We start from the raw sequence: 72,089 nt of genomic DNA, 5'->3' as shown, positions 1-72,089 counted from the left end.
GATTCAGAGTGATACTAGACCTAATAGGTACCAGGTATGTACTACTTGACATAACTCTTAGGGGGTTTGCATGAAGTTGAGATGAGACCAATACTAAAGTAAATAAACGTACCTTCAGATGATGACACGTGGAAGGAAGGAGCTAATCTGGGAGATAAAGCAATGTCATGGGGTGTGGGAAACAGTTTTGAAAGAGAAGGCTCTTCTGACATTACAACTTTTGAAGACCTACCGTGTAGAAAGGACAGAGATAAGGACTGAGGTCCAGAATTTGGACTCTTATTCACAGAACTGAGGGAAGACGTAGCAGCAGCAAGGAAACCAATAATAAATAATCAGAGATCTAAGACTTATTTTCAAACAGGAGAGAGTAATGGTACTCAAAAGAAAAAAAAAGGAGAATGAAAGAAAAGACATCACCTACATTTGTTCACCCTTTATTTCGTAGTTTTCCTGGGAATACATCAAATTCATGGTTATGGATAGCAGATTGTTCTCAGCAATCTAATTCTTCTACTAAAAATGCATAAATAAATTGTATATTCATACAGTACAATATTATTTGGCCATAGAAACAGAATCAAGTACTGATACATGCTACTGGATTTCTGGGTGGAGTTCTTAGTTCTTGGGACTCTGCAAAAGAAGAATTGAGTCAAGATGCAAAACCTAGAAAAAGTAATAACTGTTTATTGAAAGAAGCAAGATTACAGAGAGGTAGGAATAGGAACTCAAAAGAAAGAGATACAGAAGGCGTGTCATCTCAAAGAAAAGATCGGCCCTCTGGCCTCTGATATTCCTTCCGTTTGTTGTGCTATTGGCTTATACCTGTCATCCTAGAGATCTAAGGATTATGGTTTGAAGCTAGCCTGGGCAGGAAAGTCCATGAAAATCCAACTAATCACCAAAAGGCTGAAAGTGGAACTCAGAGACAGTAAGTTGAAAGTTTGAGCTCAGGCCTTGAGTTCAAACTCTAGGACAGGTGTGTGCGTGTGCCCGTGCGCGCGCATGCACACACACATGTGCAAAGTAATAAACTATTTGAATCTCTTCCCCATTTTCCTCCTCTTTGGGTAGGTTCTTTCCTATGATTGACATCTTGTTTTATAGCGAAGACCATTCTGCACATGCAATACCCATCACAGCCCAAGGAAAAATCTACAGAGAGAAATGGGAAGAAAAATCTACAACCACACACAGATTACAATGGACATGTTAATAACTCCCAAGACAAGTCCTGCTTACTTCACTGGTTTGATCTGAAGCCTAAGCAGTAGGACTTAGCAGCCCTTACCTTCTTTTCTAGAACTGGACAAGATGATGTATATAATTTCTGTGTAGCAAATTGTTTTGGCCTTACAAACTAATGAGTTGCTAGACATTATAAAACACATCTCTGCATTTCCTTGGCTTACTGCTTGTGACTACCTGCTATCCATTACATGTATAACTGGGTAAATCTTAACATCATTATGCTAAGTTCAAGAAGCCAACCTCAAAAGACAATAAATATGGTTCCTTTTACATGGAAGTATCCAGATGTGAATAAAATATTCACAAGGACAGAAAGTGATTAAAGACTTGCTGGGGTGGAAGAAAATAGGGAATGACTATTGATGGGTATATGGGTTTGTTTTTAGGGTGCTGAAAATGTTCTAAACTTAGATTGTGGTGATACAACTCTGAATATATTAAAAGCTACTAAACTGTACACCTTAAATGGATGTGTTTCATGGTATGTGAACAATGTCTCAACAAAGCTGTTTAGAAATCTCATTAATCATAAAGATATTGGTAACACAAACACTATCAATACTGTTTGCTATACTACATGTTTTCTCATCTTCTGACTCAAGAACCTTGAGGCACTTTTTCAACTTGGAGTAACCTCACAAAGCATGTTGGTCTTCAAAAGATGGACCGAGTCAGCACTTGGTAATTAGAGGCAGTCCAAAGTTCAGCAGTCAGGTTTTCACCCAATCAAAAAAGTAGGTCAGCAAATACTGCTTTATGACATCTTGTAACCTAAACTTTTAACACATGCTTATTAACCGAGGTTAGTAAGACTTACGTGTCTTTGGGGATAAAGCTGAAGTATAAGCAGGAAAAAGATGGTTAGCCAGGGGTCCCACTGCATTTTTCTCTGCTCATGTTAATCATCTGGTTCCTTTGGAAGTGGGATGGAAAAGAACAAAGCTGTGTCATGACAAGCTCAGTGTGTGCACACAGGCGAAGCTGGCTGGGAACACTGACCTGCCACCTAGTAGCCATGCAACCTTGTACAAGCCACAATAACCTCTCTGTGTCTCCATTCCTGTCTCTGTAAAAGGAGAATTCCAGTTTTTATTTATGGGCTTAGTGTGTTGTAATAGGCCCATAAACAGTGCCTGTATCTTAAAAGGCTGTTAGTAGATATTTATGAGTAGTTTTCTTGTGGTAATTTTTCCCTGACTTAAAAAAAAAGTGTTGGCACTTTAACCAGGCCTTTATCCCTCTTTCTCACTAATTCTGTTCCCTTTTGATGTGTTTATTGCTAAGTTACTCATCCAAGTACTTTCCTGAAACTCTGCTATCAGTCAGGAAATTAAAAACTGAAGCACTTCATTGCCAAGTTCAAATTTCTTATCAAATGCAGCTGTACTTCTCCTTGGCAAAAGCATATCAAGTGCAGAGTCAATCGGAGAGCTGCTGAACCCCATCCTTCCCATCTGTGGTGAACAGAGAGGATCAGAAGCAGGAGGCATCCTACATCTCCTGGTTCCACATTGCATTCTATGGCCCCATTCAGCCCAGAGATTGTTTAGAGGATAAGCACAAGTGTTTGCTCACAATGCAAACACCTCAGGGAATTCCCTTCCTACTGCTTTCTCCTGAGAGAGAGAGGAGGGCCCTACAATATCTCTCTGTCTCTGTCTCTAATGCACAAACATACAGACACAGATGCAAATTTGACAACATGATGTACCTCTGTCAAATGGCACTGGATAACATCATTACCTTAATTCTACACATCCATTCTTGCTCAGGGCATACTTTCCCACTTTCTTGTCTTTTGTCCTTTGCCATCTCCAAATGCCATGAAGGCTTGTGGGTTGTTCCTACAAATCTCAGAGATGGACACTGCTTTAGGGAACCCACAGCTGAAGAGGTAAAAGGCATCAGCAAGAAAAAAAGGGTGAATTCACGAAGTTTTCAGTTCCATCCTCACAGAGAACAGAAGTGAGACAGACCTGTATGTAACAAAAGTGTCATTCCTTGTAATGTTGAGCATCTTTTTAGGGTTTTACTTGTGATTTATTTGTGATTCCTAAAGCACAAGTTAACACAAAACAAATGCACCTGCGTAGCTGAGGACACAATAACATTAAAAAATAATTTCACTCAAGTATTTTTGTAAGTCTGGGTATGATACAAGAGAATTGCAATGCTGAGTAATTACACTGGCAACTAAACTAAGAGAATGAATTCTAGAAACGTGAATAGTTTTCAGGAAAAGTATTTAAGATTTATTCCAATGTAAAAATTTGAAATAAAAGCCACAGATTTAAATAATTCTATTTAAAATTTTTATTTTGCCTTTCTAATATTAGTAACTTTCATGTTTAGAAAATACATTTTCTTCAACTGCTTAATTTTTTAATTTTTTACTTACTTCTTTTATGCTTTTACAGAAATAAACTCAAATTTGTCCTTTTTAAATATAATGACTTGTTATTTTTAATCCTTTATGCAATCATTGTTGACAGCATATAAATTATTTATGTAATCTAATCATAATTACAACATTAGTAATTTTTCTATCATACAATGAAAGAAAAAATAATGTATGGAATGTATAATTTGTGAAATATGTCTTTATCACTTATCCAAATATTTCTGACCCATCTATATAACACAATCACAATAAAAATTAAAGTTATCTTTGTTATCAAAGTTATAGTTGAGATTTTCCAGACTTTCCACCATATAAATAGTATTGTTTTCCAATTTTTAAAAACTTTGCCATTATAAAGTTCTATTTATCAGTGGAGGGAGAGAAGGCAAGTAACAGTTCAATTTATCATTTTAAACATTTAGATCATTTGTTGGATCAGCCCAAATGTTTTAATCAGACAATCAGATTGTTCTTTTCCTAAAGTTTAGGAAATGAATTTATTGAGAAGACACGTGTGCCAGACCTGTGTACTTTCTACATGTTCTCTCATTAGTCCTCCCAAGAATCCTGTGTAATGACCCACTTTACAGAGAAGAAACTGAGGCTCAGAGCATTGAGGCAAATTACTCAAGGTCGCATAACCACTAGGTCTAGGAACTAGGATCTGGCACTCGGAGGCCCAAGTCACTTGAGGAAAGAGGACGTGGGGAGAGCGACCTTGATGGCATCTCCTTGGGGGACCAGCACACATGCTTGGTCAGGGTGTTGGAAGGGAGGGCTTCACTGAAAGGCTGGCACCCTACCCTCCTTTGACTCCACCTTGTGATTAGAGATCTGATGTCACCTCCTGGGCACATTGCCCAGGCACCAAAGGCTACCAAGGGCCTGAATGGGAGGAAGAGTGTTAGTTTCAGCAATTCTTCATGATTTCCTGATCTCAACAATGAGCAGAAGGTGAAAATATCCACTTATTATTGTGTTCTTGAATGCTCAGACATGCTCAGCATGTCTCCCTCCCTCTTTATCTCTTTTCCATATATAGCAAGTATAAACCAAGCTACCACTATGTAGTAAACACTATACTAGATGCTGAACAAAACATACAGGGGCTTAGTCCTATGGACTAGTCTGTGGGATGAGAGACTACAACCCAACAATACTGAAAATTGTAACCATGCTAAATACTACCAAGGAGAGGTAAGAGTGTTTAGAATGAGTACAATAGAGGACGCTGGCTGGCTCTCAGGTATCAGGAAGAACTGCCTTGGGAGATGTAACACAGAAGCAATGACCTGGTCTGGAGAATATGTCAGGTAGAGAATATAGTGAAGGTGGGGAGCCCTCAGGTTGAAGCAGGAAGATTGTGAGAGGAGGCCATTGAGGTTGGATGTGTATTTGGGGCAAAATACCTCTATCACCTTCCCACTGTAACATAGGCACACTGCCCATTTTTGTAAATAAAGTTTTATTGGAACAGCTACACACATTTGTTTGCTATAGTACTGCCTATAGCAACAACAGAACTGAATATGTCTATTGTCAGTGGAGGTCAATCCTCCCAAGCTCCATCAAGGACTGTGACACCCCTGTCCTAGCAGCAGTGGGACTCTATCACAGTATTTTAAGAAGGATAAGGATAGAGAATAAAAGAGTCCAAGTGCATGAAAAATATTTGGGAGCCCAGTATATATTTACATTGGCAAAATATCCCAAGTCAGGCTTTCCAAATATCCCTGTAAGGAATTGTGGGCTCCAATGCTTTCTTGCCTATGGCAAGTGGCCCCCATCAATTTCATTCTACATGCATTCCTATATTAGATCCTTTGTGAACAAGTGACAGAAGCATAGTATAAAGAAGCTATAGTATAAGAAAGGAATGTACTGGTTTATATAGCTGGGGAAAGACAGTAATGTGCTTTCAGAACCCCCCCCACCCAAGCAACAGAAAACAGAGCCTGCAGTACTTGACCCACATATTAGAAACCATGTCTCCATTCTCCTCTCATTTTTACATGACCCTGCTTAGTTAACTGTGCAGTCTCCCATTGGATGACTTCAGATTCATATTCTCCCAATTTAGACACCCAATAGAGAATTTGCTTCCTAAAGCCTGTGCATTCCTTTTGGGGCTAGAATCTAATTGGCTTGAATCACACGCTCAATCTCACTAGAATAACTGATGTTAAACGAAATCCCTACTATAGACAAGCCTGCAGCATGGGTCTATGCATAAGTCCAGGAAATGGGCCAGGAGTTGAGAACTACAAAGGAACAATATAGAAGAGAAAAATGGAGTTACCAAAAGAAAGCAATGCTAATTTTTCAAAATTTGCTTCATTTGGACTCTCCTGGTGATTGATGACTGCTCTGAGATCAGTTGAGAGCAGTATATAACTATGTGACACATATCTGTTGGAAACAATAGAGGCACGTCAGTCTTGAAGTTACTCAGATAAAGGTCAGTGGGGTACCACGATGAGTAGCAGTAAGCTGACCAATCAAATCTTCTCATTCTGAAATGTTAGGGGCTAGGCCAGCAACACAGGAAACTCACTTACACTCAGATTGATATTGCCTATGATACTTTGGAACATAGCTGGGTTTCTGCATGGCTCACTCCACATGCCAGAGTCCCCATGGCTTAAGAAAAGCCAGGCCCGGCATTTCCTAAGGAATATGCCTGTCTTCATTAGTTTAAGCTGATGCCCTGGAAATTTCTTCATCTGACTTTTCAAGGGAAAATGTTTTGGTGGCTGGATTTCACAAAGCAACAAAACAGCCACTCTTAACGTAGTGAATAAAACAGTTACCATAAGGATTTCCTTATCTGGAGAGCATTGAAACTTCAGTGGATGGTCTGGGGAGGTATAACCACAGGCTTTCTAGGAGAAGAGGATTAAGTGAAATCTAAGCACATAAAAATAGTAACCTACTAGGGGCTGGGAAGGTGGCTCAGTGGTAGAGCCCTTGCCTTGCATGCATGAGGCCCTGGGTTTGATTCCTCAGCACCACATAAGCAAAAAGAAAAATAAGCCGGAAGTGACACTGTGGCTCAAGTGGTAGAGTGCTAGCCTTGAGCTGAAGAGCTGAGGGACAGCACCCAGGCCCAGAGTTCAGGCCCCACGACCGGACCCCCCCCAAAAAAAGTAACCTACTAGTAGTTTGGCAGATTGTTGGGTTCAAGTCTTGGCTGGGGGCCATAGGCAAGTAAGTTCCTTTTTGTTTGGAAAATTAATTTTCAAAATTATTCCTTTATCCTACAAAAAAGGAGTTGAAGCCAGATGGCAATATGGCTGAAGAGTGAGTGAGGTAGAGCATAGGAAATGAAGTTGATAGGTAACAAGCTTAATTTGACTTGGCAGCAGAAACAAGAAGGGAGTCAGGAAGGGAAGTTGGAGACAACTAGACCAACTACAATATACTAGTAGAAATTTAGGCACAAAAATGATAATGGCCCAAACTGGAGTAGTTTCAGGGAACAACAGAAGTAGAATGACTTGGAGAACAATTTAGGAGGAATATAAAAGCTGGTTAAGGCCACATCTATTTAAATGGGATCTGGGAACATGGCTCAAGTGGCAGAGAAGCTACCTAGCAAGCATGAGGCCCTAAGTTCAAACCCAAGTATTGCCAAAATAAACAAACAGATCACAGAATAGAATAGAATAGAATCTGGACACAGGCTACTAATGCCAGCACTGGAAAAGTAGAGACAAGAGTATTGTGAATTTGAGGTCCGCCTGGGCTATATGCAGACCCTGTTTCAACAAGCTCTATTGGGAATGAGGTACTAGCCAACGGGGTTTGGCTAACAATGGTGAAAGAAGATGAATAAGGTCTAAATAGATTGTTAACATGTACAAAAGTAGAATAATTTATATCCATTGAAATTGTATTGGAAGGGGAAATGTGGGGATGATTGGTTGGAAGATACGATATATGTGCATGTAAACTAATGTATGCTAATAAAATAAGGGGAAAATGGGAAACTGTTTCAAAAAAAAAAAAAGAAAGCAAAACAAAAAGAATCTGGCAGAACTGGCTATAGTTGTCCCAGGAAGGGAACGGATCAAAATTACTTTCTAAGAAGTCTTAAGATTGAGGATTAACTCAGTTTGTGAAGGAGATTAAGCTTAGTTGAAATTGGTAGCCTCAAATGGAAGGACAGCTTTGAATTTGGCTGGTAGAATAAAGTGTAAAGAAAGTAGAATGAGAAGTATCATTAGATTATCCTGAGAAAACTACTGATACTATTCCTCCACTACTCATGGCACTGCAAGACTCCTCAGAAAGTGGGGAAGTCAGGTTTTATCTCCATTCCTAAAAGTACCACTCAAGGACAGGGACCAACCTATCCTAATTTGCCCAACATTTTTCAAGTTTTCACATCAAAGGTCATCCTACACCCACAGGTTTCTTCAGGGAAGATTTTTTTTTTCTGTTACCACCTCAAGACACACAAGTATCTTTAAAGGGAAGTTTCTTTTGCTCTGAACCCAAACAGGGAAGTGTGTATAAAAGTTTACATTTACTTGATGTTCTTTATGGCGTTGTCAAGGGAAGGAAGGGTTTCAAGAAAGAAAGAGTGATCCCTTTTTGTCAGAATTCTGATGAAAGACAGGGCCACAGGAAGTAATTGGGGGTGAAGGGAAGCTGTTCAGGCAGAAGTAGTAGTATAACCAGTGAAGCGAATGGAAGGCAAAGAGGCTACCAGACAACTGGCTAGTCCTTTAAAGGCTGGATTCTGTTGAAAAAGAGTAGAAGCTGAAGGGTTTAATGTTGGATATTCCTTAAATTTTTGTCTTCACTTTTTAAAATAGAATGAAAGGAGAGTGGACAGATCCTGGAAGGCAGTAGATCTATAGTACCTGCTGGTTTGGGATTTTTTTTTCTTTCTTTCCTCTCTCCTTCTTCTTTTGTTTCTATTGTTATTTTTGTTGCCACTAAAGAAGCATAAAAAGATAGGACTGTTATGATTGTGAGCTTGAACATGCAGAGGAAGAAGTGGGCAAGGGTGAGAGACCTGAAACTGGTCAATATCTAAGGAAATTTTTCTTGGAAATGGAAGCATGCTGGCTAGAATAACAGATAAAAGTATAGGGTTGGGATGGTGCTCCAAGGGCCCTAATAAGAATGAAGACAACTGGCTTCCAGATGTAGAAGGAGTAGTCGAGTTGACAGTTGGATTATTCCAGCATTGAGATTTTGCAGGTGGTAGAGATGATGGAAAGAAAACTAGTAATATCACACTCTTGCTTTAATCTTTACAGATTTTAAGAAGAATAAAAGAATCTAGCCTCTCCCTGGAAATAAGCTCCACTGTAATTCAGTTGGCTTTACTTTGCTATCCTACCCCCATCTTTTTTCTCTTCTATTCATAAATATCAATTCTATTGATACTACCATCCAATCATCCTGCCTCAGTTTCCCCAAATTCTGCAGGACTTTCAACTTCTAAGCGTTTGCCTCCATCTGGCTAGAACACTTGTCTAATCATCAAAGCAAAATTTCATCTTGCCCCCATCAAGTTAGAATTGCCAGTCATGCTTTCTCAACACCCTTCCTCAGAGAAACTGCCTCACCCAAGAGCTATGAGCCAATGGCCTCAGTAATTGGATTACTGTGGCCAATTGGGGATTTTTTTTCCAGAATTTGAGACTGAGCTAGCAGGCCACAGTGGGCAACAGAGACATGGGACTCTCTAGGTTCAGGTGCAGAACTAGTGCCTTCAGAGAATTCAAGCCTTAGTACTAGCATAAAACAACATAAAAAACAACAACAGGGAGGGGAAAAAAACATGTTAATGAGTCAGCAGTTCAACACCTTCCTTCAAACACCTACTCAGAATCATGTTTTCAAAGTCAAAGCCAGTGGTTCTCAGACTTCTAAGTTCCTATGAACCAGCATTTATATTGCTAAATTTATATTCTCCCGAGAACTATTAAGGAAACAAAACTTCTATTAACACAGCCTTATTTCCTGACACCAAAATTATTGGATTACCACCTAAATACAAAATGCATTTGATTTCATAGTCATGATATTTTGATTTTCAAATATCAAAAAACACATTCCAGTATGTTAAATGATATGTAGCTCCATGCCTGGCATATGATAATCTTCTGTTTTATTATTGGTGTTTAATAAATGTGAATCATCTTTAACACCTTTATCTTTCCAAGGGGATTCCTGAGTTCCTTTGTGACTCTGGACTGTGATCCTGAAGATCAAGATTTCCTGAAGAACAGAATACGTAAATAAAAGACTAAGGAAATCTAGCATCCCCAGAGGTATTCTGAGGAGTAAGAAAACAATGGGAGATGGGGCATACGACTAAGTACTTATTACCATGAAGACTACCAACTTGCCTGTGGGAAGCAAAGTGGGTGGAGGATATTTTAGGATACACTCACATTTTAGGAGTCCACTCACATTTTTTTTTCTTGTAGTACTGGAGTTAGAATCCAGACCTGGGGTTCACTTGGCTCACTGTTTGGTTGGTGCTCTGCCAGTTGAGCCACAGTTCCGATCTACAATTTGAGGTCTTCATATCTCATTAATATGAAGAGCTCCTCTAACAATTTGAAGAAAGTGTGTACAGTTCCCACTTGAGACGTAACACTGTGGAATCGAGAGAAAAACTTAAAAACAGAGAGTGACTATGAGAACAGAAGGTGCCAGCAGCTTACTGAAATCTCAGATAGGTTTTGAATCTAGCAGCTCAGCAGACACCAGTATTAGTAATAGAGCCATTCTGGTCTCAGACTTGGGAAGCCAATAGGTAAGGTGAGATCAGACTGGTTCCAAAGTTCTGAATCCACCCCAGCTGGATCAGAACTTTTGATTTTTGTTCTAGAATCACCCAGAATCAAGAGAATCCCTGGCTTGAAGATCTTTAAGGTGAGACACGAGCCATACCCTGATACTTCAGGATCACCTAGAAACGGCCTGAGGTTTAAGGCAGGACCTCTGTAAAACTAGTTTTGTAATGTCAGTGTGGTCAGAGGGGCAAAAGCATCTATGCTAAGTACCGAGGTCTCAGGAACAGTACTGGTGCTAGGCAACCTGGATTCATTAACTTTATGACTGGGGTCAAAGGTGCAAAAGCCTCTTTCCCTGAACCCCTCTCTCAACTCGGGAGCGCGGGGGAGCAGATCAGCCTCCTTTAGCAATCTTGGTGTGAGGGTTGGGGTCGTGCCCACGAGCTGAGGGGTTCGGGGTTCGTGTCAGACAAACCAGGCTGCGCTGCGTGCCCAGGAGGGAGCAGGGGGTAAGAGGAGCTTGGTGTGAAGTCACTAATGCAACCTCCCGACAAATTCCTCCCACTTCTCAAGGAAACTTCGAGCTCCTCTCATAGTTAGCGGAAAGGTAGCGGAAAGGTAGCCCCATCTTAAGGCCTTGCCCTCCGTCCCTCCGTCCCCTGTGCTGGTCGGGAGGAGGGTGAGCCGTGGCGGTCTCTGGTCGGCTGGGGGCAGGCTCAGGTCCTGGGCGGCGCGGCCGGGCACCGGCAGCCGCCACCGCCGGCCGGGCTCCGGAGAAGGCGGGGAGACAGTGCGGTGGAAGGAACGCCACTGCAGGGAGAACAACGCTGCGCTGCGGAGGTAACGGGCTGGGCCGCCGGCCAGCGGCGGGGGATGGGCGGCGTAGACGATAACGGGACGAGAGCGCCCGGACGTCCCAGTCAGAACTCCGAGCCTCCAACCAGTGCCCTCACGTAGCCTTCCAGCTGCCGGCCTCGCCTCCAGAAGTGACAGCCACGTGGGCCGCGACGCGCGCGGCCGCGAATGGAATGTGGGCGTGGGGTGGGGGGCGGGGCGGGCAGGGCGCCAGAGTGCCGAGGAGGGACCCGTGCGCCGCGCGCCCGGACGCCGGCTGCCTGGCGACGCTGCCGGGAGCGAGCACGTCCTTACGTCACGCGCCGCTCGTCCAATCGTCGGGGGCCGAGGGGAGGCGCTGTGCCCGCCTCCTCCCGCCCCCGCCGCCGCCACTAGCCGCCCCCGGGAGCGTCTGAAGAGGCGCGGGCCGCCGCACCGGCCGGAGTCCACCAAACAGGCCGCGGGTCCCGACTCCGACGCCTGATGTCCTCAAGATGGAGGCCACGGGGGCGGTGGCGTGAAGAGAGCGGGGCTGCGGAAGAGGGGACCCGGGTGGCGGCGGCGGCGGCGGCGGCGGGATGGGGCTGCTGCTCATGATCCTGGCGTCGGCCGTGCTGGGCTCCTTCCTCACGCTGCTCGCCCAGTTTCTGCTGCTGTACCGCAGGCAGCCGGAGCCGCCGGCGGACGAGGCGGCCCGTGCGGGCGACGGCTTCCGCTACATCAAGCCGGTGCCGGGCCTGTCCCTGAGGGAGTACCTCTATGGCGGCGGCGGCGGGGGCACCGAGGAGCCCGCCGGGGGCTCCCCCGAGGGCGGCGCGACCCCGGCCCCGGCCGCCGACCCCCCCTCCCCACCGACGCGGGAGACCTGCTACTTCCTCAACGCCACCATCCTGTTCCTGTTCCGGGAGCTGCGGGACACGGCGCTGGCCCGCCGCTGGGTCACCAAGAAGATCAAGGTGGAGTTCGAGGAGCTGCTGCAGACCAAGACGGCGGGGCGCCTGCTGGAGGGGCTGAGCCTGCGGGACGTGTTCCTGGGCGAGGCGGTGCCCTTCATCAAGACCATCCGGCTGGTGCGGCCCGTCGCGGCCTCGGCCGCCGGAGACCCCGACGGCCCCGAGGGGGAGGCGCTGCCCGCCACCTGCCCGGAGGAACTGGCCTTCGAGGCGGAGGTGGAGTACAACGGGGGCTTCCACTTGGCCATCGACGTGGACCTGGTCTTCGGAAAGTCGGCTTACCTGTTCGTCAAGCTGTCCCGAGTGGTGGGGCGGCTGCGCTTCGTCTTCACCCGCGTGCCCTTCACCCACTGGTTCTTCTCCTTCGTCGAGGACCCGCTGATCGACTTCGAGGTGCGCTCGCAGTTTGAAGGGCGCCCCATGCCCCAGCTCACCTCCATCATTGTCAACCAGCTCAAGAAGATCATCAAGCGCAAGCACACCTTGCCCAGCTACAAGATCCGGTGCGGGGATGGCGGGGGTGGGGGGAGCCGGGCAGTGATGGGGGGTGGACTCCGGGATGCGGCGGGGTGTGGTGGAAAGGGAAGCCGGGCCTCCGGGGAGAGGGAAGGGCGAAGGACCCCTTGTGTGTCCGGCTCCTGCTTTCTGCAGGGCGCTCCCGGGTGCACAGGTAAGGCCCAAAGCGCATGCTTTTTTCTCCTTTCTCCGCCGCAGTATAGTTTTCTGGCGCTGGAGGTCTCTCCGTGGGATCGGGGCTCTGGGGCACTCGGTGCTGCTACCTAGGCAGCTCCATCTCCCGGGGGTGATGAAAAGGAGCCCCGCCAGCCCGGGAGTCAGCCCTGGGACTGTTGAGAAACTTCCCGTGAGCAGCGGCCTTGCAACAGCAGCGTAGGACCCCCGTTGAGAAATCGTTCGTGAGCGGCGGACTGGCGTGAAGGGCGTGTATTTAGCCCTGCCACTGCGGCGGGGTTGACTGCCGCTCTGGCAACTTTGAGGGCACAGACAGCCGCACTGCAAAGGACTGCTGTCCGCAGGCGAAGTGCGGGATGGGGGCCGTGCGATCTCAGTTCTGTCACTGCCCCATGGGGCTAGGGTTTGTAGCAGATCCAGCCTCTGCCCCTCAAGTGTCTTATGGGTGGTGTAAGGTCCTGGGCCTAGTGCTTGAAGCCACCGTGCAGATTCCTGTGATAACCATAGGTAGTGGTCTTAAGTTCTACAGAGCCCTCCTACACCCAATAGCTTAATTTTATGTAACAAGCTGTTGTGATTTGTAGCTGGATTTTCTTTTACTATGGTAGAAATGGACTGGGAAAAGGGAGTTTTATAAGGTTAAAGCCTTCATCCACTTTGGTCTGGGAAGGCTTGTTGTAGGGATGTTAAAGTTCAAACTTTAACATCTCTTTTAAACCAGCAGATTTTTTTTTCCAGTTCTTCCTGACTTCCATCAATTTTGTGTTCATGAAAATGTTTGAACCTTTCGGATTTTGCCCATCATCATAGCAATCCTATATTAACCTACCTTAATGTCCTTTAGTAGAAGTTGAAGAGCCCTGTTTGTTAGCCCTGTTTTTATACCACAGGTTCAAGCCACATCTTCCAGAAATGCTGTGGATTTGGAATATTTCTGCGTGGAGAGTGGGGCCTATGTACCCTACTAATTGTGCTTTGTTTAGATTATGAGCACACAGTGACAGTTTTAAGACTTGAGTGTCAGGAAAATTTAATTTGTAATGGAAATACTCCTACAGAGTTGCAAAAGAATAGTGAACTACTTGTTCACTATGTTTGGTTTCTACTTCTGTGAAATAGAACATACTTTGAAACCTACTTTTTTGCTCTGGAATATAAATAACTAAATTATAAATGAGTTCTACTGTTTAAGCTGCAAAATGCTTACTTATAGCAATGAAGCTAAGTCACTAGAAAAGTTGTGACATTGTGATAATCTATCACAGTGTCAATTCTGATGTTTTCTAGGTATCTTTTCAATTAATAACTTGAACTAAGTTATTTAGAGGGCAGTACCTGGGGTTTAAATTCAAGAGCTCCTATGTTTGTACTCTACCCCTTAAGCCACATCTCAGCCTTTTTTGCTTTAGTTGCTTTTTGGATAGGATCTTACATTTTGCCTAGATGGTTCTTGGACTGTTATCCTGCAATATAGGCTTTTGCTGTAGTTGGGACTATAATTACATGATACCATATCCAGTTTGTTTGTTGAGCCTGAGGTCTTCCTGATGTGTGTGTGTATGTGTATGTGTGTACATTCGTGCATATGTGTATACCAGGGCTTGAAACACAGGGCTCACTCTCTAGCTTGTCTTTTTTGCTCAAGCTGGCACTCTACCACTTGCGCCACACCTCTACCTCCAAAGAAGTCTCTTTCTTTATGATCTGTATCCTTGAACACAATAAGTATGGTAAAGCACAACATGACTTTCATTATGCTATTTTAGCTTCTAAATCTTTAGCACTAAATGGTCATCTCCAAAAATGTATTAATTTGTGCTATTTATATTAGAGGGCATTTTCACCCATCAGTAGATGCTAGTTGGCAGATTTGGGGCACTTTGTTCTGTGCTCGTCCATTTTCCAGGTTCTGAGACTTGAGAGCTGATAAAGAATAGACAGCTGCTGTCCACATAGAGTTTAGAATCTAGTAGATTCTAGAGTGGGAATAATGGGTTGAAGTAACTAGGAAGCTGATTTTAGCTTAGTAAAGGAAAAAAAGAAGTGTGAGGATGAAGACTGCCTTACGAAGTGTCTGCTTGTTTGTATAGCCACTCTTTTAAATGATTGGTAATGTTGAGCAGATCCAAGTTGCAGGTGAGGGAATGAATTACAATACATCTAAGATGTGTTCTCGGTCTCATAATGAGAATTAAAGTCACTGGTGTTGATGTAGATAAAGGAATGGAGCTCAGTACAAAATTTGCTTATAGTCACACAACTGTCAGTCAGGTGGTGAAACCCAGCTCTAATAAAAGCAGGCTGCCTTTTAAAAAACTATTCTGTGTCATTGTTATGGATCCTTTGTTTTGAAGTATGCCATCAATGTATATGTTGTATATCTTTCCAGCATGACTTACTATTTATTTATTTATTTGCTGGTTCTGGGGCTTGAATTCAGGGCCTGAGCACTGTCTCTAAGCCTTTCTGTGCTCAAGGCTAGCACTCTACCATCTGAGCCACAGCGCCACTTCTACCTTTTTCCGTGTATATGGTACTGAAGAATCCAACCCAGGGCTTCATGCATGCTAAGCAAGCACTCTACCACCAAGCCACATTCCCAGTCCCTAAAGCCTTTATTTCTTAAATTGTAAACTTTGAGAGGATCTTTTAAAAATTCAAATTATAAGGTTAAGTCTTTGGGTCCTGTTCTAAATAGCACTTCTTTTTTAATCTAGCAGATTGTGTTTCCAAATAGAAGGTCTTGCAAGTTTATCCACTTTATCCATCTAATCTTCTTAGTAGAGCCAAGGTAGTAAAGAAAATTGTTTTGAATCTTAGGGCTTTTAGGGACTTTTAATTATTTTGTACAGAAATATCTCACCACTTAACATTGTTGTCACTTCTTCCCCCTTTGTTTTCCCTTTTCCATTTTATTAAAGTGAAGTGGCCTGACAGGAGTGCCCAATCTCAGTGTTTCACCTAGAGATGCCCAAAGATACCTTTGGAAGGACCTAACTGATTGACACTTACATAACTAACACATTTTCTTTAGAAAAGATGGATTTTTACAAACTGAATTATCATATGCAGAAAATGTGTTTCTGATTTCTTAAAATCAGTTTTGAGTTTGATTTCTTAAAATTTTAAGTTTTGATTTTTTTCTAAAAAATGTATTTAGTGTGTTAAAGTAGTAATATTTTTTTAAAATATTAACTCAAATTCACCTTGAAGAAAGATTACTGCTTACATTCTTTAAAGTACATGGAGACTCTGATGTTAAGACTTGAGTAATAGTCCTTGGTCTCTTTTTTTCTTTCTTGTTTACAAATTATTTTTTTCAGTTCTGGACTGGACCCAGGGCTTTGTGTAGGCTAAGCAAACATTATTACCAGTGAGCTACATCTCTAGCTTCAAATGGTTTTGAATAGTGTTATATCCTCTCAAAAACTTTCAGAATAAATTCACTGAAACCTGATAAAAATCATAAAACCTCAAGTTTTAGTGTCATTTATTTATTCATTGACTCATTCTTTTCTTTAAAAATGTAAGTAAGCAATTTTTTGAAGGGATTTTTCATTAGGTTAGAAAATACTTAATAGAGTTACTAATGCTGGGCACTGGTGGCTTATGCCTGTAACCCTAGCTACTGAGGAAGCTGAGATCTGAGAATCACTGTTTGAAGCCAGCCCAGGCAGGAAAGTTTGTGACTCTTATCTCTAATTAACCACAAAAAGCTGGTGATGGAGATGTGGCTCAAGTGGTAAAGTGCTAGTCTTGAGGGTGGGGAAAAAACAAAACATCTAAATTCCCTTAGTGATTATGACACCCATAGTTATACTTAGATTTGTAGAGAATGTGACTAACATTGAAACTTCGAGATAGTAGAGACAATGACATTAGTGTTCTAGTAGTCTTCTACTGGAATAATGATGTAATATAGTAGCTAATTCTTCAGTCTCTTGTGCTTTTTCTTGTACTGTTTATATCTCTTTGTAAATGGAATTACAAGATAATTTTTATAGAGAGGAATTATAAAGTCATAACAAATAGTTCTTTATTTTCAGTTAAGTGGTCACTGCAGACTACTGTACTAAGTGTTGTTAGTATTTTATGGGTGAGAGAAATGATTAGATGGTAGTTCATGCACTAACACTGGTTTATTTTTTAGGATAAACACATAATAAAAGCCATTATAATGACATTGGATATTTAAGACCTTCAGTTTGTGAGAAATAGGAAGAGGAAAAAATCAGTATCTCTGCTAAGACAATTAACTGATTACTTTGTTGTTACATATAGTATATATAGTAGAAGCATGTATATGCAGGGCTCAGTACTTTCTGTAGAGTTTGACATCCACTGAGGTCTTGAGGGAATCCACTGTAGATAGCAGGACTGCTATATAATATATTGTAACCTTAGAGCTTCCTTAGTACATATGAGCTTGGCATTAATTTTACTTCTTTGTTGTTGGATTTCCTGAAGCAGCTGTGAATTACTGTGATTTAGATGGAAAATAATTCATTGATAAATCTACTGTAAAAATGTGATTTATTCAGAGAGGAGAAGAGTAATTATGAGCACATTAAGTTCTAATCGGTTATGTATAAGTTAATTGACTATTCCAGAAAGCTATAGGTTGTTCTTGCAAATAGATCCAAAACAGATCATTACAAAGTAGATTGAACTGGAAGAACATGTCTGATCAAACATTTCACACTGAAGTACAGGTACTACTAGCAGTCCATCTCCTTTCCTCTCAATTCATTCATGCATTTTGTTATTCTTAAACCCCAAGCATGCTTTCAACAAAGGGTCTGCCTCTCCTGTTCACTTCTCTGAAGTTTTGTTGTTGTTTTCTTTTCCCCACCAAAAGTTCACTGTACATCAACATTTCTGGACCCTTTTAAATGCCACCGTTCAACATCTTACATTATTAAAATCTTGAAATTTTTTCCATTCAAATTTAGTGAAGTATATGAATGTATGGCTGATGTCTTTGTGCAGAAATTGCCCACATATTACATGCATAGTGATGAGTTTTAACAAAATTCAAGCATGTAAATGAAATGATGTGATTTTGAACTTAGTCTCTAAAGAACACCTGTAATTTTGGATTTCTTAAAAGAATGTGTGGAATATCTTTTAACTTTTTTTTTTTTCAGTACTGAAGACTGAATCAAGGATCTTACCTACTTCTTAGAGCCCTTGAGCCATGCCCCAAACTCTTTAGTTTGCATTTTTGTTTCTGAAATAGGATCTCATCAACTTTGGGCTGTTCTCAAACTTTGTTCTTCCTGCCTTCACCTCTCAAGTAACTGGGATTATAGATGTGCATTGCCATGCCCAGCAGTTTGTTTGCTTGTTTCAGCCCATGTCATTAAACATATTATAAGTAACACAGTATTATTGTAAAATCATTACTGAGGAATGAATGCCTCCTCTTTACCGAGTGCATGAACAACACACTCACATTCTATGCTGTTAATTGAAATTTCTAGCAGTTCACATGCTGATTTGTTTTGTCTTTTAACTTTACAAAAAATATTTTTATTAAGTAGTTGTACAAAAGTTTCATTTCCAGAAGTCAGGTTATGACTACAACGCATCTTGGTCAATATCACCCCTTCCATCATTCTTCCCCATCTTTTCCCATCTTATCCCTACCCTTGTTATATAGTTCAATTTTTACATAGTGTACATTGAATATAATGACTACATTTGCACAGCCTTTTTCCTTCCATTCAGGTATCCCCCAATTGTCTCCTATCAGAATGTGTTTCAGCTTCCGGCTATTCATTTTGTTAAATTGTTCATTAGTTGTTCAAAGGAGTTACTCTGTTGAACTCATCCCCTAAGTTTACTGTCCTTTAGTCAATTTGTGTGTATATGCATATAATGTTATATCTATTATCACATGTTTGTATTTTAAAACTAACTTGTACACGTAAGAGAAAGCATGCCATTTATCTCTGACTTAGCATAATTTTTTCTAGGTCCATTGTTTCCCTGCAAATGACATAATATTGTTCTTTCTAATAGATGAGTAAAATTCCACATGAGTATATGTCCCACATTTTCTTGATCCACTCATCTTTTGTAAGGAATTTGGGTTGTTTCCCTATCTTGGCTTTTGTAAATAGTGCAGCAGTGATCAAGGATGGTCAAGTGTCTTTACTGTGTTGATTTGTTATATTCTGGGCAACATCTGCCCAAGAATGTTATTCCTGGATCATAGAGTAGTTCTGTGTTTTGTTTTGTTGAGGAATTCCTAAACTGCCTTCCAGAGTGCTTGTACTAGTTAACATTCCCACCAACGGTGGGAATAAGGTTCCTTTTTCCTCACATCCCCACCAGCATTCATCATCATTCATATTCTTGATGATAGCCAATTTTTACTGGGAGAGTTGCAATCTCAATGTAGTTTTGATTTGTGTTTCCTTTATGGCCAGGGTTGTTGAGCATTTCCTGATGTATTTATTGGTCATTCTTGCTGCTGCTTCTGAGAAGTCTCTATTCAGTTCCTTTACCTATTTATTAATTGACTTATTGATTTTGGGGAGAGGGGTTAGTTTCTTGAGCCCCTTGTGTATTCTGGATATTAGGCCCTTGTGGGATATAGAGCTGGTGAAGATCTCTCGTTTTGTACCTTTTCAGCTTAGTAACTATCTCAGGCAGAAACTTTTTAGTTTGATGAAATTTCTACTGATTCTTTCCCAACCATTATATTAGAATGTAATGATACTCCTTCTTATAGTAGTCTCAGCATTTCAGGCCTGACATTGAAGTCTTTGATCCATTCTGAGTTGATATTAGTGCAGAGTGACAAATAGGGGTCCAATTACATCTGGCTGTCCAGTTTTCCCAATACCATTTGTTGAATAGGCTGTCTTTTCTAAGATATATGTCTGGCTTCTTTATCAAATACCAGATGGCTATAAGTATATCAGTTTGTTTCTGGATCTTCCAGTCTATTCTATTAGTTTTCAGACATGTTCTTGTGCCAGTTCTAGGCTGTTTATGTTTCTGTTTTAATTTCAGTGCCAAAGTCTATATTGTCACCATATTACAACTGCTCCATAATTTGTACACATGAACAAAAAGCCAAATGGCTTTCTGAGATTCTAGGAACCTTGATTGTAAACATTTCCTGCTTTTGTTGTTGTTGCCTATCCAGGCTTGAACTCAGGGCCTAGGCTAGTGCACTACCACTGGCTTCTTAGTGGTTAATTGATGATAAGAGACCCACAGATTTTCCTGCCTAAGATGACTTCAAACCTTGATCCTCAGATCTCAGTCTCCTGAGTTGCTAGGATTACAGATATGAGCCACCAGAGCCCTGAAATATTTTCTATTCTTAAATGTTAATACCGGTAAGCCATAGATTATTCTCTGGACTGATTGATATAGGATAACAAAACTTGCTTTCATTAGCCTAGTGCATAATTTCCAGTTTGTGAAATCATCAGAATGCTTTAGAAAACATTTCTTATATTCTCTAATCAGCACTCATGTATTATAGGAAGAATACAACTAATGATATGGAAAGTAGGGTGCTAAAATATCTGGATTCTCATTTGTCTAACTAATGAAACAGCTAGAAAACTTACTCATTGTAATTTTTGTTGCTGTGCACTTAAAAATACTGTGATTAGTTTAGTAAGAATAAACTAATTCTGGTTTTTTGTATTTATATTTATTTTTATTTACTTGGATCATTTGTAAGTTATGTACCTTAAATAGGTATTTGTGACCTGAATATATTTAGGACCAACTCTATATTCTACCTGTACATCCTATAGCTATGTGAGTACTATATTTTGATGTATAGCGTACATAGCAGTATTGAGGAGATAATTTCTACTTAATAGCTGGACTATATATGTATGAGTATATAGTAGTACTACTAGAAATTGAGGATCTATATTTTGAAATTAACTTTTCTCCTTAGACAGTGGTTTCATTAAGACATCAGTATCGACTAAATAGTAAAGTTAGCGTTTGTGTCTTATGCTGTCCTTTTCACACAGTAGTTTTTCATACCAACTGGATTGCATGATTGATGATTGTTGTTGCTGGCCATACAGTCTTGCTACCTTGGACATTTGGTCACACTAGTGAATAATTCAAAGCTTTTTAGTTCTTTGCAACTTGCTATGGCAGAAGTAAGCCATTTTAATATAGCTAATTTCATTTTATATTTATATAACAATGATATTTTGTTCTCGTCATTATTAAATGCAATGTTATTATCTGTAAAATTTAGAACAGGTAATATTTTTCCATATATGGGTAGAATATTAGTTCTCCGTGTTCAACTCTTTGGATTTTAATCTGGAACAGAATGGCAAAATTGACACGGGAGCCATTTAAATGGTTATAATAAAACAAGGGTTTATAAGTGCTAGTGTGGTGTATAGTATGTCAGAATTTAGGTATTTTAAGACCAGTAAGATATTAAGAGAAAGTTCTTAATTTGTAATAAACTCCCATATTATAAAATTATTCTAAATTATCGAATATATTTAGTAAATTACATAAAATTACTGAATACATTACTTCAAATATCTGAGTAAATTACTCAAAAATCATTGAACTTTTTAGTATTACAAAGTTAGGATTTGTTCAAGCCCCATGACCAACAACAACAAAAAAAAGTTAGGATGTGGACTCAGATTCTGAGAAGACTGTCAGCAAATAGAATTTATTGAATCAGATTGTATGTAATAATTGTTGGAGCTCAGGAAATACTGTGTTCTTCATGTTTCTCCTGAAAGTGATTCAGCCTCTTCCCCTGAAGCCACTGTAGTTAGAAGATTTCTGTTCTATTTTTTTAATTACTATTTATTTGTTTATTTAGTATTTCTTGAGCAAATCATGCAACTATTTTTTAGATAGATTAAAATAATTGTTTTTAAAATTCTTAGAAGAATTATAGAAATATAAGGTACAATATTTAGAACTCACTTCCCTATAATTTCTGCAGGTTGAATTTTTTCCTAGCAGGTCTAATATAGATTGCTCTCAGATATGCAGATACAAATTATCTTAAAAATGTTTTCATTTAGTAAGTTTCAACTTTAGTGAGATAATTATACAGTGAGTTATAAATATGTAGGTAACATTAAAGTTTTTTCTATTTCATAAGATGTTTTGCATTCACTTGGGTAGAGAAATGTTAGGGAAAAAACAACAGTTATAACCTTAAAATACTCATTTCCTTTATTATTTTTTTCCTTATTCCAAATCCTGACTTCATGTCTGAAATTAACCTTCCTTCCCCACTTACCTCTCTCCTTTCTTTGCCCTTTCTTTTTTCCCTTTTTTCTTTTCTTCCTTCCCTCTTCCTCTTCTTTTCCCCTCCTCCTTTCTTTCCTTCTCCCTTTTCTCTGTTGATTTCTTTAGAATCAATAAGTCAGACTAGTCCTTCTTTCAAGATAACCTTTAAATCTGTTAGAAATAATGGGCTTAAAGTATTAGATTACAACTTATAATTTATAAAGAATTGCTATGATTAAGAATTATTCCAACTTTAACTCATTGGTTTTTGAAGTGTAGTTAAGGCATTCCTTTGAGTCACCTAGACTTTTACCTGGATTCTTTCCAGTCAAAACAATTCTCATAACAATACAAAAATGTTACCTGCATCATTATCATTCTCTTCAGAGTTTTCTAGAGTGGAGTTTTAGTCAAAGTATAAGTGATAAAATCATGACCCTGACAGCTAAGGAGATGTAAGCTTTTATATATCCTTATGTTGATAAATTGTATAATTTTAATTTCTCATAGGAAATATTAGTAGATGTAATCTATATAATCAACAGCTCTTTGGGGTTCTCAATAATTTAAGTATATAGGAATTCTAAGAACCACATGTTTGAGAACTAGTCTAACCTAGTTTATTTTCATTATATATAACAGAAATATCTCAATTGTCTTGTTTTCTCAGTCAATTTTGGCAAACATTAGCTATAGACATTACTTTTTGTTGCTGTCTAGTATTGCTCATTGATCTTAGTGTTGTAAGGCACTGAGGGTTTAGTGGACCTCTGCAGTTTTGCTTGTGCAGTTTACTGTGCAATCACAAGCAAGACACTTGAACTTCCCCATGCTTAGTTTCCTCCTGTGGAAAATAAGCCTTATGATGCTGTGCATTGTTATGTATCATAGAGGATGTATACACAAGTATCATGTAAATTATAGTTGGGAATGGATAAATTGGAAGTTTCTTATATTCTCATGATTCAAAAATACAGGTGTTGGGGGAGGCTAGTATAGTAGAATAGGACTTGAGATTTGCCCATTTTCTAAAAGCTTTGTGAAAGCTGAGAATAGGCTATGGTAAGGGTTGCTCACTTTTTGTATTGTGGTAAACATAAAAGCATATGATATTGTCAGACATGTCAGAGAATTACTTTGGTTCCCTTGGCAACACATCTCATCATCTCATTTGATACCTTATCTTTCTGGTACATTGAGTATCAGTTAACATTGGTTTACCTCTGAGTCTCCAGCTATTTGAGTTCTCTTATGTGGGATGAAGCCTGTGTTACCACTTATGTTCAATGCATATATAAAGCCACTTAAGAACACTGTGAAGTGTTTTAGCTCTTGGTGGGACTTTTTGTTTGTTTTGTGATGCTGAGGATGGAACCCAAAGTCATTGCATAATGTTAGACAAATACTCTTACTACTGAGTTATATTCCCTGTACCAGATCTCTATTATTCTTATGCAAAATTAGAAGGTTAGAAATAAGTACTATTAAGGTTAGAAATAAGTACTATTAAGGTAACTGTAACCCCTCTGTACAGTATTTTTACAATAAAAACATATTTAAAAAAATAAGTACTATTAAGGAAGTGAATGAGTAAGCTGGAGGGGAGTTGTTTGTAACAGTAATAGATAATAGATAATAGCTAAACTAGGAAGCACAGTATTATTACTTTGTTCTCTTGCTTTGCAAGTTGGTACCATCACAAAGGACACACTTGGGATTTTTGTTTTGTTCTTAAAGCTGGTATGGTGACTGAAATCATGGCCCTGTTAATCTAAAGTCTGAGGAAAACAGAGCCAGAGCCGTGACTTAAGACTTGTCAATGTGAATGCTTCATCCTATCTATAGTCATTCTTTGTGGAGGGAACAAGTCTGCTTTTTGACATGTCTATAGGAAGCCAACCTCCTGTAGGAAATAGTTCTAGAGCACCTCACTGTGCTGAATGCTTTGTGAGAAATTTCTCATGTACGTTATAGCAATTGTACAAGGTAGGGGCTATTGCTATATTGTAGTTTTACAGATAAAGAAACTGGCTTTCTCTCAAAGCCAAAAATAACTTACCTAAGTTCTCAAACCTAGTATTAGAGCTTAAATTCAAGACCAAGTAAGCCCTAGTACTTTAAACTGACTTACCAGAAAAAAGCAGAAAGGAAAGGTAGAAATCTTAACAAAGTCCAAGAAAAAATATCAGAGGGAGACACAGATTAGGGGTAACACAGATCAGTGCCTTGTGCATCCTGGAAACATGGTTTGTGTTAATAGAGAGCCTGCCTAGTAAGTATGAGGCTTGATTTTAAACCTAGGCATTGCTACTGCATGGGGGTGGGGCAGAGAAGTGGAATTAAGCAGAGAGGGGGTTAATGGCCAGCAATTCTACAGTCTATGATGGGGTGGGAGGCAGGGAGAGAAGGGAAAACCAAAGAGAAACAGAAGTAACTAAATGATTTCAGTTTCTGCTTTGGCTATATTATCTATATGTGTGTGTGTGTGTTCATGTGTACTATCTTTTTAATCCTTGTAGTACCATAATAGTGGTATTTCATTTAAATATGAATAAGCACAAGTTCCAAAAGGTTAGATGGGTTATATAATTTGAAAAAGTAGGTCTGTGAGGAAACTCATGCTTTTATGTCTACTATACAGTTTTAAGAAGCAAAGAACTTTTTTTATTTGAACTTTTTATTATGAAAATTTTCAAATGTAGTTCAGAGGCCCAAAGAATAGTAACATAAACCTTTATGTACCTGTCATCTAACATTTTACTACTTTATTTACTTTTATTAGGAAAGTTTTAAGTCTCTATGAGACCTGTAAGTCAAAAAAATAATGTTGCATTTTGAAATACTTTTAAGCCTATAATCCTAGCTACTCAGGAGGCTGAGATCTGAGGATCATGGTACAAAGCTAGTCCAGGCAGGAAAAGTCCAAGAGACTCTTATCTCCAATTAACCACCAGAAAACTGGAAGTGGTACTGTGGCTCAAGTGGTAGAGCGCTAACCTTGAGCTGAAGAGCTCAGGGACAGCACCCAGGCCCAGAGTTCAAGACCCATGACTAACCAAAAAAAGAAAAAACAAAAAACTTATTAAAATAATTTTATTTTTATTTATTTATTTTTGTTGGTTGTGGGGCCTGGGCCTGGGCGCTGTCCCTCTGCTCTTTAGTTCAAGGCTAATGCTCTACCACTTAAGCCACAGCGCCGTTTCCGGCTTTTTCTGCTTATGTAGTACTGAGGAAGAGAGCCTTGGATCTCATGCATGTGAGGCAAGCAGTCTACCAGTGAGCTACCTTCCAGCCCCTAAAATATTTTTAAAGGTTTAAAGATCTTTGAATCAGAGGGAAAGAAAATGCTCTATAAAGTCTCAAATGACAATGACACAAAATTGTCATATAGATATTATAGTAGTCTCTACCCCCTGTGAAAACTATTTTGGTTGTTTCTAATTTTCATCTTTCCCTTTTGTTTCTGCTTGACTCATTCATTCTTCATTAGGCAGAATATGAGAATATGGTGCTGTGTTCATTCTTTACTGAGCCCAAAAAAAGATTGTAGTAGCTCACTTTGATAAGTCTTTTCATTCTCAAGAAATCTTTGTTGGAGGGCTGACATCTGAAAATTGTTCCAAGTTTAGCCTTAGACATAGGGAGAAGAGATGAAAATACATTGCTGAGTAGAAAAAAAAAATCACAAAAGGGTAGAATCAGGACTTTGTGGGCTATCTTCAGGAATTTAGTGAGGAAGCCAATTTGATAAACAAAAGGAGAGAAGAAAGAGCAGGCCTTGGGTGCTGTAACATTCTAGGTGTTCCTCTAGGTGCTGCACACTTATACATGCCAAACCTTTGTACTAGTTATTAAAAACTAGAAAAGGTCGAGCTCTTGTGGCTCACACTTGTAATCATTGCTATTCAGGAGGCGCAGATCTTAGAATCATGGTTCAAAGTCAGCCTGAGCAGGAAAATTCATGAGACTATTTCCAATAAGCTACCAAAAGCCAGAAGTGAAGCTATGGCTTAAAGTAGTAGACTAGGCCAGGTACCGGTGGCTCACAGCTGTAATCTTAGCTATTCAGGAGGCTGAGATCTGAGGATCACAGTTCAAAGCCAGCCCGGGCAGGAAAATCTGTGAGACTCTTATTTCCATTCCACCAGAAAACTAGAAGTGGTGCTGCGACTCAAGTGGTAGAGCATTAGCCTTGAGCTAAAGAGCTCAGGGACAGAGCCCAGGCCCAGAGTACAAGCCCCACCGCTGACAAAAAAAAAAAGTAGACCACTAACCTTGAATAAAAGCAGCTCAGGGACAGGACCCAGGCCTTGAGTTAAAGCTCCAGGACTGGCACAAAGAAGAGACTTTGGTTTCCAAAAACTTTTTAAGGAAACACATTATCAAATATAGCTTTCTAAGTATGATGAATTCAACTTTTTAAGTAATTTTAAGTCCAGTGAAAATGTGTAACTACATAGTGAAGTCAAATGTCCAAGAGACCACTCATGTACATTATTCGTAACAGTCAAGATAGGCTCATCAATAGAAGAATAGGAGAAGGAAAATGTGTGGCACAAGTGCAAATGAATGCTACTATTCAGTCTTAAAAGAAAGAAGTCCTGTCTTTTAGGATAATATTATTACCTTAAATGAAATAAGCCAGGTGTATAGTAAGAGAATAGCACCTTATTGAACTTAACATATGTGGAATCTGAAGTTGAAGTCATGCAAGTAAAGAGGAGAATGGGTGTTAGCAGGGATTGTGATGGCTAGGGAGATACTGGTCAAAGGATACAAAATTTCAGAAGGACTAGGGGGATGGCTCAAGTGGGAGAATGCTTGCCTAGCAAGTGAAGGCCCTGAATTCAAATCCCAGTATTGCAAACAAAATTTCAGTTAAGGATAGATTCAAGAAGTCTATTTTACAACATGGTAACTGTGTTCTTGACAATGATTGTACACTTTTTTTTTTTTTTTTGTCGGTCGTGGGTCTTGAACTCTGGGCCTGGGCGCTGTTCCTGCACTCTTCAGCTCAAGGCAAGTGCTCTACTACTTGAGCCACAGCACCACTTCTGGTTTTCTGGTGGTTAATTGGAGATAAGAGTTTCACAGACTTTCCTGTCTGGGCTGGCTTTAAACCACGATCCTCAGATCTCAGCTTCCTGAGTAGCTAGGATTACAGGCATGAGCCACCGGTGCCTGGTTAATGATTGTACTCTTGAACATAAATTGTATGTGTTCATACTGCAAAAAGTATAAAATATGTGAAGTGACGTGTGTGTTAATGAATTCAGCCATTGTATAAAGCCTGTTGCATACATTAAGTATATGCGATATTTTTGGTTAATTAAAAAAAGGAAAAATACTCTCACATTCATGTCAGAAGCATTTAATGAGTTGTTACAGATCAAACTCAGAACAATCCCTGGAACATTAATGCCAAGTGTTACTGTAGACATGCAGAGAAATAGGGGTCAGGCTTGGCCACAGAGATAATATGACTGCTAATGATATAAGTTCACTTTTCACAGTCTGTGTTTCTCTGTAGAAAATAAAAGGATTGACCTAGATCATGTCTTTAAGATTTAGGAGATACTCATCTCTTTTATTCATTGATATACTTCATTTTTCTTAAATAGAGTCAAAGTGTTTTAAATATGCTTGGTGTGTGTGTGTGTTTGTGTGTGTGTGTGTTTGTGTGTGTGTGTGTTTACACAGGTGTGGAAAACAGAGCATGTGTATGTGTTCCTTATAAATGTGGGATAGATTTTTAGGGAGTGTTGACAGTACCTTTAAAAGAGATACCGAAACTTTTAAGAATTCTTTTTTTTTTTTTGGGTCCGGTCATGGGGCCTGAACTCTGGGCCTGGACACTGTCCCTCAGCTCTTCACCTCAAGGCTAGCACTCTACCACTTCCGGCTTTTTTCTTTTTGCTTATGTGGTGCTGAGGAATCGAACCCAGGGCCTTGAGCATGCAAGGCAAGCGCTCTACCACTGAGCCACCTTCCCAGCCCTTAAGAATTCTTTTTGTGCTTAGCAAATAACATCTGTGTTACCTTGCAGGTTAAAAGGTGCTGGTTATGCATTTATCTTACTTCATTAGTAACAAAAAGAATTTTGAACTAGAAATTGAAGTAGAGGGAGACAAAAAAATTTTTGAAGTCATATGATTTGTAAAGTGATACTATATATTTGTATTATTCTGTTTAACGTTTTTCATAATACCTTTCTTGACAAATCCTCATCTGACCCCCTGCTGAATAGATTTATTCCCCATTGAATAGTCTGAATCCTTTTTTTTTCTTACTAGCTCTTATTACAGCATTTATAGATTTATTCTCCATTGAATAGTCTGAATCCTTTTTTTTTTCTTACTAGCTCTTATTACAGCATTTTTCTTATATTCTGCTGGAAACCATCACATTTATCGCAGATATAGAAGCCTGACCAAACTCAAGAAGATCTGAACTTCAACATTTTTTTCTTTGTCTTTTTAATAATGTTTTTATTGAGATTAAGTGATTACATAAATTTCACAGTATTGTGGGATAGTGATAGTTAAAGTCACAAACACATTTTAACCTTCACAAGGCAGATTGTTATTATCATGGCCTATAAAGTTTGTGAATTCTATAAGCTTTGACAATACAACTATTTCTTCCAAATCAGGTGATTACATACATTTCTTTCCTTTTGCTTAGTGTAAGCTGTTCCCTCTTTCCCTCTCATTCCCTCCCTCTCACAGCATATTTTTTATATTGGGCTTTCAATAACCTTTTTTTCTAAAGATCCCAGTGTTTACAAACAGTTTTACTTCTGCCATGTGATGTAGATGTCACCAGCTGGCATTCAGGGTGTTTTATAGAACAATATTGAAAGGACATCTGAGTAAAAACATATTTTAGATGTTACAAAAGATTTTCTCAGATTCATATATGAAAAGAGGATTTGGCTTCTGGAGATGTAAAACAATCACTATCCTCCCTGCTCTGTCTAAAACTACTGCCCTGACCTTTAAGATCATGGAGGTTTTTTTGTTTTTTTTTTTCCTGTTTTGAACTGTCAAATCATACTGTGCATACTTATTTATTTCTTTATTTTGCCTGTCTACTTTGAACTAATCTCAACAATATGAGATTCGTTCATGTGGTTGGAAATAGGTATAATTCATTCGCATTTACTGTGAGAATGAGCCTTAGGCTCACCATTCTTCTAATGATGGGCAGTGGGGTAGCAACATTCTTACACGTGTATCTTTTGAGGGGTTTGAACTCTGGGCTTGGGCTCTGTCCCTGCACTCTTCAGCTCAAGATGAGTGCTCCACCGCTTGAGCCACAGCACCACTTCCGGTTTTCTAGTGGTTTCTAGTGGTTTATTGGACTTTCCTGCCCGGGCTGGCTTTGAACCGTGATCCTCAGATCTCAGCCTCCTGAGTAGCTAGTATTACAGGCGTGAGCCACCAGTACCTGGCCTCCCCAACATTTTATATCATCTGTTTTTGTTTTAGCCGTTGCATATAATTTTCTTGATCAGTTGTGGTATTTGAACTCAGGGCTGGCCTAGGCACTATCCCTGAGCTCTTTTTGCTCAAAGCCTAGAGCTCTACCACTCTGAGCCACCACATCACTTTCTGTTTTCTGGTGGTTAATTGGAGATAAGAGTTTCTCACAGGCTTTCTTGCTTGGCCTGGCTCTGAACTGCCTCTTGAGTAGCTAGGACTACAGGCATGAGCTACCAGCATCTAGCTATTACACATTATTTAAAGGTCAAGTTGCACAGAAGATTTATAATAAAACTTGTCAGTTACCTCTATACCATCTACTTTCCTGTCATCAATCACACTCTAAGCAACTGTTTCTAATTATTTTTCTAACAACTATTAAGAGGCATTGGTTGAGGACAAATTCTGAAGCTCAGTTCCTTAGATTCCTGGCTCTACCACTTACTAGCCTGTATCCTTGAATGAGTTATCCTTCTGTTTCCTCATCTATACTATACTATCTGTTATACAGCTATACTCAGGGCCTCTCCCCTATGAATCACCGGCCCTATTTTGTTATTTTTCAGATAGAGCCTTGAATTTTTGTCAGGCTCATTTCCTTCATTCTTGTTTTAAGCTCTCCTTTTGTGGGCATATGCTTTCTTGTTCTGTGTTCTCCCTGGACCTATTCCATATCTGTGTGATAGAAGAAAATGATTTGCAGCCCTTGCCTTATCACACTGTTGTGAGAACCAAGCACAGTAATGTATGCAGAACCACAAGTTTCCTTGCCAGGTACCTTTACTGTAGATTTAGAAGCAGAAAATGGGTTTAAAAAATTCAACCTCAGCCAGGTGCAGGGGGTTCTCACCTGTAATCTTAGCTACTCAGGAGACTGAGATCTGAAGATTGTGGTTCAGAGCCAACACAGATAGCAAAGACCTTAAGACTCTTTATCTCCAATAAACTACTTTAAAAAGCTGGAAGAGGAGCTGTGGTTCAAGTGGTAAAGTGCTGACCTTGAGCAAAAGCAGCTCAGGTACAGAGCTCAGAGCCTGCGTTCAAGTCCCAGAGCTAGCAAAAGAAAAAAAAATAGCAACTTCGTGGGCTATAGACCAAATTCTGGAGTTACACTGAGTTCTGTTACTGATTCCGTTGTCTCCTTTTATTCTCTGCAGATTCGTGTGTTTGAAGCCTTAAATCATCTGTGGCTGTATTTGAGATAGGCTTTTTTTGTTCATTTGTTTCCCTCTAAGTGTGTGGTTGAAATGATAGCCTGGCAAGCTCAAGCCTCTGAGTTTAAGCTACACTGTACACGTATACACACACACACGCATGCACGCACGCACACACGCACGCACATGTGCGCGCGCATACTCAGGCATACTTTAGGACTTGTCTCAAAAATCCAAAGGTTGGGATTGTAGCTTGCCTACCATAATTATGCCCTGGCTTCAATCCCCTAGCACAGTAAAAAAAAATAAAAAAGAGTAGGCCCTGGCAGTTGCCTAGATGGTGTTTTACCACATGGGCTATGCTTCTAGAATATGTTTTTGCTGGTCATTTTTGAAGATGGAGTCTCACAGACTTTTCTAACAAGGGTGGCTTTGAATTACAGTCCTCTAGATCTCAGCCTCTTAAGTAGCTGGAATTGTAGGAGTGAGATCCTGGCATCCTGTTTATATTTTTAATATTTTAGAGCAATAAAAATTTAATTTATTGTTGTTTTTCTGATGGTACTGGGCTTTGAACTCATAGCCTTGTGCTTACTAGACAAACACTCTACCACTTGGAGCCACATCTTTAGCCTTTTTTTGCTTTAGTTATTTTCCATGTCAGATCTTGTGTGCTTTTTGCTTAGGCTGGCCTTGGTCTGTAATCCTCCTACCTATACCTCTCAGGTAGCTTGGTAATTATAGGTATACTTCACCACCTCTAGCCTAGAGTGACAGATTTTTGTGTGTTCCTCAGGAGTGGTAAGGCTTGTGTGTTAAAAACACTCATCTGTGGTATAAATTCATATTGTAAATTTCCTGTGTTTTCTCCCTGTCTGAAACAAATGATTACTAATTAGTGTAGTAGTAGAGAAACTAAGGGACTTTCTGCATTCTTCATTAGTTCAAAAAAGGACAAAGCACCAACCATCTGTGCTCCTATTTGTTTCCTTCAAAAGTGTTTTCCTTTAATCCAGTTTACTCAAAAACCATAAAACAGCATTTCCCTCTATCAATATCTTTCAGATATTTCTGAGAATATCATATTTCCTATTTAGTGTTAGATTTTTATAAATCAGCTCCATATATACTCAAGTCCTAAAGTGGCAAAGCACACTATCCAGGTATGTGAGAGGTACAGAGAATTGTGAAGCTATGTCATATTGCAGCTTTCAAGACCTGAACGACTATAAGATAATGCCGAGCGCATGGACACACACATGCACACATACACACATATATCTTCAGATTTTACACAGTAGCAGAACATACATACTAATTTTTCTACTTGTATGTTTAGTGCCAGTAGTGAGGCTTGAACTCAGGGTCCTTGCTCTCTCTCTTGGCTCTTTCCACTCACAACTGGCACTTTACTACTTGAGTCACAGTTCTACTTCCAGATTTGCCTGCATTGGCTGGCTTCAAACCACAGTCCTCAGATCTCACCCTCTTTTGGGTCGCTAGGATTAATATACGTTTGTATGTGTGCATGGGAGTTGATCAGGCTTTAAAGAGTAAAGAAAACTTCCAGGACCAAAAGCCTGAAGGGAAGATTATGTAGTGAGAGTTACCTCCAGTGACTACCACTTGAGCTACGGTCTTTTTTTGCCATTAATTTTTCAGAAAGTATCTCCCTCTATTTCTTTTACTTATTTTCTGGAGGTACTGTGGTTATGAATTCATAGCCTCACATTCACTATGCTCTACTACTTGGCTACTATTCCCAGTCCCTTTCTGCAATGGTTATTTTTCAAGATAGGTTCTCATTTTATTCCTAGACTGTGGTTTTCCTGTTTGTACTTTGTCACTGGGATGTCAGGCACACACCCCTCTGCCCCAACAATTGTGTGACAGATTAACATCACCACACTCAGTCATTGGTTGAGATAGAGTCTCAAACTTTTATACCCTGGCTGGTCTTAAACTGTGATTTCCCCCAATCTCTGCCTTGAGAGGCAGGATTATTAGCTTCAGCCCTGAACCTGGCTTTAGCTTGTTTTTGATATAATGTCACACTATTTTTTTTTTTGCCTTGAAACACATTCTTCTTACCTTTCCCTTCTTCATGGCTGAGATGACAGGTGTACTCCACCAAGCCCTTTTTTTTTTTTTTTTTTTGGTAGTGGAGCCCGAACTCTGGGCTTGGGCACTGTCCCTCAGCTCAATGCTAGTGCCCTACTACGTGAGCCATAGTGCCACTTCCGACTTTTTCTGCTTATGTGGTGCTGAGAAATCGAACCCAGGGCCTCATGCGTGCAAGGCAAGCACTTTACCACTGAGCCACCTTCCCAGCCCCAGCCAAGCCCTTCTTGTTACACTTAATATTTTCTCCTTGTTTGGCTTCAAACTGCAATCTTCCTATCAAGACTATAGGCATGAGCCACTATGGCTGGCTGAAAAAAAATTTTTTTAAATCAGGAGGCTATATGATTTGAAAGGTTAATTATAATATGCCTTGAATGTGAAACCAATAACTTCATATGGGGTGTGTGTGGGTGTCTTGCTATGTTGTCAGGCTAGTGTGCTAATCAAGTATAGCTGAATATGTGTTTTGTTTTTGTTTTGTTTTGGTCATCAGTGGAAAGTCATTAGAACTTTTTACGCAGGCAGATGTCAAGTTTAGTACCCATGTGTAGGGTGAAGTGAAAACTAAACCTAAAGCCCAATGTGCTTTTGCTTTAGCGGAGGAGTATGAGTTGTGTTTAAAATTAAGATTACTTTAAAGCCTCCAATTTATAATTCAGCACAAGTGTGTCTATAAAAACAAGAGTAATTGCTGGGCACTGGTGGCTCAAGCCAGCTCAGCAGGAAAGTCCATGAGTGAGACACTTATCTCCAATAAACTACTCAGAAAAAGCTGGAAATGGCATTGTGGCTCAAGTGGTAAAGCACTAGCCTTGAGCACAGAGAGGCTCAGGACAGAGCCCAGGCCCTGAGTTTAAGCCCCAGGACCCACAAAAAACACAAAACGAAAAAATCAAGAGTAATAATAATGAACACATAACTGACTCAAGTATTTCATAGACAGAAGATGTTTTATAACTTGGGCCTTGATGGAGTTAGACTAGCTTGAATTCTGGTTTGGCCACTTTTCAAAGATGAGTAGCGTCTTAACCTTTCTAAGGTTGATATGGAGACAGGTACTAGCAATATCACCTGCTCTGCAGTGTGAACATTAAGATAAAGTATGTGTCTTTGTTGCTGCTGTTTTTAATGTACTAAGTGATTTGTTTCTTTTGTATGTTCTTCCCCCATGATATAACCTGTTTTTACTGTATTTGATTCTGGTGCCCTGCATCTTGTATATACATTTTTCTAATTTGCGGAGGGAAAGGGAAATAACCAAATGTTGAAAGAAGGACACAGGTTGACCCACTGTAACGATGAGATGTACAAAACACTATATTGAAAATGAACTTTACAACTTGAGGGAGGGAGGAGTTGGGGAGGTGGGGAAGGAAGGGATGGTAGGGGAAAAACAAAAGTGGGGGTAACAATGCTCGATAGGTAATGTACTCATTACCTTACTCATGTGTCTGTATAGTATCTTTACAATAAAAAATATATTTTAAAAAAAGATAAAGCACATGAAGCCATTAACCACTGCATGGCAAATAAATGTCCCCTGAATACTTTTGTTGTTCTTGACCACTACTGCTATTATTATTATCATTATGTAGTAATCATTATTATTTTGTTTCTGTGGAACAATACGGCTGAATTTTTATCTTAAACTATAGAAACATTCTTCCCTTTTGGCATCCAAACCTCAGGGCCTACTGGCTGCCTTTAGATTATCCACTTCTTGTTTTGAATGGCCTGCCTTGTCAGTTAGGATATGCAATAAAACCCAGATTCCTGGGTGCTTCAGAGAGGTGCTATTTGCCGCCAGTTATAAGAAAGAGTGGTAGGCTTTGCTTTTGTAGATGCTTTGATTTTTTTTTAAAATACAAATATATGTCATTACTATACTTTCATTTATGGTGTTTTGTTATTCAGATATTTAGACTTCCTTTTGCTTTTTTATTAGGTTTAAGCCGTTTTTTCCATACCAAACCTTGCAAGGATTTGAAGAAGATGAAGAGCATATCCATATACAACAATGGGCACTTACAGAAGGCCGTCTTAAAGTTACATTGTTAGAATGTAGCAGGTATGTTCTTTCTTTTGTTATTACACCAAGGGAAAAAAAGCACAATAGAAATACATTCAAAGAATACTTGTGTTTATACTCCTTACTGTTTATTTGTGATATATTCTTAAGATGTAAATGTCATAAAAGTCCTTTCCAGCTTACAAAAATATAAACCATATTTTATAAAGTACTTTACTGAGGGGCATTATGCAATCACTTTTGATTGCTTTCGATGCATAATTACTCTGTTGGCATATTTTAACTTATTTTGCCAATTGGAGATCTGTTCATAGTATGATAATTTTGAGAATTATGATAATTAGTAATGCCCACGAAAGTGGCAAAAACCAGACTTTCAACCCTGTACGTTGGAAATCATCTTGCCTAACCTCATTATTTTACCTCCACAGTCCAAGGTATGTTCATTTCTTTCCTGAATTACTTACTACATTCTCTTTCTCACTTTTTTCTCTTAACATGTAGATATAACAGCCAGAATGACCTTTAAAATGCAAATCTAATTGCCATTCTCCTACTTAAAATTCTTAATAGTTTCCTCATCCCTCCCCCATTTCCTCTCACATCTGAGAAATTTATTGTATACAGCTCTCTTCCAGGGCCTGGCAGCTCACCTTCAGAGGGGGAGAGGGGCTCCATATAAGTAATCTCAGCAACAAGAGCTCACAAAGCAGCACTCTACTAAAAGTTACTATATAGTTTGGAGATAGGGCTACTCCACAAATGTATGAACAGGTGAAATCCTTTTATGAACAAACATCCATTGAAGAGAAAGATGACAACTCTTAATTCAGTCTTATACACAGCACTACGGTGATTGGCAGAGTGGGCAGAGGTCAACATCCTTACTTGTCAGAGATCTGGATGGATGATGAGTGGGCCCATATTTTGTCCACAAATAATGGGTACTCGGACACTGCCTATTTACAAGACCAACTACAAAGTGGGCAGTGTGTGTGTGTTTGTGTGTTCTGGAATGAGGAGGGGTGGTCTTTACATCATATTCTATGGTTGGTGGGCTCAGAGAGGGGTTATTTTGTGGAGATGATGACAGCCATCAAAAGGCTATAGAGATGGAGCACCTGGGCAAAGATGAGGATCAGGATCATGCTCACAAACAGAAGGCTGCTGGGCAATGCCTCACACTAGCCCCCCCTTCATGATCAGCTCTAGCTCATAACGGACATGGTAGGGTACCATTGCCATTCTTGACTTTGCCATAGAGACTAGCCAAGGTACTGAAGATCGTGGTGCACAAGGTACTCATGATGTTGAAAAATGAATGAAGCATACTATTCTTACCTCAGACATGTCTGCAAGAACGTTGGGACAGAGACGGCAGACAGATGGGCACAGAAATGGGTGGCAGTCAAGGTCAAAGCACCTCCCCATTACTCTAAAGATGGGATCTAAATTCTCCTCTCCACCTACAAATGTCTGCTCCAACTTTTTTTTCTCACTACCGTTTGCCTATCCCCTTCATATGTAAGAAGGCTATCTAGGCTTTCTTTTTTTTTTTTGTCGGTCATGGGGCTTGAACTCTGGGCCTGGGCGCTGTCCCTCAGCTCTTCAGCTCAAGGCGAGCGCTCTACCACTTGAGCTACAGCGCCACTTCCAGTTTTCTGGTGGTTTATTGGAGATAGGAGTCTCACGGTCTCTCCTGCCCGGGCTGGCTTTGAACGGCGATCCTCAGATCTCAGCCTCCTGAGTAGCTAGTATTACAGGCATGAGCCACCAGCGCCCAGCTTATGTAGGCTTTCTTAAGGGAAGGAAATGACAAAACTTCCTCTAAAATGGCCAGGTAGTAAAGATTTTGGGCTTTGTAATGCACATGGTGTCTGCTGTACACCCCATCTCTGCTGTGTAGTGTAAAAGCAGTCTTAGACAACATGTAAATGAGTGGGCACTGCTGAGTGTTAGTAGAGCTTTCAGGGAGCTTCACTGTGTTATGAAATGATCATTTGATTATCTTTCAACTATATAGAAATGTAAAAAACACTGGTAGTTGGCAAGGTGTACAAAGCAGGTGTGGACTGGATTTGGACCACAGGTTGTAGTTCCTGGTTCCCTGCTTTGATATTTTGAAAATACCAAGCTCCTTATGTTGACTGCTATTTTCCTGATATATTCTCTGTTCCTTGAAACCAACCTTCCGTGGTAGAGCTCAAAAGCTATCTCCTTAATGTCTATGGATCACTCAAGTAAAAGTATGTTGTCTTTTGGCCACATTTGAGTACCTTTTTAAATCCTGAAGTGACTCAGATTATGCACCATCATGTTATAAAGTCTTATTGACAAGAAATTCTTTTATTGAAACAAAGATGAAATTGACATAGGCAAGGCTCAATGAAAGCACCTGGCCTGGCTCTTGGGTCAAACCCCACCCAGTACTGCTTCCCTACAAAAAAAAAAAAAAAAGTCTAAAATGTGCTATATATCTTATAAAATAAACCAAAGTGTATTATAAAAATTTATCTTATAGTATATTATAAAATTGGTATAACAGTACTATTTCACATATTCAGAGAAAAGATAACTTCTTTTGCCTCAATGTTGCTGGTGGAGTTAATAGTTGTTACTTTTATAGCCATTAAATCACTAACTGCTGTTGCCTTGGAGAAACTGAAGTCAGACATTATTTATGTCGTGTTTAATTGAGATCAGCGATATAAAGAAAAACATTAGGAATTATAATGTAACCTGCTTTATTTTAATAAGGAACATGGTATACGTAATCTTGAAAATATGTTAGAGCAGGGCGCTGGTGGCTCACACCTGTAATCCTAGCTAGTCAGGAGGCTGAGATCTGAGGATCGTGGTTCAAAGCCAGCCCAGGCAGCAAAGTCTGTGAGACTTTTATTTCTAATAAACTACGCAAAAAACTGGAAGTGGCACTGTAGCTCAAGTGGTAGAGCTAGCCTTAAGCTGAAGAGCTGAGGGACAGCGCCCAAGCCCCACAACTGACAAAAAAAAAAAGAAAAGAAAATGATATATTAGAAACTGGTAAAAAAATCTTCTGAGTTTATTTGGACAGGGGTCAAAGTAACAGCCAGATTTTTTTTTTTTTTTTTTTTGTCGGTCATGGCCTGAACTCTGGGCCTGGGTGCTGTCCCTTGGCTCTTCAGCTCAATGCTAGTACTCTACCACTTTTGAGCCACAACACCACTTCTGTTTTTTTCTGCTTATGTGGTGCTGAGGAATCAAACCCAGGGCCTCATGCATGCGAGGCAAGCACTCTACCACTGAGCCACCTTCTCAGCCCAAACAGCCAGATTTTTACTGCAAATATTTTTACATTGTTTTGATTTTTATGACAATGTCACCTGGTCAAAAAACAAGTACAAGTAATTTTAGAAAGAACATACTGGAGTTGAAGGGGACAGCACAGAAAATAGTCTCTTTCATTCAGTCTTCTTCTTATATTCGTTCTGTAAGCTTGGAATAGATAACTTATACTTTTTATACTTTTTATCTAGGTCGAGGCTTAATCTAGGGAACAAGTATGCTATCTGAAGAACTTTTTAGATACTATCTTTATAAATCCCAATGTATATAATTCTGTGTTGTGCAGTGTTACTGTTTACATTCTTTAAAGATTATTTAAAAAGTGTTACTGAAGAGAATTAAGTTGCTATTCTCAACTCTCCTAGCTTTTTAAAATGTTGCTATTGAAGCCTGAACCTTGTTTTTAATATTCTTATTAGACCTCTGGGCCTGGGTGCTGTCCCTTGACTCTTCAGCTCAAGGCAAGTGCTCTACCACTTGAGCCACAGCACCACTTCTGGTTTTCTGGTGGTTTATTGTAGATAAGAGTCTCATGGACTTTTCTGCCCAGGCTGGCTTTGAACCTTGATCCTCAAATCTCAGCCTCCTGAGTAGCTAGGATTACAGGCATGAGCCACCGGCACCTGGCCTTAAAAATTTATTTTCCTTAGTATAAAAAATAAGAGCTGGCTCTTTAGGTAGATTCTAAATTTGGAAGACTCAAACTAAAGAGGAGATTCTACGAAGCATTCAGTTATTGTTTCAAATATAACTTCATCTTTTTTTGTGAAAATACCATACAGAGGGGTTACAATTACATGAGCAAGGTAATGAGTACATTTCTTATCAAGCATTGTTCTTTTATGGCTTATTGTCAATTCTGATGCAGTTAGTGACCCTAGGGAAGAGGGAAGAACAAATAGTAGGGTCTTTCTTTTTAGAGAAAGACAAAAAATTGCTTACAAGTTCAAAATTTGGACATAAAAGTCTTAATATCTCTTGAAACTTTTTCTTGAAATAACTACTTAGCAATATGAAAAACCTGGACAAATAGAATGGCCAAAAACATTAAAACAATATAAGCTAATAAAAATTTAATGTTTCTAAATGCTGTGATAAGTTGAAGTTGTCTGGGTTTGTGCAATAAATGCTTATTAACATTTGCTTGAACAAAATTTACTTAAATATCTTCACCTTGTTAAATATCACGTGGATCAGTTACTGTTGCAGTTTTAGTTTACTGTGTTTAAAATGCTTATTTCTTAAGCTTTTGAGAACTTGAATCAAATAAAGAACATAACTAGTATTTTTTCCCTCCAAAGGCAAGAAGTAAAATATCATAAGTATTATTCATAGTCAACTATAGTTCTGTGTGAGGACTGTTTTTTAATTATTAAGCCATTCATTTTGAAATAATGAAATGTTTCTTTGTGAGAATCTTTTAAATGCTTTTAAGCTGCTTTCAGTCATAAATAAAAAGTGTGTGTGAAGATTTTTATTGAACTTACCTGTTATAAAATTCTGAGAGTCAATTTTACCAATGAGGAAATAAATTAGGAACCATGATAAAGTGCATTTTGAAATTATTAGAATAGACAACTAAAAAGTTTGTGTTTTAGAAGGCAGCATAAGGTGGGAATAATACAGGCATAGAAAGCATGGTGTTTACACCCTATCCTTGTGCCCATACTGTTGTGGCACAAGGCAAGTTCTACATAGCTGTATCATGGTCAGGGGTGACATAAAAATAAACAGTAAAATAGAACACCACCCAACAGCTGCTGAAAAAATACAGGTTTTAGAACATGTGACTGAAGAAATGACCTTAATTAGTATCTCCTTCTACCTAAATAATATACCACTTTGGAATATGGAACCCTCACACAGCAAAACTATATAGCCTCTGCCTTCTTTCACTAGCCCTAATTTCTTCTTTCTAAAAGACACTAGTAACTAAACCACAGCCTTCCATTATAGCCCAAAGCAGTTAGCATTCAATGATTCATTGAATTCTGCATCAACATAATCATTATATACAGTATTTATCCAAAACTGTGTTCTTCTTGGAATACTGGTTGTAAGAATTTGAACTTTACTAATTCAAAAGAATTTCATGTCTAATTACCTGAAATATAATTTTGAATTTCCCAAGCAAAACATGGAAGTTGGAAGGCAAGTTTTTTTTTAATTGGTTCTAACCCTTCACTTTCATTGATTAGTTTTTACAAAGCAGTTATTCTATATGATTGCATAGTTTCTTGAGTTGACTGAAAGCTCTTTATTAACCACAGATATACTCAATTGCTATATTTGTAGTACTGCTGCTAAGAGGCTATATTATATCAGTCCTAGGCCTTGAACTAAGGGACAGGGACAGGCCTTTTGCATAGCTCTACTTCTAGCTTTTTTTAGTGGTTAATTAGAGATAAGAGTCTCACCGACTTTCCTACTCAGGCTGGCTTCGAAGCTTGATCCTCAGATTTCAGTCTCCTAAATAGCTATATTACAGGTGTAAGCCACCAGCCCTCGGCTACAATCATTCTTAAGATTTTGTTTTGTTATTTTGTAATTTCTCATTTGCAATTCATCTTCTATCGTAAAGGGCTTGAGGTGTTTGGCAAAGAAAACATACCTATTTGTAGTTAAATAGGAGGTAATTTACATAAAAAACAACTGCATAGAAGAGATTAATTTTCTTCCAGCCATGGCAGCAAAAGAAACTTAGATTACTTAGTTCCCATTATCGTTTTTTCAGAAAATTATTTTTATTTAAAATTAATTTGTTTTGATTGACAAATTGTGTTTATCTTGTATAATGTGTTTTAAAGTATGTACATATTTTGATTTGGCTAAATTAAACTAATTAGCACATAGAATACCTCACATACTTTTTGATAACTGAGTTCTTTTTTTTTTTTTTTTGGTCGGTCGTGGGGCTTGAACTCTGGGCCTGAGCACTGTCCCTCAGCTCAAGGTGAGCGCTCTACCACTTGAGCTACAGTGCCACTTCCGGTTTTCTGAGTGTTTATTGGAGATAAGAGTTTCATGGACTTTCCTGCCCGGGTTGGCTTTGAACCTTGATCCTCAGATCTCAACCTCCTGAGTAGCTAGGATTACAGGCATGAGCCACCAGCGCCCGGCTTAACTGAGTTCTTAAAGAAAAAAAAATTCTGGCTCTAGAATCTAAGAAGGCTTTCTTAGGTAATCTTTTATAAGCCCTTGAATGTTGTAATGAATACTTGGGAAGCTGATTTTGTCAACTAGTTAACACTTTTAAATCCAGTTGAGATTATTATTATTGAAAGGTATGTGTGTAAAGTTTTGCTGTGTGTGAAACTCTAAAGCATTGTAATTACGGTGGTCTTACTTTAGGTAGAAGATACTAAGTATGGTCATTTCCTCTCTGGATCATACTTATACTGTCCTAAAGCCTGTATATTCTCAGCAGCATCCAGTGTGTGGTGTTATTGTTATTTTAATGGTTCCAAAATACTCACTTAAACTTTTTTATGTTAAATAATAAAAACAGAAAAACACAGTGTTGGCATTCTGTGTTTTCAAGAATCCTTCCTTGTCTCCATTTATCTATTATCATTGTGGACACATGGGTTCCAGTTTTTCTCAATGGTTATAGTCTTTTACTGTCCTTATTTTAGTGTCTAAATATCCTCCAATTTGGCCAGTCAGAGTCTACCTTTCAAACTGGCTTCTGTGTTTTTATGACATAATCTCATCTTTTGTGTGTTAATTCATTGAGAATTTTATTACTTTCCTGCTATAGCAGACAGTTACATGTTTATATTATCTCTGCATTCCTACTAAAATCAGCTATTTTTTTTTTGCAGTCCTGATTCATTTTAGTAGAGAGTAGTGTTAGAAACCAAGATCTGAGCATTCAGGAAATGCATGTATGTATATGTGTATGTACATACATATAATTAACACACATAATTTAGGAATCATGAGATCACTCCTGCCACTCCTCCTGGTTTCCTTCTGTGTTTTTGGTCTTTGCCCTATTTAGTATTTCATGGCTCCCAAAGATTAGCACTTGTATCTATTAATCCTAGGCTACACCTTAAATCATTTGAAACTTGATTTTTTCATACACATACAAAAAATTGCTTCATACAAATACTACAAGGAGTTCAGGATTCGTTTGCAATTTTTATGACTACCCAAAATTGATAGCAATTTAGTATGTTCATAAATTTCACTCCACTGCCTTTGTACTCCATCTCCTGTTATAGGCCTTAATAAGTTTCTGCTGCCAAAACTGCACCCACATTTCCCTGCAGACTTAACCTTAAGCTAGGCTTAGGTTGGAGGTTGTCCTTATATGAGAAAACCACAAGCTAGCAATGTGTACCTTCCAGATGCAATTTTTATTCTGTGAGAGTTTGATTGACTATATTACTGCTGTTATATCAGGTATTAGCCACTTTTGTTTTAGATAGTGTTTTGCTTTTGTTTGCCTGTTGATTTTTATGCTGTTGTGGGAGGCTTGGGGAAGACAAACTGGACTTCAAACCCTGACATCTTTGTAGAAGCAGAAATAGTTTCACCTGATTATTACAGGCAGAAAGAAGTTCCCAATTATGGGCTGGGAAAGTGGCTCAGTGGTAGAGCGCTTGCCTTGCATCCATGAGGCCCTGGGTTTGATTCCTTAGCACCACATAAGCAAAAAGAAAAAAAAACGGAAGTGACGCTGTTGCTCAAGTGGTAGAGCACTAGCCTTGAGCTGAAGAGCTGAAGGACAGCACCCAGGCCCAGAGTTCAAGCCCCACAACCGCCCCCCCCCAAAAAAAAGTTCCCAATTATGTAATTAAATGTTTCTTTTTCCTTTTTTTTTAATTTTTCTTTTTTAAGAACAGTTTCACGATTGCAGTTCATGCTACATTAAACTCACTGTAATCTCAGGCTAGTCTCAAATTCCAGATCTTTCTGCCTCAGCCTCCTAAGTGTTGCAATTATAGGTGTATACCACCATACTAGGTGAAATTATTTTTAAATGATAGTACTTTGTCCAGTTTCACATACTAAGTGAAACTGTCCCAAGATGAAAGTTTGATAGAAGGGAGAAATAAAAATCCTTTAGATAGCACTGTGTCATATTTTGTGAGATACGTAGTTCTTCATGGAAGACAGTATATAGAAGTTTGAAATTCATTTACTGGAGGAGTTGACTTAGATGTTATATTCACAAAATATTTCTAGTCTGTATTTGTTTGTGAATGCCCTAAGACTTGGATAGGACAAATAATGCTTCATATGCTTTAAATGTTTAATGTTAAGAATAATAATGAGGGGGGACCAAGATGGCAACTGGGCAGCAGGGAAACATCACAGCTCCCCCAGCCAAAAAGAGAGTTCAAGTTTCAACGCTTAATCTCCCCAAGAGATCAACAACAACAAAAGGATGACCACACAGAGAAAAACAGGAGGCGGAAAAAACAAAAAAGAAAAGGAAGAATTTCAGAACAGAGAAGCGTGGCCACGTGGCAGTGTGCCAAGCCACAGCCAGCCGGGCCCAGCGGCGGCTGCTGGAGTCCCAGAGACACAGGGGGCTGTCTGCAGATCACCCATGCAGAAGCCGCCTGAGGTACCGGTGTCGGACCCGCTGATCGCTACAAACAGAGAAACCGCCAAGCCAGGAGCTTGCACAAAGATCCCACCCCCACCCCTCACTCTCCATCCGAGCAGAAAGGCTCCATCCCACCAAAGCCACTCAGCCCCTCGGCGGGAACCCCAGAGCTACACGGGACGCCCACAGAACACCAGAGCAGAAGACCTGTAAGGAACTGGTGCTGATCCAGAGAGCTCAAACAGAGACAAATCCCAGTGCTCAGAACCTGCACAGAGGCCCCTCCCCCACCCTCGGCCAAAGGCCCTAGGCCCATCCCTTTGCGCAGACCAGAACAGCATCAACCGAGGCAGAGACAGAAGAGAAACACGCAGAGCCACCACCGCCCAGCCCAGCCCACAACCACCTCAACTGAACTCTGTAACGACAACCAACAATCTACATCACACAGACACAACTAGCTCCAGGGTGAGTACCCTGCAGGGGACAATGTATCCCTCAAGGGAGACCAGAGCTGGTGGGAATCCCCAGATCTTGACCCAGACTGCCTACCCCAACACCTGGACCACAGGACCCACTAAAACTGGGAACTGTTTGAGAACTCCACCAGCCCATGGAGCACACTCAGCTCGCCAGGCTCGAGCAAGAGCCCCCCTGGAAGGGAGCTTAAATGTACAAACCAGGAACAGTACCCCTGGGTCAAGACACCCAACAGTGGAAGAAATTTGAACTGTGTACTCCAGGCTGCGTAACCTAGGGGGGGATACACAGCAGCACAGGTCTAGCCTGCGTGCCCCAGGCTGGGGGCTGGGATCAGGCCTGGGGATGTGGTGCCTGAGCAACACAACCAGCTCCTCCCAACTGAAGTCAGAAGCTGAGCATATGCCTCAGCAGAAGGGAGAAAAACGGAACTGCACCCTTCTAAGCAATGCCTGGGTAATGGAAGAGATCAAAGAAGAACTCAATGATAATGAAAACACATCACAAAGAAACTTGTGGGACACAGCAAAAGCAGTCCTGAGGGGCAAATTTATTGCCCTCAGTGCCCACATCAAGAAAATAGAGACAGACCAAATAAATAATCTCGTGTTGCAATTAAAACAGCTAGAAAAACAGAAAATTGAACCTAAAGTTACTAGACGGAGACAGATAACCAAACTAAGAGTGGAGATTAATGAAATAGAGAATTGGAGAATCATAGCCAAAATTAACCAAATAAAAAGCTAGTCCTTTGAAAAAATAAAATTGATGGACGACTGGCAAGATTAATTTAAAAAAGAAGAGAGGAAACCCATATTAACAGGATTAGGGATGCCATGGGAAAAATCACAACACGTACCCAAGATATCCAAACAATTTTAACGGACTACTTTCAAAAGTTATACTCTCTAAAGTAAGAAAACCTGGCAGAAATGGATGCATTTTTAGAGAAATACAAGTTGCCCAAACTGCAAAGAAGAAGTAAATCAATTAAATAAGCCAATATCCTACAACGAGATACAGGAAGCACTCAGAAGTATTCTAACAAAGAAAAGCCCAGGACCAAATGGATTCACAACAGACTTCTATAAGAGCTTTAAAGAAGAACTAATATCCATACTCCTCAAGAGAAACAGAGAAAGAGGGAGCTAACCCAAACTCATTCTACAATGCCAATATCACACTCATCCCCAAACCAGGCAAAGATCCAACCAAAAAAGAATTACAGGCCAATTTCCTTGATGAACACAGATGCAAAGATCATTAACAAAATTCTAACTAACAGAATCCAGAAACACATTAAAAAAAATACACTACGACTAGGTAGGCTTCATCCCAGAGATGCAGGGATGGTTTAACATACCTAAGTCAATAAATGTAATCCAACACATTAACAGAGCCAAGGTCAAGAATCACATGATTATCTCCACAGATGCAGAAAAGGCCTTTGATAAAATTCAACATTCATTCATGCTAAAAGCTCCGGAGAAAATAGGAATAGAAGGAACATTTCTTAAAACAATAAAAGCCATTTACGACAGACCAATAGCCAATATTATACTTAATGAGGAAAAGCTACAACCAGTTCTCCTAAAATCAGGAACAAGTTAAGGATGCCCACTGTCTCCACTCCTTTTCAGTATAGTCCTGGAACCCTTAGCCAGAGCAATAAGGCAAGAAAAAGACATTAAAGGGATTGCATAGGGAAAGAAGAAGTTAAACTATCCCTTTTTGCAGATGACATGATACTATACCTTCACGATCCCAAAAACTCCATCCCCAAACTCTTAGAAATCATAAATCACTTCAGCAAACTAGCAGGATACAAAATTAACCCACAAAAATCAGTCACCTTCCTGTATACTGACAATGTACAAGCAGAGAGGGAAATAAAGGAAGCAAACCCATTCACAATAACCTCCCCCAAAATAAAATATTTAGGAATTAACCTAACCAAAGATGTAAAAGAACTAATGAAAACTATAAAAAGTTAAAGAAATTACAGAAGACACTGGGAAATAGAAAGACCTACCATGCTCTTGGATAGGCAGACCTAATATAGTGAAAATAGCAATACTGCCAAAATTAATATACAAATATGAAATTCCTATTAAAATCCCAATGACGTACATCTCTGAAATACAGAAAACAGTCCAAAAATTCATATGGAACAACAAAAGACCTAGAATAGCTAAAACAATTCTAGGGAATAAAGACAACATGGGAGTGATATCCATGCCGAACTTCAAACTCTACTATAGAGCCATAATAACAAAAACAGCATGGTACTGGCACAAAAACAGACCCAAAGACCAATGGAATAGAATAGAAGATCCAGAAATAAATCCATATGCCTACAGTCAGCTGATACTTGACAAATATCATAGGAAGGAACTTCCTGAACAGAGTCTCAGGGTCACAATAAATTGGAGAGAGACTCGACAAATGGGACTACCTTAAAATAAAAAGCTTCTGCACAGCTAAAGCTATTGCAACCAAGCTAGAAAGACAACCAACTAGTTGGGGAAAAAAGTATTTACCAGCAATATATCAGACAAGGGGTTAATATCCAATATATACAGGGAACTCAAGAAATTAATCCCTCCCAAACCTAACAAACCAATTATTAAATGGGCAAGGGAACTAAAGAGAGACTTCTCAGAGGAAGAGATAAAAATGGCAAAGAAACACATGAGGAAATGTTCACCATACCTGGTTGTGAAGGTAATGCAAATAAAGACAACCCTGAGATACCACCTTACCCCAGTCAGAATGGCCCACACCCTCAAGTCAGCCAATGACAAATGCTGGAGGGGATGTGGAGAAAGAGGAAGCCTATTACACTGCTGGTGGGAATGTACACTTATACAACCACTTTGGAAAGCAGTCTGGAGAGTCCTCAGGAAGCTAAATATTGACCTCTCTTATGACCCAGTCACACCACTTCTAGGCATCTATCCTCAACAACAGGAACCAGTTTACAAGGACACATGCACCTCCATGTTTATTGCAGCACTGTTCACAATAGCCAGGATATGGAAACAACCCAGATGTCCCACCACAGATGAATGATCCAAAAATTGTGGTATCTGTACACAATGGAATATTATGCAGCCATTAGAAATGACAATAGCATTTGCAGGGAAATGGATGGAGCTAGAAGAAATCATGTTGAGCGAGGTAAGCCAAGAGCAAAGAGACAAATGGTACGTGGTCTCCCTGATAAGTGGATGTTAAATCCAAAATGTTAGGTGATACGACAAAATTAACAGGACTTAAGAAACAAAGGACTTCCACTTATCTGGTCGAATCACTACTAAATAACCCCATGCTGCTGATCACATGTATGGTATATATATGTGTACACCGGAGGGGAACCAGGAAGATGATGCAGAACTCGAGGAAATCAGGGAAAAACATATAACACCGGGACCCATCAGCTGCACTGGACATTGACCAAAATGAGCTAAGCAACTTAATGGCAGTGATGGGAGGGAACAAGTGGGAAAGAGGGAACAGCTGATGCTATGCAAAACAAAAGAAATGTACATACCACCCAATGTGGAAGAAATAACTATCGCAAAGCTCATAGAACTCATAAATGTTATAGAGTGTGATAGACAATTCGCTCCAGGAAAAGTTAGAATGTGTTTGTGACTTTAACTGAGCATCACTATCCCACAATACTGTGAAATTTGGGAAATTATGTAACCACTTAATCACGATAAAAAAATTGAAAATAAAAGAATAATATTAGAAACTGGGTGCTGGTGGCTCACACCTGTAATCCTAGCAACTCAGAAGGCTAAGATCTGAGGATGACAGTTAAAAGCAACCCAGGCAGGAAAGTCCATGAGACTCTTATCTCCAGTTAACCACCAGAAAATGGGAAGTGATGCTGTGGCTCAATGTGGTAGAGTACTAGTGTTGAGCTCTTTTGGTCAAGCCCAGCAAATATTTCTGATATTTTAATGATTTTTTCTTAGGAATCATTTGACTTAAATTATCCTGGGGGTGGAGGGTGGCAGGTGTACTGAAGTTTGAACTATGCAGGTGTTCTGCATTGAGCCATGCCTCCAGTCCTTTTTTTTGCACTGGTTTTTAGATAGGATTTTACTTCCTGATAAGCATGCATTTGGATTGTGATCTGCCTACTTTATGCTTCTTGTTGTAGCTGATGACAGGTCCCACCGCATACCTACCTATTCTTTGAGAAAGGGGTCTTACAAATATGCCTGAGCTAACCTCCAAATCCTGACCCTGCTGACTAACCTCCCCAGAGGCTGAGATTGCAGGTGGGAACTACTAGCTCCTGTCTTTTTCTTTTATAGAGTCTGTTATCAAATGACTATATTAGGTAAAAATCATTTTTACATTTTATTGAAATATACAATCTTGTCATAATACTTGTTTATAATAATAGGAAGTCAAGAACTTGTTATTTACTTTTCATTGTTTAGTTGAAGAGTTTATTCTTTCTGGGAACTGAGCCCTTATCCAAATGCATGGTTAGCATCCCATCCTCTGGATTGTCTTTTTATTGACATGATGGTGCCTTTTGGAGAACAAAAACAAATTAAATATTACTATTTATTAACATACGATATGTTCATGGTGGTTATGCATTTTGTGTCAAGCCAAATAAACCATTGCCTAGTCCTAGGTCAGAAAGAGTGTGTGTGTGTGTGTGTGTGTGTGTGTGTGTGTGTGTGTGTGTGTGTGTGTGTGTGTGTGTGTGTGTGTGTGTGTGTGTGTGTGTGTGTTTTGTGGCCTTATGCTTGCTTGGTTGACATTCTGCCACTTGAGCCACATCCCCAGCCCTACTTTTGCTCTGGCTGGCCTCTACACATGATCCTTCAGCTCCCAGCCCCATGAACAGCTAGGATTACAAATGTAGCCACAGGCACCTAGCCAAAATTATTTTTACTGTGCTTTTTAAAAAGAGTTTTATAGTTTTAATGCTTACATTTTGGTCTATAGTCATGTTTAATTAGTTTTTGTTATGCTCTGTATTCCTATTTTAAGATGCACTTTTAAAAATACTATGAAAAATATGGAATAAGTTACGGTTTCAAGGAGAATTCTACTCTCATTTCTGCCTCCTGAGTATTTAGTGAGGAGTTTGAGGCTGGTGTACTGCCTTGCTGTATGTGAAGGCACTGAGGTAGTTTATTTTTTGAACAGATGGTGGCAGCAGAGCTTTAGTGAATACAAATTCTAATTCTAAACTTCATATGGTAAAATTATGAATCTTCTTAATTTGTTTGTCTTCTTTTGGGAAATATGGCGATTAAATTACTTTAAGGTTTCTTTTAAGATTTTTAAGAAGTGTTGAAATTTAGGGATTTTTTTTCTGTTAATGTGTTCAGGCTTCTGTTTCTAACTTAGTGAAATACGGACATGATTTTTTTGAAATTGTCAAACTTAGGACATGATTTTCTCAAGTTCCTCTAATGTATTTTTATCAGTTTTGTTCCATTATCTCTTACCCATCATCCTTCTGTAGAGATAAATTAGTGGAGTAAAAGTAAAAATGTAGATTAATGCTAACTCATGCTTATTCCTGAAACAAGTGGGCAGATACAGTCTGCCCACTTGTGCATAGATAGTATATAAATGGGAAAAGCCTTGCTTTTCTTCAGTAATAAGAACTTTTATATTATCTTAAAATTGGACCTCACATGTCCTTTTAAGCCTGAATTATAATAACACAATTAGGTAATACCATTATTCAGTTGTTTTCAAGATAATAATGGAAATAATGAACATTTTTGAGAACTTACTGTTTGCTAGCTCATATACTGCCTTGTGTACATTGCCTTCTTTTGGTCTCAAAATATTTCTCAAGTAAGTACTGTTTTGCCCCAATTTTCTAGAATGGGAAATGGGTTTAGAAAACTTAAGTAAAGTGCCTAGGATTACATTAGGGAATGGTATGTGTGTGTGCTTTCATTCATAAGCACTTGTACTTCCCTATGTTTAATTTTTACAGGTAGCGTCCTATATATAGCACTCAGAAACTTATTTCTTTTAAATTTACAGCCTGTTTTGCAAATCTTAGATCTTGCTTACTACATAGAAAAATGTGAACAATTTCTTTAGTCATGAATAGATAACATCCCACTATTTAAATTAATATTCCTATTTGTTTGACTTTACTGAAAAGTAGAATATCACCTAATCACATGTAATTTTAAGTTTTGCTTCACTTTTCCACTAGAGGGTGTAACAAGTATATGATTTAATTTTTTCAATTTCTAAAACTGCGGTAGTAATAGAATACTATAGTCTTACTATAATGATGAAGAAAATTTTTTCTGTGTAGAATTGGCATAATAGTCGTCTTCTTCGGTTTTTGTATTGCAGGTTACTCATTTTTGGATCCTATGACAGAGAAGCAAATGTTCATTGCACACTTGAGCTAAGCAGTGGTGTTTGGGAAGAAAAGCAAAGGAGTTCAATTAAGACGGTATTTGCATAGTTTTACATTTATTTGTATAAACTTTTTACTCTACAAGCATGTTTTTATAAATATTTCTATATTCCTAGTTATTGTTGGCCCTAAGCAGTTATAAATAATTATGTCTTGTTAGCAGTACATCAGTAATATAATAAATCACATAAAACTAGTTAATATTCAGACTGCATAAGAAACAATGTATGACCAGTTTTCCTTTTAGAGTTTTAAAATTTGATTTAGATAAAGGATTAGAAGGAAATAATTTTACTAAACACCTTACAAGGCATGTGAATTCATAGCATTCATTCAAAATACATTTTCATTGATTCAAAATTCAGCAGTATGTTTTTGAGTACTTATTGCTAAGCACTCTTCCTTCAGCTGAGTTAACTGAGACAAGAAGAGACTATTGCTGTGGTACTGACGGGGTTGCGAGGTGGCATAGGGAAGAAAACAGAGGGAAATGAATTACACTTTATATGATAAAATGAATAAAGCAAAAAAAAAAGTGAGTATTATTTCCCAGGGATAGACAAATATTACCAAGAAAGCAGGGTTATGACAAAGGAGTTAGAAGTTAAGACAAATGATGCTTTTTAGATTTGGGAAAATGGGGGAGCTCCTCTACAGAGATGGCCCTGGTTCAGGCTTGCCAAAATAACAGGACAAGCTAGGTGCCAGTGGCTCACGTCTATAATCCTAGCTATTCAGGAGGCTGAGATCTGAGGATCGCGGTTCAAAGCCAGCCCGGGCAGGAAAGACCATGAGACTCTTATCTCCAGTAAACCACTCAGAAAACCAGAAGTGGTACTGTGGCTCAAGTGGTAGAGCACTCGCCTTAAGCTGAAGAGCTGACAAAAATAGAGAGAGAGAGAGAGAAAGAAAGGAAGGAAGGAGGGAAGGAAGGAAGAAACAAGCAAACAAACAAGACACCCAATGAAATTTGAATTTCAGGAAAACAATAACTGCTTAGTATATATATGTCTCAGAATTTCAGGGTTACAGTCAAAATGCTGCTAAGTCTTTAATGAGAAATTATGGAGTATTTTTGTGAGTGGTCCTTTGACTTTTGAATTGTTTCTAATTTCCTGATATTATAATGAGCATCTGTACTTAAAATTTGGGTGGCATAAAATTCTCTTTAGAAATTGAGCTATTTTGATCATAATGAAGTCGGAAGAAATAAAATTAAACTGACAAGGGAATATGGGCTCACTCACAGGGTTTAGAGTTCTCTCTCACAAATAGTGAGTGCTGTTAAATATTTTGAATATGGTAGTGACATGGTCAAAATAGAAATATAAGCTGGATGCTGATGGCTCATGCCTGTACATCCTAGCTATCGAGACTGAGCTCTGAGGATTGCAAGTCAAAGCCAGCCTGTCAGAACTGTCTCCAAGACTGTTTATCCCCAATGGACCACCAAAAAGCTATAAGTGTAAACCTGTGCCTTCAGTGGTAGAGTGCTAGCCTTGAGTGAAATAGCTAAGGGACAGTGCCCAGGCCCTGAGTTCAAGCTCCAGTGCTCACTCCTTTCCCCCAAATACACAGAAGTATAAGGAAGATTTCCTTAAGCAATTTGAAGCAGTTCCTCAGAGGAATAAAACATCAGTTTGAATGTAAGTGCTATAACTACAAAAAAAAAAGCATTATTATTTTGTCTGGGTAAATTTTTAACTTAAATTTGAATTGGTCATAATTTGCCATTGCTGTTGGCATTTTCAACCTCCCTTATTTTATTGTAAAGATCTCATGAGATTAGACAGCTTTAATACCTTACAGCAAAGGTTAGTAAGATTTTAATCTTGAGTCATTAGCTTAGATCTTAGCATATGTCACAGGTAGTTTTCAAGAATGAGTTCAAGATTACTAATTACATATGGTGTTGAAAATGTCAACTGTGAGTTGTTACCGACATTATACTGCAAATATCTGAATTTAATAACCCTGGGGAAGAGAATTACTGTGTTTTTTAAGGCAATATAAAACATCAGGGAATAGGACTTGATACTTTGGGATACATTGCAAATTTGAGTTGAAAAATAGTGCATTGTTAAAAAAACAAGTGAAAACCTTTGAATTTAGAAGCTGCCTTTGTGATAGACCTTCTTTACATTAAATGTTTTTAAATGGTGACATTTGTTCAGTGAATTAGTCACTAATTGTAGTGTATGTGAAAAAAGAAAGAAACTTAATTTCTTCCATAGTCTGTGCTCCTTTTTAAAGCATTCCATTGCTGCAACTAAAGAGCCTAGTTTCCTTCTCCATCATCCTTAGCATCAGGTTTTGTTCTGATGATTGCATGATGTCTAATGCACCTCTGAGTATCCATCTTTCAAGAAAAAGGATAAGATATAAGGGCAGTCTAAAGGCATATGTCAGCCAGGTTTTAATCTTACATGCTTTTCTGGAAGTTCCTCCCAGGAATTTCTACCTAACATCTCACTGGCCAGATCTGGGTCATACAACAGAATGAAATATAAAAAGACATTTTTTTCTAAAAGTAGAAAACAAGAGAGAAGAATGGAGTTGAGAATGGCTTTAAGTGGCCAGGCCACAAGGAAACAATTAAAGTCTATTTTTCATGGCTTTTTATTTTCAAGGAAATTTTGCCATAATTGGGATATAAGGATTAAACAAAAAAGTGTCATGTTTCCCCCCATCCCAGAAGTTTAAATTTCATGCTTACCTGTCTTGTTCACTCAGTTAGGGCTCTCCCATTTGACCCAGGCCTCCAGCCTGACTCTTTGCTCGTTATTTTTGGAGATAGGTTATTTTGAAGTCTCACAGACTTCATTGCCCAGACTGATTTTAAACTGCCATCCTCCAGATCTCATCCTCATGAGTAGCTATGATTACAGGCATGAACCACCAGCACCCAGTAAAAAAATAATTTACCACATGGCCTACATAATGCCTACTTTAAAAATACCTAAAAATGCAAGAAAAGTTTGGAGGAAACGCATATATTCATGTCAGTGCCCCACTTAACTTATTTGTAAAGTAGGATGAATTAGGTATTTGTTCATTCTTTAACAATAAATAAGGAATGATTCATCAGAATTCCATAAAATATAATAGGTATTAACAACAACAAAAAAAAATAGAGGACCATTTTGCAAGAGATGATTTAGCTAATGCTAAAAACGCTTACTGCACGAAAAAGAGAATTCCATTTGTGATTTAAGTCCCCTGCAATATTCAGTTTTAGTGATGACAGTTTACTGCATTTTCACTAAGGAATATATTTAAGGAGTTTTCACATTTTGTAAGTTTCAGGCCAAAATATTTTGTTAATAAGCTATTATGAAACAACTATGTATCTATATAAGTGGTAGTGCTGATCAATTAAATTAATATGACATATTAACACATAGTAACCCTTCCTCCTTATCTGAGATTTCCCTTTCTAAAATTTTCAGTTACTCATAGGCAACAAGAATGGTTAGTAAATTATGATGACATGTTTTGAGAGAAGGAGGGCAGGGCAGAGACCATATTCACCTAATTTTTATTATAGCATATCATTCTACTAATATTTTATTTGTTAATATTCATATTTTATTGTTCCTAAGTGATAAATTAATTGTTATCACTGATAGGTATGTGTGGGAAAAATATAATGCTATAAATCTGTGGTTGGGTCCCTTATGTAGTTACAGGCATTAACTGGAGATCATGGACTATATCCCCTGCAGAAAAGAAGAGATTACTTAAGTTGTTATTGTGTGTAAAGCAGACAGATTACATAAATGTCACATTAGCACACATTCTTTCAAAGAGGACCATCCCAAATCTTGACCTTTCCTGCTCCAAGTTTTCCTCACCATCAATTACAACTGGCTTTAGGCATCCAGACTAAAATAGGTTGGTTATTAGTGCATTAATGCATCATTTTCTTTCCCTCCCTCTGTTACTATTTTTGAATATTCTGTCTGTGCCTGTCTTCTACCATTTATCCACCAAGGCACCTGATTTTTCAAACTGATTTTTCTAATCTTTGTCTGTCTTAGAATGTTTGATGCCATTTGGGAAGAAGAGAAGGCATGAAGAAAATGGGGTATGGAACTTGTGAATCTGGGGGTTGTGTGGTAGAGGAAAAGGTTTGGGGGCCAGTGTAACAAGCATGTAGATGTTCTTTTGGTCTGAACAGTAAAGTGGTATAAGGAGTTTTGATTTAAAAAAAAAAAAACAACCAAAAATCCACAACCACTTATGTGGTTTCTTTTTGTAGTGCTGGCTATCAAACCTAGGGCCCTATGCATACTGAACATGCACTCTGCAACTGAGCTCATCTCTAACCCTACTGATACTGACCATATTCCCTTTCCTTCTAGCTATCACACTCTTCATTCAGACACTTGATAGCAAATACCATTTGTAAAGACCAAGATGCTTTCTGCAGTTAGAGATAGAAGGTTAAAATCCAAACAAGGCACAGAGCCCAAAGTTCAAAGCTTCTTAGCAAACTTCAAAAAAAAATGCAAACAACATTGGCATAAAGATGTCACTCTCAAACAGTAAACATTAATGTTAATTTCGTCCTATTTTGAAATGGAGAAGAAATTGCAGAGGAAGTTTCTGAGTCTCTTCTATAGAATAGATGGGTGGAACAGAGATACTAGAACAGTTATCTGCTCAGTATAAAGCAAAGAAAGAACTACCTCATGTCTTATGTAGCCCAATGTGCAGGTACCAGAGACAGCTCTGGTTATGGACTATTACCTCTAATTAACCAACAGAAAGCTGGAGGTCAGGAGGTGTGCCTTATGTGGCCAACTTTGAGTCAAAAAGCCAAGGAGGAATGAAAGGCCCTGAGTTCAAGCCCCTGTACTGACACACAAGAGGAAGGGAAGAAAAGGGGGAAGGGAGTTACTTTGGAATTGACATAGGGAAAGATTTAAAATTACAGGGAGATTTGATTTGAATGTAGAAGCCTTTCACCAAGCTTCCAGTTTCTTGATGCTCCAGCCCTTGACCTTTACTAATACCATCCCCTACCCACTCCTTGTCATTCCAGTCCAGGTTGGTAGTATCTTCTTACTCTTGCTAAAATGTCTTTTCCTCCCTGTCTGCTATTCCATACTTTGTTCTTCTGTCACCAATATACATTTCCATTTAAGAGTCTTGTGTGTCCAAAAACTCAATTGTTTTCCCTTTCCTGATCAGTGACTATAACATCAGTCCTTTTTCCTCTGGGAAACTTGTTCTTAAGTAGTACAAGTATCCCTAGTAAATACTTGTTACAGTGGTATTTTCATGGTAATTTGATCAAAGTTATCTCTAACAATATCTTCCATTTTAGCAGGTACTATACTTGTCTTTGCTCTGCATACTCAATAAAAGTTTCTAGGAAGACAGCCTATCAAGACTCTTTCAGACCTTCAGAGTTTTGTATGACTTAGTATACTTTTGTCTCCTCCCCACCTTTAAGGCTCTGTCTAACCCATTTTAACCAAATAAAAATCTTAGGGTGAAGATATCCACCAAAGGAGATTCGCTGCTTAATATTACCTTTGCAAAAAACCTGGAAGGCTTTGTTTTTATTTTTTGATGGTTCTGGGATTTGAACTTCAGGTGTCTCAATTACTTAGCTTTTTTGATCAATTGGCACACTACCACTTGAGCCATACGTCTACCCTGTCTTTTTGCTTATTAGTTGGAGATAAAAGTTCACAGACTCTGGCTCACGCCTGTAATCCTAGCTACTCAGGAGGCTGAGATCTGAGGATCGCGGTTCAAAGCCAGCCTGGGCAGGAGAGACCGTGAGACTCCTATCTCCAATAAACCACCAGAAAACCGGAAGTGGCGCTGTAGCTCAAGTGGTAGAGCGCTCGCCTTGAGCTGAAGAGCTGAGGGACAGCGCCCAGGCCCAGAGTTCAAGCCCCACGACCGACAAAAAAAAAAAAAGTTCACAGACTTTTGTGTCCAAGCTGCCATCCTCAGAATCTTAGCTTTCTGAGTAGCCAGAATTACAGTTTTGAGCTGCTGACACCTGTCAAAAACATGGTTTAAAGTGAAAATCTTGGTTTATATATCTAATACTACTAATGGTATAAGTATTTCTGGATTATTAAAAGTATCAAAAGAATTTCTTAAGTATGTATGTTATTTAGTGTAGACTAAATAAAATGAATTGGTGCAATCTAAATTATACTGGCTTTACTTCTCTTTTAGTTTTGGAGAATTTTTAAAGTCTTGCTGAGTACAACAATGTCCATATCTGCCCACATAGTGTTTAATGTTCACAAAAAGAATTTAAAAGACCTCCCTAAAGAACTCTGATTTCAAGTAAGAACATCTGAGATGGACAAACTTATAAATAAATAAAGGCTGGATACCTCAGAGTTGGCATTTGTGTGTGCTTACTTAAGGCCAGATGCCTTTCAGGTAACATTTTGGTGTGCCTATTTAGCCATTTGCCATTTACAGTTTTAATCTTACCAAAAGGAAGAGAAAGATTTAAGCAAATAAAGCTTTTTTGAAAATGTCAGTTTTTATGAAAACTCTGGTTTAGTTCAATTTGATAGTGTTTGTGAATACAGTAGGGACTCAGTGAAATTTTAACCATGTATAATGTTTTATAATTTGGCTTAGATAGACTAAATGCCTTTGAGCTTTAATAGTAAATCCTAGGCAACTTCCACTCTTAAAATTCATCTTAGTTAAAAACGGGATATTGATTTTCTTTCTGTCACAGCATTTCTTACTTTTAGGATGATTACAAAATCCGTGAAAAGAGTAGGAGCTTAATGTTAAAATACAGAGGCATAAACTCTCCAAATCAAATCAGTAAAAGGCAGTTTAGGTAGAGAAACTAAATATGAAGGATGTCATTTTATGACCCTTCATTTCAAGGGACCATGAGCTTAGATTACTGTGTACATCAAATATTGGTATTAACATATGGATACAGTAGTATGAGCATATTGAGTACCCAGTGAGTTGCCCAAGTTGGTTTTTAACTTGTGTAGAATGAGAGCCTCTTTTGCTTCTTCCTTCTATCTCCTCAAAACTCCAGTTTTTCTGGCTTCTGCTCTCCAAAATGACTCCCTTCCTAGAAGTATCCAAAGCCACAATGATTCTATTCCATTTCCCTTGTCACCATTTGGTTCAAACTTTCATTGCCATTCACCTCTACTACATAAGCTCTTTCTCTCGCCAAATCATCTTTGACTTAACCCACTGATCAGTAAACATCACTGACTACCAACTATGCCACAGGTATTGTAAAGAAGAATTAGATGGGTTTAAGGACTTCACTAAAGTCATGTTGTCAACCAGTTGTCTAGCTAAGACTCAGATCCAGCTCCAAGTCACCTAAAGAAGTATTCTAATGAGATCAACGATCATTTTAAAAGCCTCCATGGCTATATTGTCTTGGAGAGTCACTTCTGTTGCCTAGTATTTGAAGCACTCTGTAACATAGTCCAAGATTTTATTCATGTTCTAGGTTAAAAGTTCTTTTTTAGCTTTCAAGCAGAGAAAGGGAAGAACAGCAATAGCAGTACTTAATTTGCATTCTCATTAAATTAGTCTTTTTATTTTTTCCATAAAGTATTGTCCATTTTTCCACACAAATATTAAATGTGAGTAGAGTTTATACTGGGTTTGGGGAACAGACATGTTTCTCATATGTAAATTATTTCTCACCATTAGATTGGAGTAGACAGATAGTTGGTTGGATATCAAAGTTGTTTATACATAAATATGCTCTGTACTAGAGAGATAAGAATGTCTTATTAATTGCTGTAAATAAGACCACTTCTAGGTAATGCATTAAACTTCTTTAAGGGTTATCCAGTGATTATTGGCTTGTGTACAGATGGCTTGTTTTCTAAATGGATGATGTGTGAGTTAGCATTCATAAATTGATTACCAGTAAGAATGTTGTTAGTACACTGAAGTCAAAAAAAAATTAAGCATCAGGAGGAAAGAAAGCCTCCTTAAGCAGATCTTTCCCATTTTTGGTAAAATTAGATTTGCTCTCCAGCACTGCCAAAAAAATTTTTTTTGATTGTTGGTTCTTACCACTATATTGTTAAGCTACATTGATTTTTACCACTATATTGTGAAACTGTATTGTGTTTTTCTTAACCTATTTGAAAAAACAAGTTGTAAAATACAGCATAAAGCCCAAATAAAGTGTTAAACTTCAAAGTGCAACAAACGGTGAAATAACAACACTGAAAATACAAAACCAAGAACAATAGATTAAACAAACTCTACTCCTGCCTTTTGGTAGTCATTATAACTTTCAAACTTGAGGAAATATGTATATTTTAAGAAAATCGGCTATTTCTATAAGAAAAACTTTTTTAAGGAAATTAGTGTGGGCTATTTTTCCCCATTCAAAACAACTGAAGAAGACTGCAAAAGTAAACCATAGATAGAACTAAGTTTTCATAGAACTTTATAAACATATACTCATCACATACAGAATGTACATGTATATTCTTCAAAGAATAAAACCAGGTCATTTGTTTTATAACGTGCCTTCTTCACTAATTAACACTATCCTGAGGGCATGCTTCTGTGTCCATGTATATACATACTCATCCCTTTTATGTCTGAGTGATATTGCATACCTTCATTTACTTAACTACTCACTTATTTTGATAGTCATTTAGAGTTTTTTTTTCTATTTTTGATGGTTTAATGAAATCTGTAATTAATGTGCATATACACATACATATTTATCCCTTAAATCATGATTTGGCACACCTTCTCCATAAATACTTCAGGCACAACTACTTGATTCTGCAGTTTAAGTTCTAATGCTGCTGTGGACAATACATTGACAAGTGCGCATGCTTACTTTCTAATAAAAATCAACCCATCGGTTATAACTTGCTGATTTAAATAGCTCCTTTATGGAAGTGGTGTTGTGGCTCAAGCGGTAGAGCGCTTGCCTTGAGCTGAGGAGTGCAGGGATAGTGCCCAAGCCTAGAGTTCAAGCCCCATGACCACCAAAAAAACAGGCTAATAATGATACTTTCAAACTTCATTCCCAGTAAGATGAGATAATATTATGCCAGGGCTAATTGTTAATTTTCTAACTTGATCATTATAATATGATTATGTAAGAGAATAGTTTTGTCAGGAAATACTCCAATATTTGGACAAAAGGAGCATACAAAATATTTTTCAGGGCTGGGAAGGTGGCTCAGTGGTAGAGCGCTTGCCTTGCATGCTTGAGGCCCTGGGTTCGATTCCTCAGCACCACATAAGCAAAAAGAAAAAAGCCGGAAGTGGCGCTGTGGCTCAAGTGGTAGAGCGCTAGCCTTGAGCTGAAGAGCTGAGGGACAGCGCCCAGGCCCAGAGTTCAGGCCCACAACCGGACCAAAAAAAAAAAATTTTTCAAATGATTCAGGGGAAATATGACAGAAAACTAATGTAAAATGTTTGTCAGAAAATAAGGATTAAGAGATAAAGTGGAAATCTTTGTTAAGTTTTTGCTACTTTCTATTAGCTTAAAATTATTTCAAGATAAAAAAGTTGTTTATCTTAGCAGACATTAGTTGTACAAGGGGGTAGAGAACGCATTGTGACACGTCCTTCCATATACAGACCAGAGCCGCCCAGGCAGGAAGTTCTGTCAGACTCCTATCTCCAACAAACCACCAGAAAACCAGAAGTAGAACTGTGGCTCAAATTAGTAGAACACCAGCCTTGAGCAAAAGAGCTCAGTGACGGTGCCAAAACCCTGAGTTCAAGCTCCACAACTGACATACACAAACAAATACTTAAAAAAATTTAATGCTATCTTTGGTTGGTGCCTGTGGCTCACACCTGTAATGCTAGCTACTCAAGAGACTTAAGATCTGTGGATTTGGTTGGAAACCACCCAGAAAAGTCCTTGAGACTCTTATTTCCAATTAACTACCAAAAAAGCTGGAAGTAGAGCTGTGGCTCAAGTGGGAAAGTGCTAGTATTGAACAAAAAAGCTCAGGGACAACATCCAGGCCCTGAGTTCAAGCCCCTAAAAGTCTTCTGTTTCCTGAGTAAGGTATGAATCACCCTGCAGAAGTGGAGTAATACTATGTAAAGGTAAAGGCTCCTTGGTGATTCAGAATAAGGCTTATTTCTGTTTGACAAAGGAATAAAAAAGAGCAAGAGTGTGCCACTTATTTCTTCCATAACCTCAGCCTTTGCTTGCTTTTCTTGGCTTTTTGTTTCAACAAATTTAAATTTGTTTCAACTCAAAACAATAGAGACTTCAATCAGATCTAAAAAGGAAAAATGAAGAAACCTGAGTTTTTTTGTAAGGCAATCATTCAAATGTTAATTAGATTCCTGTCAGCCTTTTGAACTTCCTCAAAGGATCATTTTTAATTCCTTAGATCTCTATATTAGTTGTACTTGTGTAATGGAGTTTATTTTTTCAGTGTATTTCTAGATCTTGTCTCTTTATGACCAAAGAATGAAGTCCCAATTTATCAGTTGCTTTAGAGACTTGTTATCTGATGGCCGAGCTAATATTTTTTTTGCAGGGAGTGGTGGGCAGTGCTGGTGTTTAAACTCTGGACCTTGAACTTCTTAGGCAGGCATTCTACCACTGAATCTCACTTCTAGCCTTTTTTGGTGGGGAGGGGGGTTGTTTTGCTTTGGAGGTTTTTTTGTTTGTTTGTTTGACCCTACTTGTTTTTTGAGATAGGATTTTACTACCAGTCCCAGGATTTCTCTTGAAGTACAGTCCTTCAGGTTGTCTCATGAACTTTTCTGCCCAGGCCAGCCTTGAACTATGATCCTACGCTGATCTCAGCCTCCCAAGTAACTAGAATTGCAAGCATGAGCCACTGGTACCTGGTTGCCAAGCTGGTATTCTGTTTTGAGGAGCCTTCCTTGGATTTTTACCCAGAAGTCTTAAGGGAAAATTATGCAAGTGTCTATATTGTGCTAGACATCTGTGCCCAGTTTCATTTGATTGTGACAAAAACTATGTGGTAAATAGGGTTAACCTCTTTGCTGTGGTGGTTTTGATATGGTTCAGTATGTCTCCAAAGATTGTTATGTTGTAAATTTGGGTCTCCATTTTGGCAATGTGGAGATGATGAACTTTTAAGACATGGGTCCTAGTGAGGAGTCCTTAGGTCATAGAGCTGCCTTCAGAAGGCATTGGGGTAACTCCCAAGTGACCCTGTAATTTGCAAGTGGGGGAGCCCAGCCCCTGAATCATACTCTGGCTTCCTGTTTGGCTATGTGATCTTTCTCCTACACATGTTCCCACTATAAGGAATATCTACTCTGGGGTCCTTACCAGAGGCTGATGCCAGTCCCCAGATGCTTTAAACCTCCCAACTGAACTCATTAAACCTCTCTTAGGGGAGGGGAGAGTTCTGAGGTTTGAACTCAAGGTTTCTCTCCCTCCCTCCCTCCCTTCCTGCCTCCCTGCCTCCCTCCCTCCCTCCCCCCCACCTCTCTCTCTCTCTCTCTCTCTCTCTCTCTCTCTCTCTCGTCAGTTGTGAGGCTTGAACTCTGGGCCAGGGCACTGTCCCTGAGCTCTTCAGCTCAAGGCTAGTGCTCTACCACTTGAGCCACAGTTCTACTTTCAGTTTTCTGGTGGTTAATTGGAAATGAGAGTCTCATGGACTTCCCTGCCCCGGCTGGCTTTGAATCAAGATTCTCAGATCTCAGCCTTCTGAGTAGCTAGAATTACAGGTGTGAACACCAGCTCCCAGCTCTTAATTTCTTATTAGTTAGCAAATCATTTTCCCTTACTTAGCTTGCAAGTTTAAGAACTGTTGTAGTTTATACCTTTATGAATTAAACTTTAATGAAAGGTCTTTGAGAAGTCCTATGGAAGTTGTTAGAAGTGTTTTTTTGTTTGTTTGGGAGTTTTTGTTTTTTGCCAGTTCTGGGCTTGAACTCAGGGCTTGGGCACTGTCCCTGAGCTTCTTTTGTTCAAGGCTAGTGGTAGAGACACTTGAGCCACAGTGCCACTTCTGGCTTTCTCTGTTTATGTGGTACTGAGGAATCGAACCCAGGGCTTCATGAATGCTAGGCAAGCACTCCACCACTAAGCCACAATCCCAGCCATTAGAAGTTTTTTATGCCGAGAAATAAAAGCAAGATAGCTGTCCTGTATTTTAGAGTTGTTCTTTCTTATAGCTGATTCTCTACCACTTGAACCATGACTTTAGTACAATTGTACTTTCTATGAAAAAGATGGTGTAATCACATGTGTATTTATATGAACCTTCATACCTGCTAAGAGAGTTCCAAAGAAGGCATCTAATAGATAATCTTTATTCTGTAAGAATGATAGAACTGATGGAAGATGAGCAAGAACCATGTACCTTGGAAGCAAGGTAAGCAGTTGAGGGTTCGATGAAATATTTTAGCTTGGAAATATTTTAGTTTGCATCTTTTTTTCCTTTTTCTGGAAATGAACCCAGGACGTTGTACTTGCTGTGCAAGTACTTTGCCACTGAGCTACATACCAGCCCTAGCTTGTACCTTTGATGATGGTAAAACAGCCAGTGCTTAGAAATAGATTGATAACAGGATGATCATTCAGAGAATCCTTATTTCATTTCTCTATGTTTTTTTTTCCATTCTTGAACCTACAAGGTTTTGTTTTTTTTAAACATCTTGGAATTGTGGTTTATAGAAATAACATTGTAAACAGAAATTGAGTAAGACCTAACAATTCTCATTAAGCTAGATGTTTCTTGTATTACCTTATGCCTAGTGTGTTTGGAAGGAAATAGAGAATAAAGATGAATAAGAACATATGCTTTTTCTTGTGATTCATTTAACCTAATATAGATTGAGTTAGGGAGTACATCTCTAAAGGATAGGGATAATAAGCTAGGTAATCTAGCCTACATCTTCAACAACCTTATTGCTTCCCATTGAGAAGTCATAGACATAAGAAAAATATTGAAGACATGGTATTTTATTTTAATTAGTGTTTTGAATGAGAACAAATAGCATATTTTTTAATTGACAGATGATGTTAATCTGGGGATCTATATTACTGATAAATTGGGTGATAGGTGACATTTATTTAAAAAACAATGATCTGAGTCCATTTGAACAGGGTACCATATTAATTGCTAATTCTAGAAAATGTAAACAAACTCTTTTCCTTTACTTCCCTCCAAACAAGAAAGTTAAATAATACAGTAACCCTTTTGAATCTTCAGAGAACTAGTTCCTCCCCGTCTCAGCCAGCAGATGCTTAAGTTCCTTAATATAAAATGGCATAATATTTACACATAACCTATGCATATCCTCCTGTGTGCTTTAAATGATCTCTAAATTGCTTAGAATAATAGTAAATGCAATATAATTTTCATACTGTGTTGTTTAAAATATAATGACAAGGAGAAGTTCATACATGTTTGACACAGATATATTTTTGGAACATTTTTTATATATTACTTACTGGTTGAATATGTAGATTCAGAAGAACCAGTTATATACCATTCAAAGTGGTTTCTAGCTGGGCGCCAGTGGCTCACATCTGTAATCCTAGCTACTCAGGAGGCTGAGATCTGAGGATTGTGGTTCAGAGCCAGCCCAAGCAGAAAGTCCATGAGACACTTATCTCTAAATACCAAAAAAACAAAAATGGAGTTATAGGTCAAGCTATAGAGTGCTAGCCTTGAGCAAAAAAGAACTCAGGGACAGTACCCAGGCCCTGAGTTGAAGCTCCAGGGCTAGCATTAAGCAAACAAAAAAAGTGGTTTCCAAAGCACATCTAATGATGTAAGTTATTTTTATTGTATTTGAAGAAAGCAAGATACAGATTTATAGTCAACATGTATGATTATATTCACAATGTCAGCTTTGAGACAACTCAAGTTTGTTTCATATATATGAGAAAACAGAAAATATTACAGTTTTAAAGCATGTTTGCAAGTGGTTTTCTTTTCATTTTGCCTGTTTATTTCCAAATTTTCTACAGAGAGCATGGATCTTTAATAAGTCACATTGAAGACTTTCACTTTTTGATGGCTTACCTGTAGCCTAAGAGTTTATCAGTTTATATTGTTGCAGTGATTTCATCTTTTGTCTGTAACTATAGTCATCACATTGTACAAAAGTCACAGTCAGCTGTGGTGTTCTCAGTGTGTACTGTTACCTCACTCCACTGCTACAAATTCATTGGATCTGTTTTTATGTTTTTTTACCCTTTATCAAAGGTTGAATTGATAAAAGGGAATTTACAAAGTGTTGGACTTACACTTCGTCTTGTTCAGTCAACTGATGGGTATGGTGGACATGTCATAATTGAAACTGTGGCCCCAAACTCACCTGCTGCAATTGCAGATCTTCAGCGTGGAGATCGACTCATTGCCATTGGAGGTAATTATGCCAATATGTGCTATACTTTACATATATAGAGAAACTAAATGTAGAATTTGTCATTTCTTCCTGCTTCCTTATTTCTATACCATGTTACTTTTTGTTGCTGTTACTTTTATAAGGAAAGAAAGCAATAAGCGTAGTGTGGTGCCTCAAACCTATAATCTTAGCTAGGAGGCAGGGATTGAAGTTTAAGGCTAGACTAGGAAAAAAAGTTTCAAGACTCCATCTCAACCAATTGCTGTGCTGAGTGAATTGGATCTGTCATCCCCAGAGACATAGGGAAGTACAAGTAACAGAACTGCATTTCAGGCTGGCCTGGGCATAAGAGGACTCCCTACTCTGAAAAAAAAAAAAAAAAATAGAAAATAGGGCTTGAGTAGGTAAAGCACAAGCCTAGCAAGCATGAGGCCCGGAGTTCAAGCTCCAGTATACAAAACAAAATAAAAAATACTAAACTAAGCAAAAATCTGAAGAATTTCTTTAAAATGTTCAAATTTGTCACTTCAGTCTTGTTATACTATAAATACTTTCAGGCCACTGTGTGATTTTCCTTCCCATCCCACCTTCTCTATATTTTTGTTGACTGTGAAAGTCGACCATCACCCTTCTGTACCACAACTTCTATCACCACTCTGAGCCTAAAATCAGCAGTATTAACACTTGTACCCACATTGGTTCAGACAATAGAGGCGGGTTATTTGCTTGAATTTGTATGCCTAAGCAGTAGGGTGAACTATGCACAGCAGTAAGAGCAATGCACAGCTTGAAGTACCTACCCACCCATTGTAGTAGGCTAGTCTAGAGATTTCATGAACACATGATTAGTCACAGCTGACCTTTTAAAGGCACTGTGATGTGTTCCTCCACAGCTCAGACAATAAATAAGGTAGAGTAGTTCCCAAATCAGAGAGCATTATCAATGGTAACATGTCACTGAAACTTGTCTTTGACTCAAATCCATTGTAACAATACAATAGTAAAGAATGACTTAGTTACACACTTACAGCTCAACTAAGATAGTATCTTCACATAGATGTCCCTCTGATCATGGCACAAAACAGGGCTTCTGTCACTTTCATGTATATTTCAGTTACCCAGCCTTGGTATTCAAAAGGGTGTTCCAGTTCAGAAGGCCTGGGGTTGGACCCGAGATTGTGCATCTATAACAAGCGCCCACATGATGCTGGTACTGCTGGTCCCTAGACATTAGGAAAGGCATGGACTAGATCTCATCCATTACATTGATTCCCCCCTCAACATCCCCTCAGCTGAAACTACAATTCAGTTTTTCAGTTTTTATATTCACATATGCCCTGTTTGGGTTTTACCTATATGAGATTTTTAATGTCCCTTTTAGGATTTTGTTTTCATTACTTAGTAATAAATAAATATAGTCTATTTCTTTTAATACATCATAAACTACCTAAGGTCAACAGATATTTCTCAAAAAATAAAGCTGTAGATAATTGCTTCATTTATGTATTTTTAAAATATTTAGCAACAAAATTGGTAACAGTTGAAATAAGTAAATTTTTATTGCAGTAACTTAGGTTTTTCCTTTTAAATCCTTCATCAGGGGTGAAAATTACATCAACACTGCAAGTATTGAAGCTTATCAAGCAGGCTGGTGACCGAGTCCTGGTATACTACGAAAGGCCTGTTGGTCAGAGTCATCAAAGCGCAATGCTGCAGGAGAATTTTGGCCATTTGGAAGAAAGCTATTTGCCAGGCGCATGCCAACCAGGCTATGAGGAGGAAGCTGCCGGGTTGGCAGTTGATGCTGAAAACAGAGACTTGGATTCTGAATTTGAAGACTTGGCCAGTGATGTTCGAGTACAAAATGAATTCAAGGATGAGGCACAGTCTTTAAGTCACAGTCCCAAACGTATTCCCACAACACTTTCTGTTAAACCACTTGGCGCTATATCACCAGTTTTAAACCGTAAATTAGTTGCAGGAAGTCATCCACCGCCACCAAAACTTCCATCCAAAGAAGGAAGTAAACCATCAGCCCTAAAACCTTCTGAGGTAACAGACTCAGCACAAGTGTCAAAACCCACCCAAGGACCTACTTTCAAACCTCCTGTGCCACCACGACCACAACTGAAAGTTCCTTTGCCTTCTGCAGACACCCCCACTCAGGCAGAACCGGATGTTGTTGAAAAGCCAGAAAAGGTGCTGCCACCTCCCCCTGCAGATAAATCTGCTGAAAAGCAAGCAAAGAGCATGGATCATGTAGAAGATGCACCTCCATCTAAGCCATTTTCAGCCAAGCAAGAAGTGACAAAAGACTTCATTTCAGAAAGTTCCTGCCCTACTAAAGACAGTTCAGATGACCGCCAGACTTGGGAGTCATCAGAAATTCTCTATCGTAACAAGGTAGGAAAATGGACAAGAAGCAGAGCGTCCTGTTTGTTTGACATAGATGCCTGCCACAGATACCTAAACATCGCATTGTGGTGCCGGGATCCTTTCAAGTTGGGGGGTCTCATTTGTTTGGGCCACATTAGTTTAAAACTTGAAGAGGTAGCTTTGGGGTGCCTAGCTACATCAAACATGGAGTACCTTTCAAAATTCAGGCTGGAAGCCCCTGCACCCAAGGCCATGGTCACAAGAACTGCTCTCCGTAATCTGAGTATGCAGAAGGGCTTCAATGATAAATTCTGCTTTGGTGACATTACCGTTCACTTCAAATATTTGAAGGAAGGAGAACCAGACCACCATGTAGTTACTAATGTAGAGAAAGAGAAAGAATTTCACGTGGTCGAAGAAGCTTCTGCCCTGCCTAAAGAGGAGCACTTAGTTGGACAAACAGGCTCACCAGAAAATAAACATAGTTTCCAGGATACTCAGTTCCAAAACCCAACCTGGTGTGACTACTGTAAGAAAAAAGTTTGGACAAAAGCTGCTTCCCAGTGTATGTTCTGTGCTTACGTTTGTCATAAAAAATGTCAAGAGAAGTGTCTAGCTGAGACTCCTCTGTGTGGAGCAACTGAGAGGAGAATGGACCGGGCCCTGAAAAACCTTAGACTGGAAGGACAGGAACCCCTCCTGGGCCTGCCTCCCCGTGCTGAAACCGAACCTAACAAGTCAGTCAATAAAACAACAGGTTTGACCAGGCACATTATCAATACTAGCTCTCGTTTGCTAAATTTGCGGCAAGTCTCTAAAACGCGCCTTGCAGAACCAGGAACTGATCTCGTAGAACCTTCACCAAAACATACACCCAACACATCAGACAACGAAGGCAGTGACACAGAAGTCTGTGGTCCCAACAGCCCTTCCAAACGGGGAAACAGTGCAGGAATAAAGTTAGTGCGAAAGGAAGGTGGGCTGGATGACAGTGTTTTCATTGCAGTTAAAGAAATTGGCCGTGATCTGTACAGAGGCTTGCCCACGGAGGAGAGGATCCAGAAGCTAGAGTTCATGTTGGATAAGCTGCAGAATGAAATTGATCAGGAGTTGGAACACAATAATTCCCTTGTTAGAGAAGAAAAAGAGACAAGTGATACCAGGAAAAAATCACTTCTTTCTGCTGCTTTGGCTAAATCAGGTGAAAGACTACAAGCTCTAACACTTCTAATGATTCACTACAGAGCAGGCATTGAAGATATTGAAACCTTAGAAAGTCTGTCATTAGACCAACACTCAAAAAAAATAAGCAAGTACACAGATGAAACAGAAGAAGATCTTGATAGTGAAATAAGCCAACTGATGGACGCTCAGCCATTCAGCAACATCTCCGATGACTTATTTGGCCCATCCGAGTCTGTGTAACAGATGGACTGTTTAAACTTTCATATGGTTGGGGACAAGGTACATCTATAGTACCACGAATGCAACCATGTTTCGATCTTCTCACAGTGCTCTGGCTTGCTTTCTCAGTTATTTGTTCCAGTAAGGACAAGGGTGTAAAAAGTTGTTTTCCAGCACAAATGTGACCAGCTCACCAAATTGTTTTGGGTTACATTTATAGCTATGCTTTTTTGGGTTTATACTGGGAATTGGTTTTTACTAATTTATTTTTAACTTTTTCTAATTATGTAAGTTTAATTCATGTTTATATTATATGTGTGATATCTCACTGTTATTTTCCTTCTTAGTTTCTGAATTCGTGTTAAATAGATATTGTCCAACTTCTTGAAATCCTTTGATTTGCATCACGGTTATATAACAACAAATTTGCTGCATGCCCAAATTGACAACGGCAATCACTGAGGGAACAGGTTTTAATCTTCGTTTTGTGTTAGAAAGTTTGTCAGCTCCACTTGCTTGAGATTTTTGTTGTTTTGGGCTTGGGGGTAACTTTGTTTTGTTTTTGCCAAATGTAACACAAAAGCAGATGCTGCAGCTTTATTAATATGTTATGCTGATTTAGTAAAAAAAAAAACAACTTTTTTTTTACATATTGCTTGCTTTCTGTGCTGTGAAAGTTTTTTCTAAAGCTTTTGTGCAGGTGAAGTATAGTAAAAGTAAAATGGTACAATGAAGAGCAAGATGTAATGGGATAAATATAATAGAGAGTTGGTGAGGAATTCTGTAAACACTTCCTGAAAAACAGTAAGAGTAGGATTTTGAAATGCTTTCAGTATATCAGTGCTTTCCCAAGCATTTAGGCTGATTTTTCATCTTCAGGTTTCCCGTAGGAAATAAAGCGTGTACAAGGATTTTTAAAATCTCAGAAGACTATTCTTAAAATGACTGTGTTGATAACTGGGTTTATTCTTTTCTAATTTTCATGTAGGAATATGAAGCAAAGGAGAAGAACCAAGCAAAACCTATTTATTGCTTCATCTGGTGTCTTAACAGGCTTTAAGGGAATGATGATCATTCTGAATACTTTGGTAACTCAGACTGTCTTAATTATTTATAAAAAAGAAACTAAAATAGACAGTGTATATGGGAATTGATTTCTGAAATTAAAGCCTGCTCTCACACTGGGTCTATCTTATGGGTCCCAGTAATACACAACTGAGGGAAGATGTGAGCACTTGACCTCTCTTGGTATTCCTTAAAAGTCTGAGCCTGTTATATACCTATAAAAATAGATAAGTATGTCATGTTTTTTCCCTTTTGCTGATAACTGCTAAGATAAATTATACATAAACCAACATGAATTTTAAAGTAGGTGGAATAGCTCTTATGGTGGGCAGGAAAATGCATAGTGTAATAGCAAGGCTGTCCAGGCTTATACAGAGTATAGTTCAAGCTCTTCCAATAATGAGCTGTGCAGCTATAGGCAAGTCTCAGGAGGGCTTTGTGTGGCTGTTTCCCCATCTCTGAAGAGAGAAGAATCATACTTAAATACTCTGAACTACCTCACAGGATTGTTGTGAGGAAAAAACATAACTGCAAAAGCACTTAGCAAGCTACACAAATCAAAGCCATCATTTCTATGAGAAAAACATTTTTGAGGGTAGAAAAGTTATTCCATTTTTAAACTCTATAGCCAACTTTCATTCCTATTATTTTACTAAGGGAAATCTTAGGGCACTCAATATTTTTCTTAGCTAGGTTTATAACGATAGTATATCGATGTAAGCTCTTTGTCACTGTTTATTTAAGCATGTTTGCCTTCTAAAAGAACGCCCTCCTCATAGAAGACTTTCAACACCAAACTCACTGAAAACTAAAATGTTTGCCCCCATAGCACATGCTTGAAATGATCTGCCCAACATATAACCGTGTTTCATCGTGTAAAAAGATAAGTTGGAAGATGAGTGTTGGTAAGTTGCTGGTGTTTACAGATTAAACCACAGATGTCTGAGTGATACCTAAGCATGCTTCTGAAACTGATGTGTTTGAAAGAGCTATAGAAATAATGCAGAACTTTGGTTTCCTAAGAAGCTACTAATGTTTTAAAGTATTTAACTCTGCAGAAACACTGTTACGGGAAGCTCAGTAATGCTGCTAATGACATTTGTAAAATATACTGTTAGTGTAGTATGATATTTTTCTATCTACTGGGAGGACAGTAGCAGGCATCACAGTTGTACTTTAGTGCAAGAGGGAACACTCGAAATAGCCTAGAGTATAGTAAGGTATAAAGCTTCATGCTAAAAAGTTGTATTATATTACATTACTGATGTAATCTTGCTGCCATGCTATGTTATCAATAGCTTAAAATAATAATAAAGACTACCACAGGAAACAAGAATATCTTCATTTGATGACCTCTAAAAAACAAGGTGATTGCTGCATCTCTATAATAACCTTGCCTGGTATAATTTGGCCATGCAGCCAAGAGAACAGTCAACTTCTGCTAAACAAAACTGCAAAAGCAGTAAAGTTTAGTTGTTAACTTATTAGCTTATGAAATATATAGATTTGCTTCTGCTGTATAGTAATAGACTATACATAAGACCCTGTTTCAAAAACAATCTATTTAAAATGTATTTTCTTCATTAGTATTTAGATGAATGGGTTTGACAGAAATGAGCACTAAGCATTACTTTACAGTTGTTATACACTACATCTCCATATTAGCCTCATTCTTCAGTATCACAACCAACTGGAATATTATGTGGCTATTTTCTGATTCTGAGAGGAGGGAGTACTACCTGAATATTTTGGCAGTACTTTCAGGTTCTAAATTTAAGTATATCTACTTTAAGGCAGTTTGAAAATATTTCATCCTTACTAATAGTAAAAAATAAAATTGTAAGTTCCCTAAAAGTGAGTACATTTAATATCACTTTAACTTTAAAATATATTACCTTAATTTCTAAACTGAGATAATAGTCTCCCTTACACAAGAAAGTGGAGGTCTCCCTCATCTTTTTAGTCCTGGATGCCCTTTGAATTAAAACTGGACCCTCAGTCCTAGAAGCTGTACATATGCATCCTATTCCAGAACTTCCAAGGCTCCAAAGACCCTTGTCTTATACAGCATTTGTCAAATGACTAGGCATTGTGGCTATTTTTACCAGACCGTGATGTACAGTAGTAACAAACAGAAATTAGGAGAAACAAGGAAAATACTCTTTCCACGCACAATG

General features: G+C 38.8%; 1 protein-coding gene across 1 annotated transcript; it reads left to right on the top strand.

The window, feature by feature from the left end:
- The first annotated feature begins 11,605 nt into the window (after positions 1-11,605).
- Positions 11,606-70,428, top strand: Pdzd8 (PDZ domain containing 8). The gene is made up of 5 exons (XM_013017752.1): positions 11,606-12,706; positions 34,862-34,984; positions 50,679-50,781; positions 64,926-65,088; positions 66,668-70,428. Exons 1-5 carry the CDS (start codon positions 11,829-11,831, stop codon positions 68,866-68,868), a joined length of 3,468 nt encoding a protein of 1,155 aa, XP_012873206.1. The 5' UTR covers positions 11,606-11,828; the 3' UTR covers positions 68,869-70,428.
- The last annotated feature ends 1,661 nt before the right edge of the window (positions 70,429-72,089 follow it).

Source organism: Dipodomys ordii, unplaced genomic scaffold (genome assembly GCF_000151885.1).
Source record: "Dipodomys ordii isolate 6190 unplaced genomic scaffold, Dord_2.0 Scaffold36, whole genome shotgun sequence".
Taxonomy (NCBI): Eukaryota; Metazoa; Chordata; class Mammalia; order Rodentia; family Heteromyidae; genus Dipodomys; species Dipodomys ordii.
Note: the sequence above shows the minus strand (reverse complement) of the source record. Positions and strands in the feature narration are given on the sequence as shown.

Coding starts and splice junctions, on each gene's coding strand:
- Pdzd8 (XM_013017752.1), top strand. CDS start 11,829: ATGGGGCTGCTGCTCATGATCCTGGCGTCGGCCGTGCTGGGCTCCTTC. Junction 12,707..34,861: donor TTGCCCAGCTACAAGATCCG/GTGCGGGGATGG, acceptor CTTTTTTATTAG/GTTTAAGCCGTTTTTTCCAT. Junction 34,985..50,678: donor ACATTGTTAGAATGTAGCAG/GTATGTTCTTTC, acceptor TTTGTATTGCAG/GTTACTCATTTTTGGATCCT.